Source organism: Pinus tabuliformis, chromosome J (assembly GCF_031772625.1).
Source record: "Pinus tabuliformis cultivar Carrire ecotype Pingquan chromosome J, CPIR1, whole genome shotgun sequence".
Lineage (NCBI taxonomy): Eukaryota > Viridiplantae > Streptophyta > Pinopsida > Pinales > Pinaceae > Pinus > Pinus tabuliformis.
In genome coordinates, this window is record NC_142295.1 from 260963360 (window position 1) to 261035448 (window position 72089).

Genomic DNA, 72089 nt, shown 5'->3' on the forward strand with positions numbered 1-72089 from the left:
TTCTTCATTAGGGGTATCAAGTTCTGTGATATGGAATCTAAGGTCTCGAGAAATGGACGTCCCTATCAACCCACATGCTTGATCTTGCCTATTTTCCCATTTGGCTGCCTTATCTTCATCTTTAGGTTTAGTTTCTTGGCCTGAGGCTATTTTGTAAAGACCTTTACTTCTAAGTAAATCCACAATGTAGGACCACCATTGGAAGTAGTTGGTTCTGTCAAGAATAACTTGGCATGGACTTTCCATTTTAACAGAACCTAAAGATGTATATGCTGAAACTAAGTGTTCCAATGGAAAGATCTCGAAAAATTAGGCCGATTAAAAAAACGACTCTGAAAATGGCTTTTGGATGAAGAAGTTATGGCTTTTTGAAGAAACGTTGTTGAAGATGCTGAAAAAGTGCATGAATGTGCAGAAGTGAGTGATAATGTTATATTTAAAAACAATTCCCCCCCTTTCCAAACTTAGCTCACTTTAAAAAGTATTTTATGTGACCCACTTTTATAAATAAGTGAAAGTCACTTTTACAATGGTACTTTATGAGCTACTCACTAAATTATAACTTAAATAAAATATAAAGGGACTTTAAAATTATAAGTGAATCACTTTTTATAATGGGTGAGAACACTTTTACATAAAGTAACTTTAAAACATATGTTACATGTTGTTTTTGAAAAAGTAACTCAATGAAATGAAGGACTTGAACCCAAGGCCTCTATTCTCACAAAGTAACTTTGGACCAAGTGAGCTAGTTTAAAACATTAGTAATTTTTGAAGAGGAAGTGGGGGTGTTTTTTATTTTTTTTAGTCACTGAAGCTTTGGGGTGCGTGCTTACTTGAAAAAGCTCTTTTTGCCTACAAAACAAAAAACCACACAACCCAACATGGACATGCAAGAAAAACAAACCTTATGGCTTGAAGTTAGCTTTCACCGGAAACTAAATATTTTCCTCAATGTTTCTGATTTTCCGAGATCCCACTAAGGCGCTGCGAAAAAAATCATATGCGTGAGAAAAATCCTTCCTTTCTATTTTTGATTTTCCCAAATCGCACAGAGTCATAGGGCAAAGAGAATATGCATAAATTAAAGGTATAGATTTGGTAATAAAAAACAAATAGCTAAATAAACCAAAATAAACAGAGAGATGAATAACTAAAAGTTGAAAAAAAACAGTATACCTGGAGATCTTAAAAATGGCGTAGCTATGGCTACCAGAAACCTTTTTGCATGAAACGAAAGGGGTTCGTCACTGGAACAGATGCTCCTAACACAATAGGGTAGTCCTCTCAGCTTGAAAGTAGTAGAAACAATATATATAGGAAACAAAATTCAGATGCAGTTGTATCGGCTTTGGATTTGAATCACCAACGGATGCAACCCTCAAATAGCTCTAATACCATCTAGGAATTTATAGGGTAATTTTCTCAAAATGAACACCAAACGACACTGCTCACAAATAGATCACAGATCAATACACTAGTATTCTTGACATGGTTAAAACCATCAAATAGGGAAATAGTCTGTTATGAAACCAGCTCACAAAAAGATAGAAAAGATAGATCAACACCTTAGAATTCAGCCTCTTCAAGGGGGAAACCTCCTTTACATTACACAAATGAATGATTCTTTGATGATTCAATTAACAAAACCTCCTTTATATATATAGGAGTCTAAGGAGTCACAATATAACCCAACCGACCTAACAATAATAATATAAAGGCACAAAAATAACAGTAGAGGGATTCTATGGGGCACAGTAATAACAATATGGGGACAATAGGAGCACAACAATATTAATAAGGGATACAAATATAATAGTAATGGGGTAATCACTAGTATTATAGGGACCTAACATGACCCTCTCCTTCAAAAAAGTGTTTTCCTCAACGCTTGAGTACTTCTAGATGCTTCTATATAAAATTCTCATCCTCCCATGTGGAATCTTCAGCAAATAAGTTCTTCCACTTGATGAGATACTCTAAAATTGATCGATTTCGTAGTTGTCAAGTTCTTGTTTCTGTGAGTGCTTTCGGTTCCAATATAATTTTTCCTTCCTCGTCAAGTTTTTGCAATATTGTTTGAACTTGGAGCTTGTCACCTATAACCTTCTTTAAACATGAAACATGGAAAACTGGGTGCACTCGAGAAGCTGCAAGAAGCTCCAGTTTGTATGCCATAGTACCAATCTTTTGCAACACCTTGTACAGACCATAATACTTTGGTGATAATTTATTATCCTTCTTATCTTGCTTCAGGGACATTTGTTTATATGGTTGTAGCTGTAGGAATACCCAATCACCTACATCAAAACTTCTTTCGCTACGAAGTTGATCTACCTGTTGTTTCATTCTATTCTGCACCAACACGAGGTTATCCTTTAAGAGTTGGAGGACTTGTTGTTGATGGTCGATGTGATGTTCCACTGCTTGAACCTTATAATTTTCTCTTAAATATGATGTGATTGATGGTGGCTGATATCCATAAAGTGCCATAAATGGGGTCATTTTTGTTGCTATATGGAAGGAAGTGTTATACCACCATTCAGCCAGAGGCAACCATTTGACCCATTGTGTCTGTTTATCAGATACACAACAACGAAGATATCATTCCAAACATTTGTTTACTATCTCAGTTTGCCCATCAGATTGAGGATGATAAGATGAGCTATGAGCTAACTGAGTACCAAGACAAGAAAATAATTCTATCCAAAAAATTTCCAGTGAAAATGGGATCTCTGTCACTTACAATAATCTTTGGTTTTCCATGTAGCTTTTGAATTGTTTCCATAAATGCAGTAGAAACTATACTGGCTTTAAAAGGATGTGATAATGCACAAAAGTGTGCATAGTTGGTAAGTCTGTCAACTACCACCATGATGACACTCTTTCCCTCAGACTTGGTAAACCTGTGATAAAATCCATTGAAACCTCCTCCCAACATTGGCTTGGAATGGATAAAGGTTGTAATAGACCCACGGTCTTAATTGTTTCAACTTTATTTTGTTGGCAAACCAAACATTCTGCCACAAACTTTTGAATATCCACTTTAAGGCCATCCCAAAGAAATTCTTCCTTAACCCTGTGGTAAGTTTTTTAAAAATCCTGAGTGCCCTCCTAAGGGAGAAGTGTGCAATTCCATAAGAATCTTTTGTTTGAGTTGGGAATTCTTACAGAGGTATAAGCGATCTTTGTACCATAACGAATCATTTTACCAGCTAAATGTATCAGATGTATTGGAATCTTGTTTTAACTTTCGAATAAGTGCCCACACTTCTTTATCATTCTTCCATTCCTCCCTTGCTTCGTTTATCCAATCTGGTTGGATAATAGAAATGGTGCACAACAATGCTTCCAAATCCTCATCCTTTCTTGACAGTGCATCTGCCACCACATTTTGCTTGCCTTTTTTATAGATGATTTCAAAGTCATTACCCAACATCTTTCTAACCCACTTTTGTTGCTCTTCAAAGGATAATATTTGTTCTAAAAAGTATTTAAGGCTATCATGATCCGTTTTTACCTTGAAGGGTCTTCCCATTAGGTAGGGTCGCCATTTCTTAAGTGCTTGTAGTATTGCCAACATTTCCTTCTCATAAATAGATTTGTGTAAAAACTCTCCCTTGATTGGACGACTTTCAAAAGCAATGGGTCTTTCATCTTGCATTAAAACAACACCAATTCCATTTCCTAAAGCATCACATTCCAAAATAAAGGTTTTTGTGAAGTCTAGTGTAACTAATACCGGTGCTTGGCACATTGCCTCTTTAAGATGTTCAAACGCCTTTGTTGCTTCTGGAGTCCATGAAAATGCATCTTTCTTCAATAATGTTGTTAGAGGTGCTGCTATTCTCCCATAATTCTTAACAAACTGGTGATAATACCCTGTCAACCTGAGAAATCCTCGCAGATGCTTTATGGATGTGGGGATTTTGCATTCCTTAATGGCTTTAATTTTGCTAGGGTCTACTTCTGAAATGTTGCAAAAAAATGTTATATAGAAAATGCCACGATGACCTATTTGGAGCAGCGAAACCCTAGAATCCAAAGCTCTGATACCAAATGTAATGAAACCAGCTCACAAAAAGATAGAAAAGATAGATCAACGCCTTAGAATTTAGCCTCTTCGAAGGGGAAACTTCCTTTACATTACAGAAATGAATGATTCTTTGATGATTCAATTGACAAAACCTCCTTTCTATATATTTGAGTCTAAGGAGTCACAATATAACCCAGCCGACCTAACAATAATAATATAAAGGCACAAAAATAACAATAGAGGGATTCTATGGGGCACAGTAATAATAGTATGTGGACAATAGGGGCATAACAATATTAATAAGGGATACAACTATAATAGTAATGGGGTAATCACTAGTATTATAGGGACCTAACATAATCCATGGCCTAAGCCAACGCAACCACTTGAGACAATTTATTAATAAAAGAAAGAAAATTTACATAAGCTTCTCTCATGAAGGGTCACCCTACAGATGACCCTCCATGCTCTTTAAATAGATATCATGGACCAATCAGGTGTTAAGCCATAGATCAAGTGTTGGTAATAGCAAGGAGATAATGAACCGTCAGATCACTTCATGTCTAGAACATATCGTGACCGTCAGATTTTAAGTTACAACTGTACATAGTAAAGAAACACACTTTACCTAACTCTACACTAGACCAAGTTATACTTAACTATTCCCTATCTGTCAGAATATCCTAACATATAACCTTCATTAAAGAGCTCAACTCAAGATCTATACTTAGCTACCCAATACTCATAATCATTCTTTGGAAAATTCACGCCCTTTCTGTGGAAGTAGTGGTGGAATTACTCACAAAGTCTTGATTATAATGTTGTTAGATACTTCTTCACACCTACCTGTGCTTTTCTCTTTGAAACTATCTTTTGGAAAGTCAACACAAAGCGATATGTAGTTGAAAATCTCTTGTATGATAGATTACCACCCAAAATATTTTGTTGGGATAGACATATCATCAAAATGTTTGATGTTCTCATTTTGTATGATATAGACTCTTATTAGATACTAATGACTAAATTACTACATATCAGGGGCATGAGAAATGATCTCTTTATCATTGTTGGGCCTTTGTATGGAGTATTTATATTCTTAGAAGTCAACAATTTTCAAATGTGCAGCGTTTGCTTGTAGTAGAAAGAACTGTGTTCTACAGAGAAATGGGTGCAAGAATGTACTTTACATTTCCCTATGCCTTGGCTCAGGTTAGTCCTATATCATTATTTCATTTTATTCTAGACATTTGAATTCTCCATGTGCCAAAGATTGGTAAAGCATAATATGGACCTATAACATTGGCCACCCAAAAGTAAACTTTGGGTTTCAAATTCTTGAGTTAATATGCCCACACTTTCTTATTAGCTCATATTAGTATTGACTGATCATGTTGTCTTTAGTGAGACTTTTTGGAATCTTTTTCGGTGGTTTTTTCCAGTCTAATTTATCTAAAATCTGGCAAAGAATTTATTGAAATCACAAGATGGATGGGTAACCCCTACACAATTGAAGTGCTATAGGGGTTTTTCAGGGTGCTGAATCCATATATTCATTCAAAAAACTAGTTTAAATAACACAAATCAATATATCACCTCAAACTTTTCTGATAGACTGTAGCACCAGAAAGTCCAAAATGTCACAATAAAGACAACACCTTAATTGATTCTAAAGGCACCCTTGATATTTGTGGATGTGCCTTCCCTAGTTTGGAAATGTCTTGAAAGGTGCATGACTACATGAAAGGGTAGTGTAAGACATTTTTTTAATTCTTAAACATTAAAATTGTCTTAAAAAAATATCTTAAACCAAGTGAAATACCATTGTCATAAAAAAAATGTAGTAAATTAGGTCAAATAAAATTGTCTTAAAAAAACTTGGTGGAAGGAATTTTGTTAAGGGAGTTTCTCCGAGAGTTTATTTGGTGCCAAAAAAATATTAAACACATGTTATATCACTAGAGAGGTATTTGTTTGAGTTTCCCTAATCATTCCCTTCATTAAATCCTTTCCTTCATTCTCTGTGATGGACCAATGGAGGGTTTGTATGGGAGAAGAAGGTAGGATCTTATGCCATTTTCGACCCATCGTATAAGATATCTCAAGTAAAGAAGGGACCCAAGCTTTGGTGTCAGTGTTTAACTAGGAAACTAGATAGATATTGACAAAGAGCGACATCAGGCGCTAAGAATTCAACAATGGTGGAAATGGGTTCCATTCAATCCTTTGGTCGGAAGAAGACATAAATAGCAGCGACATATCGCAAACATGGTTGAAGTTTGATCAAGATCAAGGGAATTGAACAATTGTGGGATGCTGGAGGGCTAGTAACAACCACGTGTTTACAGTGTTGTGAAGGTATCAAGAGCGGGTTTGTACAAACTCTCAATAGCTGAATGGAGTGGAAGGATGATTTTCTAGAATAATTGTTGGGGGAGTGAGTCACAATGGTCTGGTGAGAATTCAGAAGATTATTAATCAGCATTCGCCTTCCAGTTAATGAAATGACCTTTGTTTCAGGTACATACCTCTTTCTCTTTTCTTCAATGTGGTGATTTGTTCATTTTTACTTGAAATTGTAATGCAATTCTCTCAAGTAATTTGAAAAATGATTTTCTCGTTTATATTGTGCATATATACGGGTTTGTACAAACTCTCAATAGCTGAATGGAGTGGAAGGATGATCTTCTAGAATAATTGTTCGGGGAGTGAGTCACAGTGGTCTGGTGAGAATTCATAAGATTATTAATCAGCACTCGCCTTCCAGTTAATGAAATGACCTTTGTTTCAGGTACATACCTCTCTCTCTTTTCGTCAATGTGGTGATTGGTTCATTTTTACCTGAAGTTGTAATGCAGTTCTCTCAAGTAATTTTAAAAATGATTTTCTTGTTTATTTTGTGCATATATATATCTACTTGTGTGTTGGGGTTTACCTAATTTTGTAAAGTGGTTCTCTTAAGTAATTTGGAAAAGAGTTTGTCACGCCTTATATTGTGTGTATGAAAAATATTAATGCTCGCATTGATTGTATACAAAAGAGATGCAATGGTCAATAGAAGGATTCTTTTCTCAAAGGTATATAAATAGAGTTTCTTGCAAATCTCAATTTTCCTTTGATTGATAATAATTCAAACCATCATTTTTCATTAGGTTGACAATTTCTAATCGTCTGTGTTTGAGCTTTTTCATTCTGGCACAAGGAAACTTGGCATATTGATCTATGAACTCTATCAGTGTGTTCATGTCAGCTACAAATTATTAGATTGACATATATATGAGTAATGATACCATATCAAGGACTAAATGTGTTGATTTTTATCCAATTTTTATTTTGATAGATTGCAGTAACTGCTCTTTTCATATTGCCCACATTGTTAGTTTGGATGTAGAATGAACTTTATGTACAAGATTGGTATCTAAACTCTCTATTTTATATTCTTTGAAAGTTATCCTAACATTGTTGATAGAGGGAATTACTTGGACCAGCCTACATGATAAATGTGAGAGAAGTGTGAGTTGTCTTACTAGAGCCTTCAAATGAGTATGTGCATAGATAACAATTTCATGCCAATAGTTGGGATAATGAGGAGAGATAATATTGAGGTTGTTGGATAACTATCTCAATTAGATACGTAGCATTCCACTGGAAACATAACATTTTTTTTGGTGTGGGAATATACAATCTCCACTCTATTACCTGCATGATAGGTGCCAAAGAGCTTATGTACATTTTAGAATCTCTTTGACAAAGAATTGTAGCACAAAGGGTAAACAAGGGACCTTACACCATAGTAATAAGCTGCAACTACAAATATCACATAAGTAATGGCCACATGCCAGAGAGCATCTAGATGGCATCAAGAATCTTTGGCTTTGAAGCTCTAGTTGGAAAAACCCTCTATGGATATAAATCCTATTATAGGAGAAAACATAAATTATGCCTGCATAGGAAAGCACAAATTCAACTATGCATTCACTTCATACATCCACCTCTATGGTTTTGGTTGGAATTTTTTTATTTGAGTTAGATAATTTTGCAACAGCTCTTTGTTGATAGGTATTATCAATTGGAAATGTAAAATAAGAGAGTTTTCTACCATCACAAGGGAGCTCAAAATCAAGTATGCAAGAATTCGATGCATGTAGGAATAAAATTCTATGGCTAAAGATATTTTCTTTTGAGGATGGGGGAAAGGCTGAAAAGAGAGACCAATTTAAAGGACCCCAATTTCATAAATGTGTTCAACCCCAATTTCATAAATGTGTTCAAGTGATATATAGGGGCGTAGAGTTCCCATGGAGACTTCTAGGGATGTGATTTTCAAAATGCTACTTCAAGAGTCTGTGAAGCTTGTAAAGCCCCACTATAATAGTTGAAAATTACCCTAACTCCTCTCGATACCATCTATTTTGAATGCAAATATCATAACTCCAAAGGGTTAGGCTACCAAGTCACAGTTCACTTGTCCCTAGTACAGTTACCATACAGGTTAACAAAATGACCATATTTTCCATGGGATTACTTCTAATAAAATATTTTTGTGACTTAAATAATGATTGATGTGTCATTTGAGATTATGTAAAGCATTGCTTTTTATCAATATATTAGCTGGTTATGCTGTGGAACATGTGACCAGTTGGAGGACTCAAAAGAAGCCATATTTTGTCTCTTGATTGTTGAAAAAGGCTATATATGTTGATATTGAAGGAATAAAATAAACTAGGTATTTTTATTAATTTAAGGATTAAAAAGATGTTTGATTGTGTTTCATATTATGTTGCAAGGGCTATATTTCTTATTTACTGTGCATTTCAGAAAATTTGGTAGTTAGATCTGTTTCAACTAGGGCAACCAGGGTCTCTGGGTGTGGGTACAAGATTGCCATTTTTTGAATCCATATGAGTGGAGGTGCGAGATGCTGCATCACACAACTAAAATCTTCTGTTTTTTCCCCTGGCAAGGGATTGACCTCCACAATTTCTTTGGTCTAAACCCCTGGATAGTAGTAGATAACCTGGTGGTTGCCACTGAGGGGGGCATACAACTGTACCTTTCAACTGAAATGACCATATTTTCCATTGCTGTACTTAAATTATATTGACTTAAATATCAATTGGTTTGAAAATTTTGGTTATATATAACACTCCTTTTATGAATATGTGAGTTGCTTATGCTATCCAAAATGTGACTAAGTAGATGATTCAAAAGCATCCAGATTTTGTCTCGATTGTCGAAAAATGATATATATATTTATCTAAAGAATGAAAGAAATTAGGTATTCCTATTGATGGAAGGATGAAAAATATGCTTGATTGTATTTCATATTAAACTATGTTGCAAGTGTTATAATTATTCTTCACTATGCATTTCACAAAATTTGGTAGTTAGATATGTTTCAATTGGAGCAACCCGGGTCCTCCTTGAAGAAGGATTTCATGATATTCCTCTCTGCGAACTATAAAGATGACATTGCCGTGATGATCTGTTCAAAACTAAAAAATATTATGAAAAATCAAGGTTGCAGATTTCCAATTCCCTTCCAAGTACACAAAAAACCTCTATTATAAGAACCTAATATTCTATGTTACAAGGTATTCGAGCCCATTCTATTATTGGGACATGACAACTTCGTTGGCATGGATATGATAATTAGAGTAAAAGGAGGGAACACTTGCAGATGTACATTATTAGGCAGAGAAATGCATTGGCATGGATATGAGAAACAAAGTGAAAGAAGGGCACACTTGTAGATCTACACCATTAGGTAGAGCATTGTGAAGGCCCTAGTTTCCTTATACCATAAATACATGGACGAGCAGTTGAAGAAGGATATAAAGGATATCCTCTTCAGGTATGAAAAGACTCTTTTGGTGGTTGATCCAAGGCGCTGCGAGCCCAAGAAGTTCAGAGTTCGCGGTGCTCTTGCTCATTTCCAGAACTCCTATGGTTGAAGTCCTACATGTCATCATTTTTTTTATTACGGTTTTTGAGTTAGTTTTTTATATTATGGAATTCAACTTTATTATTTCCATTTAAGGTCATCATAAAGTTTAGGGCTTTTGGATATTTGCATATTTGTTGCAATTTTTGCAAGCATACCAGGTTTTGAACTTATGAGAGCCAAAATAAATGCTTAGTTTTGTTTGAAAAAAATCCTGATGCCATTTTCATGAACTAGAAAGGGATTTGTGGATATATAAGAAAAGGGGGAGATGGATGGGTTCTAAGTAGGCTTATGTTGATTATCAATGGAGAAAAATTCAAGGAATTTTTTTGGCCTAATGTTGTAGCCATGTACCGAGAGTGTTATACTCACAAAAATTCCCATGGAAGTCAAAAATATCTCTATAGGTACCCCCTAGAAGAGGGGTAACCAGTCCATAAACATTCATGATCATGTTGTAGACTTCAGTAGGAACCACAAACGTTAAAACTATGAAATGTTTTTGACATCATTTGCACTCTTCACTTCTTTGATCCTGCCACTAAAATTGTATTTATTTACTATATGTTGATCATCCTAAAACTATTTCACAAAGAATGCACATGAATCAGTTGATTTGATTTTCAGGAGCATTCTCATGAGCTTAAAATTTAAATAAATGTGTATAATTTAAATTTTGAAGCAGAAAATAGGTTTTCCATAGAATTTTGTTGGTTATAAACATTTATTTTATGTTTATTTATGGAATTGACCTCAAATATTGTTTCTTATGATTGTTTGAATAGTGATTTTGTAGAAAAAAATTGCATACGCATTTTTAAAGGTTTATGCTTAAATTTGCATCCCTTATGTCCCGTCATAATGTTGGACGTTATGATTACATAGGAAATTGGGTTGTTTCCTTCATTTGGTATCTTGGCTCTATACCAGAAGTTGCATCCAAATTGTACATTCTAATTAGTTTTGGTAATCTTAGTCATATAACATTACTTGTAAAAATGTACATGTACGCATGGTGTTCCATTGGAAGTAAATTGCAAACGTGGAAGTTGGTTTAACAGATCTTGTTTTGCTCACTACATTATAGACATCATAACCTACATAATGTATCTTAACAAGCACCGATTAACACATCAGGAGACTTAGCACATATGTAATAGACCATGAAAAATCACCTTGAAACCTAAAGTACTTAAAAAAGTTATTTTTAAGGCGTCAATTTAAATACAACACAAGTACACAAGCTAGGGCTTCTAGACTAGAAAATAATGACACAAGTTCTCATCCATTGTTGGCATGAGAAGTCTTCTAATTGTTATAACTTATGTTGTCTCTAGGAACAATATCTCAAAGACAGTCTAGCTCACTATTATTTTCATTAGACAGTTTAATGGTTAATTTATGAAGAACATGCTAAACTACAACAGTAAACCAATCATCTTTTCTAGTCATTCAGTAAATTTCATATAACATTGAAATTGCAGTCCATGGATGAAACTAATACCCCACAAAATATATATATATCAGTTATCAAACTACATTATGGTAATATTTCTTTACTTTTATCAAAAGGAAGTTTCATAAAGATATAAACGATAACCACCCTTACAGTTGACATTACTTATAACAACAAACAAGGGTTTATCCATTCCCGGACGAGTTTTGGAAGGAATTCATCAAGAACCAAGAACCAAGTACCCAATAGCTGTTGAATCGAAACCTCTAAATCATTATTCATGAATTACATTAAATAGAAATGATACAAAAAGGAAAACATGAGCACCAGAAACCAGTATTCAAGGCCATAGTATATTATCACATTCAAACTCGAAGTACGCAAAAGCTTTAAAACATTTCATTTTAAACTCATAAGAAAGAAGACTGTAATTTCATAAATCAAGTTATCTAAAGTCGTGTTACGGCAATAAACTCCATACATCGTTCTAAGAATAGACAAAAGTATTGATTTCATACCAAGAAATGCACAGTTAACCTCCACAAAAGTAACATAAACAAATATTGAACAAGTTCCAAAAAATGTATTGGCATTTCTAAGGCTAACAGTACCGAAAAGATAATTTAATATATTCTTGTTTGAAAAACCCATATTTTGGTCGTACCGTTAAACCCTAACTATCAAACAGTCCTTGAAATTACTGTCATGGAAATAATGGCTCAAAAAGCTCAAGCACAAGACAAGTCAAAATCCAAGACCCGCATGGAAAAATGAAGAGCGAAGCACAGTTTGATGAGAATTCCGCATCCCACAGACTGCATGCCAAATGAGGGTTTAAAGCAAGAAACACTGGGATTACCTACAAAGGAAAAGCCAATGGTTAGGACTAAAACCATGCAAGTCGAAAACTAACATATGAAAATCGTTAAGGCGAGGTGGGTTACTTGAGTAGGAGTTGGACATCCCTCGCGGTGGCAATCAAACCTGCAAATACATCAAGTAGCTTCAGTGAAAATAAAAATGGAGAAAGACTTTAATGACTACTTGAAACTAAATCATTTCTTACCTTTTTCTACTGCGGAATCAACCCGCTCCACAGTGGTCTTCGAATCCATGATGATTACATTGCACCTATCCCAGAGTGGCCCAGGAACCCACCAGGCGCCTTCTCAAACCACCACAGTGCATCTAGCTCCCACAAAGGATTCATCGTGAAGAATTACTATGGTAACAACAATAAGAATCGCAAATCACCTAGAGCTTTCACACATAATCTTGCCGGAGCAATGCACCAGGTCACCGTAGTAGAGCCAAGAGCCGAGCCGAATGAGGAACAAATGAACCTCCCTCATTGCCAGTAAAGACATTACACCTCCCCACCAAAGCTGAAGGATCAAGGCCATATAACTCAAGATATCCAACAATAGATGGAAAACCATGTGAAAAACCTCGAGACCCTTCCGGGAGACTATAGTTAAGTTCATTAACGCTGCATCAAATGGCCATCATGGTGGTGTACAGATATGGCTAGAGAGATCCTCGGGGTGCTCCCGCCTTAATGAGGAGGGGCCTACCCAAGGTCGAAAGGTTTGACAGAATTTATTACAAGTACAACATGGCAACCCATGTGGAGTTCCAACGAGGAGGCCAAGAGGAACCATAGCTGCTTCAAACTTAAACCTTTATCAGCCATCAATCAAACATTTCCATATCATTAATATTTCGTATAAGTTTAATATATGACGGAGTCTGGATTGTCTAAGTTTAATACTTCGTATAAGCTTTATCATATGCATGATTCTAGATTGTATGAATTTAATATTGTATAAGGTTAATATTTTATATAATTTTAACCTATAAAGAGTCTGGTTTGTATAAGAATAAGGTAGGATAGAGTCCGGTCCACACTTCAGTAATTCATGGTTAATGATTTAAGTAATTTTTTTTTTTTTTCTAAGTAAAGTTTGTTACAAATGGTATTAGAGCCAAGGCTCACATACTAAGACTCCTCGGTTATTTTAACACTAAATTAAGTTAGGATACTTCAGTATTGATGAAAGAAAAAGTAAACTGAGTAATGGTTCAATATGAACACAAAGTGAGAGAGTGAAAATCTGAGGTGAGCACCAAGTGTAAAATGCGGAGGAGCCCCAGATCACAAAACCAGCCAGAAGTGCCTTATGTGGAGGCCAAACCAGAATTATGGTTACAACAGGGAGAAGAATCGCAACAACCTAATGCGCCCTACTCAAAATAGTACAAAAATTATGGGCAAAGATGATGAAACTAAGGACAGAAAATGAATGGTTAAGACAGGAACAAAAGAAAATCCTTAAACCTCTATCTGACAGACAAAATCAGCAAGGACCATAACCCAGCACAGAGAATTGGGAAAAGACCCCAATTACACATAATGGGGAAGATAATATAGAATCTACGAAAGGCCATAAAGAGGAAGAATAAGGGTGTTCAGATAATGTTTCTGATCAAAGGAAGACTAAAAGGCAGAAGACAGAGCAATAAGGCAAGTTTAAGAAAATCAAACCCTCGTTGTTTGAAGGAGAGTTGGAAGAAGCATCAGAAGCTTGGCTGATATACATGGGAAAATATTTCCAGATTTATGAATATACTGATAAGCTTAAAGGATAACTAGCAGTTTACCAATTCCATGGAAAGGCCAACCTCTGGTGGGAGGAAATTAAAACCGTAAGAAAGATTGATGAGGAACAAGTAACGTGGCAAGAATTCCAGAAACATTTTAAAGATAAATATCTAACGGAACATTACTATGATGAAAAGGAAAAAGAGTTCCATGAGTTAAGGCTTGGAACCTTGACCATGGATGAGTATGCCAAATGGTTTACTTCCCTGTTGCGATACATCCCATATATGCATGAGGAAAAAGCTAAGATTCAATGTTTTATTAGTAGTTTTCCCAACATCATGAAGGAAAAACTAGAATTTGATTATCCTAGAAAAATGGATGATGTAATACGAAAGGCCCACATCTGTTATCAATGGATGAAGCAAAAAAATGAAGGATATAAAGGAGTTATGGGAATGAAAATGAGAAGCTTACCAGCAAATAGGTAGCAGAAACTCATAAATGGTAGAAATAATCAGCAAAAGACTTTCGGAAAATTTACAAGAAATCCACCCAGAGCTCTGACATACACCGAGAATAGACTAACCTGAAGGAGTTATCAAAACTACTACTGAAAAACCACCAAAGCCGCCACTACAATGTTGGGGATGGGGGGAAGTGAATTATTACAAAAACTTCCTGCAAAAAGCTCAAACTAAACAAATTTTGAACATGCAAGAAACTTCTATGGTAGGAGATATCGCAAGGAGCATGCCCAAAATTAATGCTACCATGGACAATCATCAGGTAGAATAACAGCCCACCATGATCGAATGTGAAGGTATGATTTCTGATCAACCTATTTTTGTTTTGTTTGATCCTGGTGCTAGCCTAAGATACATTAGTCCTAAAGTGGTAGAAAAATGTCAGTTGCAATGCAGTAGATTTAAGAAGTCTTCGCTAGTTCAACAAGCCACCGAAACAAAAAGGAAGGTGTCTACAAAAACAGAAAACTACCCTATAACATTTTTAGGATAGCCCATCCAGGTTAATTTGAATATCCTTCCCCTAGGTTCATATGATGTATTAACATGAATGGACAGGCTCGAGGGTCACTGGTCCCTAGTGGATTACAAAGAAAAATCTGTAAGTCGTCTTACTAAGTTAGGAAAACAAAAAGAACTTCAAGGAATCAAGAAAAATATCAGATTACACCCTATTACGACTAACCAACTTGGAAGATGCATAAGGAAAGGCTACCAGATCTATGTTGTCCAGGTAGGGTACAGCAATGACAAAAATAAGATGACCTCCTTAGAGAATATTCTTGTAATTCAGGATTTCATAGACGTATTCCCTGAATCCATTCCTGGGTTGCCGCCAAGACGTGATATCGACTTTACCATTGAGCTAGTGCCTAGAGCAGCCCCTGTTTCGAAAGCCCCCTACCGTATGAGCATTCCTGAGTTAACAGAACTTAAAATGCAACTTTAGGAGCTTTTAGATAAAGGGTACATTTGCCCTAGTGTGTCCCCTTGGGGAGCCCCTGTGTTATTTGTTTGGAAAAAGGATGGAACCTTAAGATTATGCATTGATTATCGTCAACTAAATAAGTTGACCATCAAGAATAAGTACCCTTTACCTTGTATCGATGATTTATTTGATCAAGTGCAGGGAGCTAGCGTGTTCTCAAAAATTGATTTAAGGTCTGGTTACCATCAGATCAAAATAAAAGATGAAGATATCTGCAAAACCACATTCCGAACTTGTTATGGACATTATGAGTTCGTGGTACTACCTTTCGGCCTTACCAATGCTCCAACCACTTTCATGAGTCTAATGCACGACATTTTCTAGCCATTTCTAGATAAATTTGTACTAATTTTTATCGATGATATACTCATCTATTCAAAAGATCAGGGGCAACATGAATAAGACTTGAGAACAATATTGCAAATCTTACGAGATAACCAATTGTACGCAAAGTTTAGTAAGTGCAATTTTTATAAAAATCAAATCCAGTACCTAGGCCATGTTATATCGGCAGAAGGACTAATAGTGGATCTAGAGAAGATCAAAACTATTATGAAAAGGACCACATCGAAAAACATTTCCGACATAAGATCCTTCTTGGGCTTGCCAGGGTATTACCGCCGATTTATTAAAGCCTTTTCAAAAATAGCCTTTCCAATGTCTGCACTAAAGAAAAAGGGGCGTGCATTTCACTCGACAACAGAATGCCAGCAAAGTTTTGATGAGATAAAACAACTACTTACAACCGCTCCAGTGCTGAAAGTAGTAGATCCAGAAAAATATTTTGTAGTATGCACGGATGGAAGAAAAGAGGGTGCAGGTGTAGCATTAACTGAGGAAGGAAAGGTCATTGCCTATGAGTCACGCAAACTAAAAGATTATGAACAATGCTACTCTGCTTACGATCTAGAGTTGACCACAGTAGTGCATGCATTAAAAATGTGGTGACACTACCTTCTATGGAAGAAATTTCCGTTATTAACTAATCACAATAGTCTGACAAATTTCTTTAATCAGTCTAGTTTAAATGCGTGGCAGGCTAGATGGACCGCATTCTTGAGTGAATTTGACTTTGACATGAAGCACCTCAAAGGAAAATAAAACCGGGTAGCAAATGCTTTGAGAAGAAAAGTACATTACATCTATGAGGTACATTTCAGTCAAACACAATCTAACCTACTAGAGGTTATCCGAGAGGCAACCGTTAAAGATCCAGAATATGCATTCCTATGGTAGCAAGCTTCGGAAGCTCAATGAAAGGGGGAGCAATGTGAGTATGCAATTAACCCCGAAAAATTATTAACATTCAGAAATAGAATTTATATTCCTAACCAAAACTCGATGAGGTAAACGTTATTATATGAGTTTCACAAGAAGCCTTACACCACCCACCCAGGATACCAAAAACTATTTTCGGCTATCAAGAAAATTTATTTATGGCCAGAATTAAGAAAAGATGTGGCTAAATATTTATCAAAATGCTTAGAGTGCCAATTGGTGAAGGTGGAGCATCAACATCCTACGGGTCTGTTGCAACCATTATCCATTCTAGAATGGAAATGGGAGACAATCACTTTAGATTTATCACTGGATTACCTCATACAAAAAGGAAACATGACCCAATCATGGTTGTGGTGGACAAGCTAAGAAATACCACTCATTTCATTCTGGTAAAACCCACCTATAAAATGGTGGATATTGCAGACATATTTATGAGAGAAATATTCTAACTACACGGGATACCCCGAGTGGTGATCTTTGATAGAGATGTAAAGTTTACATATGCTTTCTGGAAAGCTCTCTTTGTAGGGTTGGGTACATAAATCCATTTCAGCACTGTGTACCATCCTTAAATAGATAGTGAGACAAAGTGAGTGAATCAAGTCTTGGAAGATGTGTTGAGAATGTTTGTAATGCAACAACCATAGAAATGGGAGGATTACCTCCACTTGGTATAATTTTCTTACAATAATGGTCATCATGAATCCTTGGGTATGAGCCCTTTTGAAGTATTGTATGGAAGAAAGTGTCAGGTACCTACGAACTGGAACAGTCCAGATAATAAATTAACATTGGCCCCTGATATGTTAGCAGAGATGGAGGCTACCGTCAAGAAGGTTCACCAGAACTTAAAGGCGGCGCAGGATAGGCAGAAGGTGTATGCAGATAAGAAGAGGGCTCATTAACAATTCTATGTGGGGGATCACATGTATTTGAAGTTTAAACCCTGGAAGAGCACTTTACAATGGAAAGGCTGTGCCAAGTTGGCACCTCGGTACTATGGACCCTTTTAGATTTTGGAATGAATTGGGCCCGTGGTATATAAGCTAGCACTTCCAAGCCAAATCCGAGTCCACAATGTCTTTCATGTATCCTCTTTAAAAAATTACGTTTATGACCCTTGACATATTATTAACTGGGAAAGAATTCAGGTAATGATAAAATAGAAGCAATATGTTAAGAATTGTTGTTATAGGAATTTTTCTAACAGTAGATTATGAATGTGCAGGTAGAACCTGAGGGAGAATTTCTGGCAGAGCCTCTTCGTATCCTCCATCAGAGAGAAACCACCTTGCGGAGGTGAGCCATCATCCAAGTTAAAGTGCAGTGGAAGCACTTTGGCCCGAATGAGGCTACTTGGGAAGAAGAGGAAGCCATGCCAAAATCTTATCCTGCACTGCTTACATAGAGGAAGAACACCAAGGACGGTGTTCCTCTCGAGTGGAGGGAGCTGTAGCATACAACGATACATCATAAATTGCTTTACCAAGTATATTTATCACTGTTAATTTTATTTATGTTTTTATTCGAATTATTAAAACTACTGCGCTAAAAAGCCATAACAAATTTTGTTAATTATTAATTAAAATATTATGGATCAGTTTGTTAAAAGACTAGAGAAACAATTGAATTAACTTCTGAGAACAGTTACAACTATTCCTTCACCCTTTTCCTTTAAGAGGAAAAAGGTAGAACCCTGGGGGTTGGAGGAACTCGACTGTGTTGAATTCTTCCTTGAGTTGGGCAAGACTTAACCAGTGGGAAAGAAAACTATGATAACAGTTGTGGGGTACAAGACTTGAGGCTGGATAGAGTCTTGACGCCCAAGGTGCCCAATTGTTCATCACTGTCAGAGGTGGAAGAGCTCGGAGGGGGAATCTGGACGTAATTTCCAGTTCCGAGGTTGGGTGGAGAGACCTTCCAAAAACAAAAGGTTACATGCAATAATAAGGAAACAGATAAGTGTTATCACCATATCAATTATTATTAGTAGAAGGGATAGACTGTTACTGTTATAGTAGAAAAGTACATTGATAGACCAGAAAGGGTAATTAACATTTATTGGTTTATGAATAGAGTAGGGAACTCTATCTTGATTTTATTTTAGCAGATATTTCCTCATAGTTTAAATATGCTAAGGAAGTAAATATACTAGCTCACTATTATTTTCAGTAGACAGTTTAATCGTCAATTTTTGAATAACATGCTAAGCTACAATAATAAACCATTCTTCTTTTCTAGTCCTTCACTAAATGTCCTATCACACTAAAATTGTAGACCATGGATGAAACTAATACCCCCAAAAATATATACATATCAGTTCTTAAAAAAAAATTTGGTAATCTTTCTTTACATTTATCATAAGGAAATTTCATAAAGATATAAAAGATAACCACCCTTACAGTTGGCATTGTTTATAACAACAGACAAGGGTTTATCGATTCCGGGATGAGTTAAGGAAGGAATTCATCAAGAACCAATTACCCAGGAGCTGTTGAATTGAAACCTCTGAATCATTATTGATGAATTACATTAAACAGAAACGATACAAAAAGGAAAACATGAGTACCATAAACTAGTATTCAAGGCCGTAGTATATTATCACAGTCGAACTAGAAGTATGAAAAAACTTTAAAACGTTTCATTTTAAACTGATAAGAAATAAGATTGTTATTTCATAAATCAAGTTATCCAAAGTTGAGTTACGGCAACGAACTCCATACATCGATCGGTCTAAGCATAGATAAAAATATTGATTTCATACCGATAAATGCCTGGTTAACCTCCATAGAAGTAACATAGATGAATATTGAACAAGTTCCAAAAAAGGTATTGGCATTTCTAAGGCTGACAATCCCAAAAAAATAATTTAAATTGAAAAACCTAGATTTCAGCCATAAGCTTAAACCCTAACTACCAAATAGTCCTTCAAATTCCTGTCATGGAAATACTTGCTCGAGGAGCTCAAGCACAATACAAGTCAAAACACAAGACCCACCTAGAAAAATGAAGAATGAAGAATGGTTTGATGAGAATGCCACATCCCACAGACTGGATGTCGAACGATGGTTTATAATGAGCAACAATGGGCTTACCTACACAACAAAAGCCAATGGTTAGGACTGAAACCATGCAAATCTAAGACTAATATATGAAAACCGTTAAGGTGAGGTGGTTTACTTTAGTAGGAGCTGGACATCCCTCACGATGGAAATTGAACCTGCAAATACATCAGGAAGCTTCAGTGAAAACAAAAATGGAGAAATACTTTAATGACTCCTTGAAAATGAATCGTTGCTTACCTTTTTCTATCGTGGAATTGACCCGCTCTACAATGGTCTTGGAATCCATGCTGAAGACATTGCACCTATTCTAGATTGGCCCTGGGACCCATCAAGCACCTTCTCAAACCACCACAGTGCATCTAGCTCCGAGGTAGGAGTCATAATGAAGAATTATTATGGTAGCAACAATAAGAATTACTAAGCACCTGGAGTTTTTGGACATAAGCCTGCCAGAGCAATGCACCAGGTCATCGTAGTAAAGCCGAGAGTCGAGCCCAACGAGGAACAAATGAACCTCCATCATCATTGGTAAAGACATTATACCTCCCTGCCAAACCTAAAGGATCGAGGCCATAGAACACAACAGATCCAACAATGGATTGAAAGTCAGGTGCAAAACCTCGAGACCCTTCCGCGAGACTATAGTTAAGTGTATTAACGTCGCACCAAATGGATAGTACAATGGTGTACAAGTATGGCTGGAGAAATCCTCGAGGCGCTCCCTCCTTAATGAGGAGGGGATTGCTCGAGGTCAAAAGGATCGAGAAAATTTATTGCAGGTACAACATGGCGGCCCATGTGGAGTTCCAGTGAGGAGTCCAAGTGAAACCACAACCGCTTAAAACTTAACCCTTTATTAGTCGTCAATCAAACATTTCCATATTGTTAATATTCTATATAAGTTTAATATAGGCCAGTGTTCGGATTGTCTAGGTTTAATACCTCACATAAGGTTTAGCATATGCATGATTTCAGAATGTATGAGTCTAATATTGTATAAGGTTAATATTGTATATAGGTTTAAGATATAAAGAGTCTAGTTTGTATATGGATAAGGTAGGATAGAGTCTAGTCCACACTTTAGTAATTCATGGTTAATGATCTAAGTAATATTTCTTTTTATTTGTGAGTAAAGTTTGTTACACCTACAATTAGTTAAACATAATGTAATATCAATATTATTATATTTTACCATTTCCATCTTAAGAAGTGAAGAAATTACATTGAAGAATATATATATATATATATATATATATATATATATAACTTTGTGCTACTTTATATCTCTATACAAAGTTTTATAAAATTAAGGTGCAAATTGATGTATTTTCATAATGGGAGACAATAATTCCTTTTTTTATTTTTTCTTTTTCTTTTTCTATTTTTTTTTCCTTTTTCTTTAGTTTTTCCTCCTTTTTCTATCATATTTTTTTTTTTCTTCTTTTTCTTTTGAACTTTTGGAAATAATTTTGAGAAGAGAATAATTATTTACAACATCTCATAGGATAAAATAAACATATAATCATGAATTGGTCGTATAAATTATAGGACCATAACAGAATCAATAAAGACAAAAGAGCAGCGGCGAAAAGAGAAGAGCACCAATGGAGAACAAAGAAACCATCGAGACAACTAAGGTACCTTCATGCACAAAATCATAAGTCTTCCAAAAATAGGCATGCTTATTTATTTTATGGTCATTACTATAAGTGTCATAGCTTTGGACATAATGCTATTGATTATAGAAGGATGAAATTTGAAAGAGATGAAAATCCTAGATGTAGTAAGTATCAAAATTTTAGATCTAAAAACTCTCCTCTGAGAGATCGAAATGTATTCTCTGACCTATTAAGTGAAGTAGAATGCTTCAAATGTAATTTTGGCAACAAATAAAGTGAGTGCAGAAGTAAGTTTGAATACCTATCTAAGTCTAAAAATATTAGAAAATAAATTAACCGAAAGGATAAGGGGAGCTAGAAATGACAGACCAAAAAGGGCATGCAACATGAACTCGCTCTATTAGACCATAATCAAGAGAACAAATGGTATGTGTATAGTGGTTTCTGCAGGCATTTGACTAGGGATAAAATAAAATTTATGTCGCTAAAAGAAAAGGATAGAGGAAAGAATGCCACCTTTGTAAATAATGCTCCAGCAAGAATCAAGGGTAAAGGCATATTCAGCCTTGATCAAAAGACAAAAGCACAAAATGTGTTGTATGTGGATGGTCCCAAGCATAATATTCTTAATGTTAGCGAAATGTGTGATAATGTCTATAATGTGACCTTTCAATCCAAGGACTGTGAGATCCACAGCATGAAGAATGGAAAGCTGGTGGGAAAATAAATCAAAACCCATAATAATGTATATGTGTTTGATGATTCCAGTGTTAACTATTATCTAAACAAAATAAACAAACCATGGTTGTGGCATAAGAGGCGTGGCCATATGAATTTTGACATTTTGATAAAAGTTAGCAATATGTGAGCTGTGAGAGGATTACCAAGACTGTCAAGTATTGATAACTTGATTTGTAAGTCATGCCAATTTGATAGGCAGACTAGGAGTCATTTCAAGTCAAAAAGAGTTCTCCTCATCTAGACCACTAGATATCATTCACATAGATATTTGTGCCCCAACTAGAGGAAAAACCCCAAAAGGAGAATGGTATTTGATGCTACTCATTGATTATTTTACAAGGGCCACTTGGATTGTTCTCTTAAAAGAAAAAGTAGATGCGTTTAAGCATTTTAAAAAATTTAAGCTTAAGTAGAAAATGAGAAAGACTTAAACATAAAATGCTAAACATCATAAATAGGAGGAGAGTACACTTGAATAGAGTTCAAATAATTCTATGAAGAACATGGAATTAGAAGGTAGTATTCAGTGAATAGAACTCCGCAACAAAATGGAATAGTGGAGAGAAATAACAGACCAATTCAAGAAATGGCCAAAGCAACGTTGAATGAAGTAGATGTGCCTCACATATTCTAGGGAGAAGTGGCATAGGGAGTAGTATATCTGTCAAACAAAACTCAACTCGGGCCTAATATTAATAAAAATCTCTATGAGCTATGGAAGGGAAGACTTGCATTATTTAAAAACCCAAGGGTGTTTAAGAGAAACTGCTTCATCAAAATGAATGTTAAGAATCTTGGAAAGTTTGAATCTCGCCATGAAGAGGGAATATTACTTGGGTATTGTCTTGGAGGTAAACAATATAAGTGTTACAACAAGCAAACAAAGAAGATGGAGGATTGCACTGATATGAAACTAGATGAAATAGTGCCACAACCTGAGTCCTCTAAAATAAATATGACCTCATATGGGGAAGAAAATATAGATATGAGGTTCGTAGACCTAGAAGAAACAGATTTAGATAGTGAAGGCGAGGAATCAGGGACAACTCCATAGCCAAAGATACCTTCCAGGTATGTACAAAAAGAACATCCTAAGAGTGAGATACTTGGATATCAAAGACATGTTATTCATACGAGGAGAAAACTTGTTGGCAGTTGAAGTTGTGAAAATATGGCTCTGTTGTCATAGATTGAACCCAAGAACCTTAGCCAAGAAAGTGAGGATAAGTCTTAGGTGAAATATATTAATGAAGAAGTTGATCAAATTGAAAATAATGACACTTGGGAGCTGGTTCCAAGGCCTAAAGAGAAAAATGTCATTGGAACCCAATGGGCTTTCAAAAATAGGTTGAATGAGCAGGGTAATGTAATCAAAAATAAGGATCAATTGGTTTTCAAAGGGTGTGCCCATATAGATGGGGTATATTTTGAGGAAACCTTTGCACAAATATAAAAACTCAAAGCTATCAAAAAATTTCTTTCCGTTGCTAGTCATAAAAACATAAAGGTATATTAGATGGATATGAAGTCTTCATTTCTCAATGAAGATCTAGAAGAAGTTTATATTGAGTAGCCAAAAGGATTCATGCTCCCCACTGATCAAGGGTTTGTATGAAAAAATAAAGGCCCTATATGGGCTCAAACAGACTCCAAGAGCTTGGTATGAAGGGCTAGACAAAAACCTTCAACAACAAGGTTTTAAGAAAGGTACTTTTGATAGAAATTTATACATAAAGTCTGAAGGAAACTATGTACTAATTGTTATAGTATATCTCTATGACATAATCTTTGGTAGTGACATGGAAAAATTAGGGAATCAATTCAAAAAATGTATGCAATCATAGTTAGAAATATCCATCATGAGTGAGTTGTTCTTCTTCCTAGGTTTATAAATCTCATAGTCTCCAAGTGGAGTGTTCATCTCTCAATCCAAATACCTTCAAGAAACTTTGAAGAAGTTTGGAATGGAGTATTGCAAACTAGTGATCACACCGATGGTTAAAGTCTACAATTTGTGCAAAGAACATGAAACAACACTTGTAAATTAGATTGTATACAGATCCACGATATGAAGCTTGTTGTATCTTACAACTTCAAGGCCAGACATCATGTAATATGTGGGCCCTGTGGTCATATTTCAGGCCTTCCCTTGTGAAATTCATGTTGTTGATGTCAAAGGGATTTTCAAATATCTTAAAGGAACAACATAATATGGACTGTCATAAGCTAAGAGCAAAGAATTTAATTTGAAGGTCTACATTGATGTTGATTAGTCTAGAAGTCTTGATGACAGGAACATAACCTCCTATGGAGCCTTCTTCTTGGGGAAATGCTTGGTGTCATGGGTCAACAAGAAACAAGCCTCCATTTCTTTATTGACTATTAAAGAAGAGTATAATGTTGCTACGACCTGATTCACAAAAATTATAGGGATGGAGAATACCTTAGAATATACTCAAGTAGCTTCTACCAATCCTATTCGAATTATATGTGATAATAGAAGTTCCATCAATATCTATAAAAATCATGTCATGCATTCGAAGACTAAGCATATTCCTATAAAGTTCCATTTCTTAAGGGAAAAACATTGTAGCCAATGTTTTCAGACTTGAATATGTGGCCACTAAATATCACCTTTCAGATATCTTTACTAATCCACTCACAATAGAACCATTTGAATATCTTAGGCAACAGTTAGGAGTATTTACTCCTTCCAAATGACTCCATTATGGTATATGTTGGCAGCCACTCATCATGTGGCATCCATGGAAGAGTAGGCTGCAATGGTTTAGGGGGCGTATTCAATAATTATTCCTTTCCATTGATGCCAAAGGGGGAGAATATTACTAGGGCATCGAATAATACCATGCCTAGATTCAAGGGGAGATTAATGGGAGAAGACCATGCCTAGCTTTAGGGGGAGCATATTATCTTTCCATCAATGTTAAATGGGGATATTGTTGGACAATTGGCATTTATCTGGATTTCTAGTGGTTGAGTCTGTTGGTATTAATGTCAACTAGATTAGCATGGTGATTGGGAGTAGAGGAGGAATCCCATGGTCGCTGGAGTGCTCTATAGAGAATCATCATAGTGGTCAACTTACTGGAGAAGCCATAACATTATAACTATGGTGGTTGGGTGTTCAGGATTATAGGTACAAGAAGAAGAGTCAAGCAGAAAAGAGTTGAAACTATTTTTCCATAATTTAGTAGGTATCATAAGGGATCAAAGCCCACATCGAACATTCTTCATTAGGAAGTGCTCTAAAATATCTTTCCAATGTGTGCGGAAGTCAGAAAATGGCCTCCTATATCAAATGTTATGGTCTGCCGAAGTCAGGCTCTTAAAGTCCTAAGTAAGCCAAAATATTGGTGGTTAGTAGAAATTTAAGATTACTATTGGAGTTTAGAGGTCAGAGCATATCGGGATATCAGAGTCTGGAGGTTATTGAAATATCATAAAGTTGAAGCCATCGGAACCTTAAAACTTCTTAACACTTGAAATTACAATATATCAACCTGCCGATGTTGTTAAAAGCACTGATGGATGCGTAGCATAACTAACAAAGGACTTTTTTGCAAAACCAATGCTTGTCGGGACCTCTTCTCTCTCCTCTAGTAGGACACATGGTGGTATGTAATTAGCTCTGAGAAGCTATAGCAAAAAATGACATCAGCATCACATGATAGTACGGTGGACACGTGATAACTTTTTTTGGAATTTTAGGTGGCTCAATAGGGAAAATTAGGGTGACATGTGTCACCACTCAAGAGGCACCATGTGGAGAGATGACAAACGCATGATGTAATCTCATACGTTAGATTATCAGAGCTTGAGGACCTCGTAACTCCTGTGAAAATGGTATTTGAAAAGGTTATGATAAAAGGGGGCTATCATATAATCTGGCACGTGGTCATGTATAGATCAAAGGAACGAAGGGCTAAGCAGAGGGAGATAAATTGAAATTGAGACTTTGCAAAAGTTACAATATTTGGGGCTTTAATATAATGCTATGTTTATAAGCTAAGATGATGGTCACAGGCCCGTCAATGAGAAAGAAAATGTTGAGGGAGGTTAGAAGCAAGGGGCTAAAGGTATCAGAACTGTGTGATATCGTAATGTTTCTTTTGTGTGAGTTACGATCTGTTGGGGTTCCGATATAATATTATAGAGAATTAAAATATTGTATGGATCGACAACTAGAGATTAAATGAAGATTAGTGAAGTTGGTTTATGGAGTTATCAGAATATCCACATAATTCTTAGACAAGGTGTTGGGAACAAGTTCCCCCAAGGACAGTTTTGGGGCTAAAAGCCCATGTTTTGGGATAAATTTTGCAATAAAGTTGTAAAGTCTCCACATTTTATGGTCATGGAGCGTGAAGGTGTTAAGAGTCATAAAGGGTTGTCTGCCCTTATTTTGTAAAGTGTAGAGTCGACTGTAAAGATCCACCCATGGTCTGCGGACCATGGGATTGCATAAAAAGGAGCGAAGAAGTAAGCACTAAGTAGAAAAGTTAGCAGACAAATTTTGGAGTCTTGGTAGAGAAGTCTAAGTATTTCAGGTCTTAGTGTAGGTAGAGGCTCTACAGCTGAGTGTGTAGAGGCCTAGGGTGGAAGTTCACAGCTGAGTGTGCAGACCCCTGTAGCTGTGTGTGCTGGGCAGATAGAGTCTATGTTAATCTAAAGATTTCAATAAAGAAAAGTATTCTGCAAATCTTTTGTATTTATTTCTTGTTAATGCATCTGGTTATATTTCATTTTGGGTTTAATTTACAGTGTTTATGCGATGTGCGTATATATGTGATTATATTGGTTAATTGAACGCAAGTGAGAATATCAGTTTACGCGACACTAACTATGATTGTTTAGTAAGATAAGTAAAACACTTAAGATAACTTGGGAACCTATACAATATGTTGTCATAGCAGCGTGAAAGTACTTAGATCATATGTTAAGTTTGCACGAAGGTCAATTGTACACCTTGGCAGAGGTACTGAAGGGTGGAATAAAGGGTAGACTGTCAGATCCCTAAAGCTTACTGACCTGCGTGAAAGTAGGAACAAAGGGTAATAAACCAACATCACGATGATCTCAGGGTGTGGAAATTTGGTTCCAGCATCCCCCCATACTACTTCGGGTGAGACTTCGGTCCACACTACGCGGGCTGATGCTGAAAGGACCAGTAGTGTAGGGATTTGTTTGGCTAACTAATGTTGAACCTTGTCAGGCCCCACAAAGCCAACAAATGGTTCCGTTGCCGGGACCAAAATCTTCATGAGAGATGTGTGATGTCGTATCACTGGAATCCAACTAAGAAAGAGGTCGAAGACTAGCTGGATAGGAAGATCCACAAATTCACGGCACAGGAGAACAAAAATCCACGGCTGACAAAGGAACATTGTCCAGATAGGTACCTGTATATAGAAATCCATGAGATATTTTTTTGTTCCTTTCCAGTTGAGTTATACGAGTGGATCAAGAAGCTATGGGATAGCCAAGGGAGGTGGAGACTTGACAGTCCTATTGTCTGGACCCCAAAGTTAGTACAAATACTAGAAACCTCTGAGGATAAGATCACCCATACTGTTGATCATTGGCTCGATTAAATCATAGGAGGATTTGTGACTGAATTCATGGTCGATACCTCAGTTAATTACAAGGAAAATTTTAAGGATGGAAAATTTTCTTGAAGTTTAAAACATTGGCGAATCTCACTAATCCCTAATATGCAAATTATAAATGTTTATTGATATATTTGTAAAATTATTCAAATTTATAATTATTTTATATATAGTCTCTATATAATGTTGGCGATTTTTAAGGTAAAATAATTTTATATTCTAAAATTTGGGCGAATCGTCTTTTATAAAATTGGAAATTGGCGAATCTTTTTTGTGGAAAAATCATGGAAAATTAGCCCACTGGGCGAACATTAGCCCCTAAAATTTTCCATGGTTAATTACAACGAGGTGGAGTGGCACTTTTTCAAAGGTCTACGAGGTAAGTACTTGAAGTCTTTAAATACCTGGATTAAGATGTTATTGTGTGAAAAATGGGTTATGGAGCTACCTTGATGTTCAAAGCTATGTGAAGTGGGAAGAATTACAGGAACAAAGTAAGAAAGTGTCTTGAATATAGCCTGTTGATTTCACCTCCATTGGGTGATGAAGAGAGAGTAGCACAACCTTCTTTAAGGGCTTGGGAAATGAGGACCTGGACCAATTTTGGTTCGTCGTGAAAGCTGTATGGGAATCTCAGGGTGTCACAAATGATCACATGAAGAAGGAAACATTGGTTAGCACTTTGCAGGATCGCGTGCTAACTTGGAACATCAAGTACTCTAATGATAACCCAAATGCTGGGTTGGCAAAGATCTAGACCACGTTGAATAAAGAGTTTAGTAGGCCTAAATCTGAGGCATAGTCGATTGTGGGGTTCAAGGAAATCACGATGAATCTAGGTGAGATCCCTTGGGAATTGGATCAGAGATTGAATTGTAAAATCTGTGAAGCCAATATGAACTTAACAAATAGACAACGCCGTGAATGGTTCACGGCTTTGCTCCTGCCCCACCTAAGGGTTGCACTATCACAACAAAAGATTATGACTCAAGAAGAGGCCTTAGAGATTTAAATAAGACTATATGAAATGCTGATGCAAGACCTGAATCTCAGGGTTCAGAAGATCCATGCGCAGTTGCAAAATCTTTGCCTTGAAACGCAAAGTTTGAAGTAGGACAGAACAGTTTGATCGGAGGTGCACGAAGAGATATGGTGCCTGAAATGTAAGGGTCAGGGGCATGACAGAGACCATTGCCTAGTCTTTGCAAACTATATTGTAGGAGGAGGACCGATGCCTTTGAGGCTGAAGACCCAAGTAGGACCGAGCGCAGGGCCTGCGTTGTGGTCCGCTATACGTCAGGGGTCAGGTAGCAGGGAAACATATGACAGATATCTATCATTTGCTGTATATGTTTGTACAAACACCACAACAATTGTTTTGCATCTTCTGTAGGTCAGTAGGGCATGATGAGTACAACTTCTGTAGTTATGAATTGATGATGGACAGAACACCCACCTATAGGGTTTAGGAAGAAACAGGGCCCCCTGACGAGAGCATTGGGATGGCACAAACAAGATTTCAGGGGTGTAGACATGGCCGACGTGGAGGACGACCTGGAAGAGGTCAGGGATAGCTAATCTGCTACAATTGTGGAGGACAAGGACACTATTCCCATGAATGCACTAAACCAACGCATCCATCATGAAAATATTGTACTTAGTTTGATAATGAGACAGCGAACTGTCCAACACTGATAGAAAGGATACGTGAGAAAGGGATGCTGCGACCTCACCCGACTCAGAACCTGCAAATGATGAGGTCTGAGCCTCGCGAAGATGATCTAAATGTGAATATAATCCTCCGAAGTGGAATTGCAATGGGCGATGATAAGGGAAATAGCCTGAAGATAGCGCATGGGTTCGCAAATCTTTGGTGAAGGAGGCTGAATTTGATTTGGAGCACGCACACAAAACATTCATGGACGAAAAGAAGAGCTTCACTGAGGCCTATACCTTAGGGGGCAGGGATAAGCCTAATCAGGAAATGGACCTTATATGCTTACGACCTTTCTACAAACCTGCATGAAGCTATTGTGCGATAGCAAGTCTATGAAGGGGTTACAAGAACTTATAAATAGATGCATCGGAAACACTTTGGGTGAATTGTGTGTGGTACGAAAGATTGGTAAGCATAAAGCAAGGACAGGACCAGAGATGAGACTGACCACATAGATAAGAGAATACAAAATGGATCAGGTTATTTTTGATCTGGGGTTAGATGTGAACGTTTTCCCAAATAAGACTTGGGAGCAGATGGGGTGACCTGTGCTGCAATGGTCTCTGATTCAGTTAAGGATGGAAAATCAACAAAACATCATCCCCATGGAATGGTTGCAAGGAGTAACTTTATATATTGAAGGCACATGCACATTGGCTGATTTTGAAGTGATAGAAATTGTGGATGACAACAATCCGTACCTTGTGCTCCTTAGCAATTATTGGGCTACTAACATGAATAGGGTAATCAACCTAAAGACGCGAAAGATGATATTTGAAAAGAAATTGGTTCATGTAATAGTACCCCTAGATCCTGCTAAAGGATATCGCTATATTGAACGGTACACGATTATGAAATCGATGAAGATTTGGACTGCATATATAAAATAACAGTGCGAGACCAATATTGGGTGAATTTGACAGTGGATGACAAATTACATGGGATCGCGAGAGTTCCTGCACCTCAGACTCTGACGAAGAATTAGAGCGCTGGCAAAATCAGCTACACGAAGTAACTACACTGAGCTGTAATATGATGACCTAGTTATTGCGTTGTTTATCATCAGAGGTAAGAAATATACCCACTTACAATGGCTTGAATAATGTAGATGTGTTTTTGGATGCATTTGAGAGGGAAGTACCAGAGAAGCAGTGCTTCCAAGCTTTAGACTGGGCACTGTGCGCTACACCTGCGAGATGGTGGGGTACGCCCATGGGTAGCCTTGATGATTGGCGTGAGTGTAGGAGGATGATGAGATTTCTCTTTGGGAAGTCAAAGGCATGAATGATAGAAAAATATGATGAGAAGGATGATCTGTGTTCTAACTTGGACAAATGGGCTAAGGCTTATGGAGTGAAGCCCCAACCTAAATGGGTGCACTTGTTCTGTCATCCCTTGGATGTCATCCCAATGAACTGGTACTTGGAGACAGAGCTTCACCATGATACAGGTGAATGGGATATTTTTCATGAAGGATTCATAATGATGTTCAACTTCGAAGACGAGTTTGATTGTATTGACGAAGCGCTACAAGAAGTTAAAGTAGCAATCTTTATGATATCGCATGATCCTTTGGATCTGATCCAACCCAATTGGACTACTCAGCTAAGCCACGCACTCGAATCCTATAACTTGATTACTAAAGAAGAAGATGAGGATCCACAAAAGATTAATATCTGTAAAACTGATGGTCATCGCGAGGTTGAGGGACCGCAAATTGAGAATCTTGACATAACCGCGCCATGAAAAACGAAAGATGTAAATATTCGTATGGAGGCAAAGTCCAAATTCATGAAGATTGGAGATCACTGGGATGATGCGACGGTAGATAAGCTCAGAAAATTACTTTGCAAATACCAGGATTTGTTCCCTAGCAAGTTTACAGAGCTAAAGGGGATAATAGGAGACCCGGGCGTTATGAAGATCACGTTAAAACGCGACACGAAGCCAGTTAAGCAAAGACCTTACCGTCTCAATTCGAAGTATAAGGAGAAGGTCCACATAGAGCTAGAGAAGATGCTCGCGGTAGGCATCACTGAGCTCGTAGAAGAATCTGATTGGGTAAGCCCAATGGTGGTACAGGAAAAGAAGCAGAAGGATGAGATAAAGATATGCGTAGATCTCAGGAAGTTGAATGATGCTTGCATACATGATCCTTTTCGACTCCATTCACTCGAGGTATTGGATAATGTAGGTGGCCAGGAATCATACTCCTTCATTGATGGGTTCTCTGGGTACCATCAAATCAAAATCACACCCGAGGATAGAAGCAAGACAACCTTCACGACTTAATGGGGATGTTTTCAGTACACTGTAATGCCTTTTGGATTGAAGAATGTGGCTATGATTTTTTTGTGCGTAGTCATTGCTGCATTCAAAGAATTCATTCATAAGTTTCTGGAGATGTAATTTGATGGTTGGACTGTGTTTGGGTTGGTAAAGTGCCATGTGGCAAGTTTGTGCCTAATGCTAGATACTAGTCGAAGGTACCAAATTACGCTCAACTTGAAGAAATGTCTATTTTGTGTTCCTTTTGGGACTCTGCTGGGTCATGTGGTTTGTAGACTGGGACTGATGGTAGATCCCAGAAGATCGTAGTGATACATAACTTGGAGGTGCCGAGGAGTGTAAAACAGTTGTGCACAACCTTAGGACATATTGGGTATTACAGGAAGTTTATCAAGGGCTATGCCCAAATCACCATGCCTATGGAGAAGTTGTTGAAAAAGGATGTCACTTTCTATTGGAATGATCACTATCAAAAGAGCTTGGATGTATTGAAATGAAAAATGGTCACCGCACCGATTCTAGTCTTCCCAGATTGGAAGAAGGAGTTTCATGTACATGTTGATGCATCATGTATAGAACTGGGTGCAGTACTGACACAGGCTGGCGGAGGAGAATTGGACCATGCTATAGAATTCGCAAGCAGGAGGTTATGTAAGGCTGATTCTGCCACCAAGCACGAAGGGTTGGCCATGCTATACGCGCTCCAGAAGTTTAGACACTATTTGGTAGGTGGACATTTTAAGATGTATATGAATCATTCTGCGTTGAAATACCTGGTCAATAAGCCTCTATTGGGGGGGAGAATCTGTAGGTGGTTGTTATTGTTCCAGGAATATGATTTTGAAGTTAATGTGAAGCTTGGATGACTGAACGCAGGACCATACCATCTATCGCCCATCGAAATAGGGTAAGATCCCACTAATTTGGAAGAGGGATTGCCTGACGCACTACTATTTGTAGTGAGCATTGTGAATGGTCACTTCAAAGACATCATACACTTCCTAACGATAGGAACTACCGCGGAAAGATACACCATCCAACAGAAAAAGGAGTTAGCGGTGCGTGCGACAGACTTTTTTGTCATTGCCAGGCATTTGTACAAAATGGGGTCTGACAAAGTATTACAACAACATGTACCGGAGTTGGAAAGGAGAAGTATCCTCACGGACGCTCATGGGGGTGCCACGGGAGGCCTTTATTCAAGGAGAGCGAACACAAAGAAGATTCTACACGCAGGGTTGTGGTGACCAACCCTCCATCAGGATTCAAAAGCTTATTGCAAGGCGTGTGATGTGTGTCAAAGGACTGGCAGGCCATCACAAATAGAGGAGCTACCTCTGAACACACAGGTAATGTTACAACCTTTTGAGAAATGGGTGATATATTTTGTCGACCCATTAAGCCCGAAGGGAAGAAGACAAGAGCGTGGTACATTATCACCACGATCGAGTATTTGACTCGATTAGCGGAGGCACAGCCTATGAAGGACTGCACATGTACGACCGCTGCGAAGTTTCTCTTTGAGTATGTACTAACATGACTTGGGTGTCCAAAGATTCTGATGAGCGATCGTGATACACACTTTATGAACAAGATGATCAGCATGCTGATGGAGGAATTTTAGGTATATCACCAAAAAAGCATGCCTTATCACCCACAGGCTAATCGGACAGTGGAAGAATTCAATAAGGTGCTAGAAAATGCACTGACCAAGGTTTGCAATGCTCAGCACAGTGATTGGGACCTACACATACCCGTAGTACTATGGGCCTATCCGACGACATGCAAAAAGTTGACAGGACAGCCACCCTTTAGGCTTGTATATGGTGTTGAAGCAGTGATGCCCATTGAATACATTTTGCCTAGTATGTGCATAGTGGAACTCACGGGTATGATGTATAACGGATCCCTAGAAGAGAGGATCGTGCAACTGGCTGAGCTTGAGGAAGAGAGATTTCTAGCTAGATTTCACCAATAGGTCCAAAAGTAGCACGAAAAATCTTGGCATGATCGGCAAATTATGTTGTGCACCATTAAGGTAAATGATATGGTTTTGTTACATGACATAAAGTTTGATCAATTTCCAAGGAAATTCGGAATGCACTGGTTAGGGCCCTATGCTATTAAGGAGATTACAGATAATGGAGCAATTCAGTTGGTTAAATTGAATGGAGATCCCTTCTGAGGAAAGGTGAATGGCAGCTGATTGAATCCATACACTAGTGATCTGGGCAGGTGAATATATGAGGGTAGAATAGTCTTAGCACTCGAGGCAACTGAAAGGAGGTGCGAGACTATAAACTACATTGCCTGAGTTGGGGAACTGCGCTATTGGAGGATTTTGCAGAGCGAGGAAATGTCACATGGTTCACGAAAATGTGAAGGGAGCTGCGTTACCCGGGAAGAAATCGTGTAGGTCGGGAGGAAAGTGACCATTAAGGTCATTGTTCATGATTTGACAATATGAATGCGGCCAAATGGAGTGGGCGGTCGGCATTTAAGACAAACTTTATGGGTAATATCCTTGGAAATATGTCGCCAATCTGGCATTAATGAACCGAATGTGGGGAGAATGGTTGGATTTGAATTCAAAATGCCCTGTAAATTATAGGTGGAGGCCCAAATAAAAACACTTCACATTTTGAGAATCAAGTTGTTGAGCTCTCAGGCACACATGAACCGTGAAAAATTTGAAGCTTTGCTAGACAGTTCAGTATTCGAAATGTTTCCAAAGGAGACACAGGAGCTTTTGCATAGCATGATGTCGACACCTGCAGAAGCTATAAGCATTGAAGAAATGAAAATAGAGGGGGTTGTGCCAGATGTTGTTAGGGAGGCATAGGTGTTATAGACATTTTTGTGCCTTGCATCACTGAGCATGAAATGTCAATAATCAAGGGATCCAAAGTCCCTAAATATGTTGTTCCTACCCCTAGAGGAACAAGGCCAGCAAACCACAGCAATTCACAAAAGTTCTCCACCTGAAAACACTCAAAAACAGGCCAATTCTGGATCATGTCAACTGCTCCACTGAGCATCTGCGCTGAATGTCAACTGCTCCACTGTCTACCTGCGTTGAATGTCAACTGCAACAAAGGCTACCTGCGCTGAGCGTAACTGGACAAGTGGCAGGCTCATTTCTCAATGTGTCAATGCCCAGGAAGCTTCCAAAATGACACTTGGATCAGGGAATTCGACTGGTGATGAGTAAGAGGTTCCAAATCTCCAAGTGGAAGCAAGAACCTCCAAGTGGACTCAAGAACTGAAGTGGGAGAGGACACTAGTCAGTTTCATACCAGCCTCAAGCTGACTCATCCTCTCTCCAAAACTCCTATATATAGATCTCTCTCCATGAGGTCAAGGGGGCCGGAATGTTGTGATTGCAAAGAATTGTTGTTGGTTTGTGGTTGGATCATTGGGTGTTTATACTTTGAAAGGGGCTGAAGAAGGAATTCCATTCTGCTGGGAAGGAGATGCTGGGTTGGAGCCCTATGGGTTGTATCTCTTCCTGAACCTTGTTTATCAATCAATAAAGCTTCTTGGTTCTTTGCTATATGCTGGTGTATTTTGTATGATTTACATTAGTATATTTGATTTACTTCTAATCCTGAATCATTTATGAATATGTATATTTGCCTTTGTGTTGTGTCCTTCTCTTGTCGCAAGTAGCTGTTCTCTTGTCATAGGTAGTTGTTCTCTTGTGATCTCGTGGGAATCAAGTAGTTCTTCTCTTGAGCAAGCGAGGAGGCAAGTAGCTGTGGACACCCAAAGAGAAGAGGATCTAGATCGAGGGACAACCGGAAGACAACGGTAAGTCTACCAATCTCCCCTCTTTCATATTTCATAAAGGAAGAAACCGAAGTAGCTGTATTCGTTTGTTGCTAAGGTACTGTCACACCTTAGGTGGATAGGATCGTCCTGCATAGGCATTTTTCCCCACAACAAATTGGCGACTCCACTGGGGACAATTGTTTTAGTCATTTTGTTTGTGTTTGCATCATTATTTACTTCATAGACTCAACGGCAACAATCGAACTGCTTTGCAAAGTAGAATGTTGCTGCTTTGATCCTTCACTGGGTTTTTGTCTATGATCTCAACAATGGACTCACAAATGACTTGATGATCCTTTGTGATAGTCTTTAGTACCCTCTCAAAGCATCCCTCTGTTTATACCTTGCTTGTGTTTCTGATTTGGCCTGAAATAGTGGATTTTTGAGCATTTTATGACCCGGAATCCAAGAGAAACGAGAGTTTCTCCTTTCAGCGCAGACATTGTGAAGGCAGTCTGCATTTCAACGGAGGTCCCGTGAAGGCTACCTGCACTGAATGTCAAACTGACAGTGTTAGACTTGCGCTGAACCAGTGTGGCCTTGTGCAGCTGGGGTTCCTTGCTGTCTTTTGCCCTGTTTTGATCTCTGTTTTTGCAGCCTTTAACCAGCATAGGTACCAGTCTGATAACCCCTTTTCTTTGCTTGAATTACACCTCATTTTTGTACAAAAAGACTGTAAGTGTTTTTATGTGTTTGTGGTGTCATTTACAATTTTCCTTTGCATAAGCGAAATACTCATCCTATAGCCCTTGATTCAGATCTGATTGATTGATTGATTGTGATCTTAGGAGAGAGTTCATTGGTTGTTTGCAGTTTTATTGTACATTTGCTTTTGCTTATTGGTTTGAATTTGTCACTTTTAAGTGTCGAAACAAGTATTTCTTTCGAAAAATCGCAAAGTGATTGTAATCTCTTCTACCCTTGCTGATTTTGGAAAAAGTAAACTTGTTTATTTTTCAGTCATTTAAAAGCAAATTCAAAGTTGTACAAAAAGCTTTCTTTGTAGGCATTTATACTAAGAAAGTGGAAAAAAAACACCTGCATTGTGCATTTGCATTTTGATAAGTTTGCATGTGTGATTTAGGAAGAGTGCATTAGAGTGTGCTGATTGCTCTTTGAGAAAAGATAGTCGCTCTCTTTTCCCTTAGTAGCTAGGATTTTCAAAGTTGAAAGATTATAAAGCTTACTTATCATCTTAGACTGCATTTAGGAATTTGTACCATACATCTCGTGGTGATCCTGAAAGACAAACTTTAAAAAGATCAACTTAAAATAAACTGAATGAACCTAACAACGCTTTGCAACATAACGCACAACATAGAGGTCTAGGTAGAGACGTGTTATGGCGTCGTTAAACCTAGTGACTATCGATCTCGGGGAAGGTGGATGATTCCTCCTGAGGGACGATAGCGCTAATACGGACTTGTGCTCCCACGTACCGTTGCGTATATATTGGGAGACCCCTATAGGCATATATCCTTTATCCTTAGGAAGCCGTGTCGGCCGCCCTACTGATCGCAATGCAGTGAACACAGCATTCACGAAGATCGACCACCTGTACCGTAAAAAGTATTCTGTGGTTTTGCGAAAAGTTTGGCACACCCTCTGCCTAGATCTCCAGAGCAGTTTCTTTTGGCCTTTTTCAGACTCTATAACAGAAAAAGTCCATCCGAGAATTTGTCACTTCGGGCTCGTTAAAACATCGAAGGAGACTAGAGTCATCTTTAGCTTTTTCTCGACTCTTTAAAACTGAAAAAGCAAGTTGTGTCTAAAGCGTCGTTAACAATTTATTTTAAACGGAACAATCACCCTTATTCCCGCGTTGATATTTAGGTTGAAAAGATGGAGCACACCAACCAAGGAGTTCCCCTTGGTGGAAATCCTAGTCCCTTTTCCTCTTGGAGAGATGTTGGTGCGCCCCACATGGCCACATTGTCGCTTCCAGGACTGACAATTGGCCTACCAGTTTGGCTCTTTTCAACCAATGTTGTTCAGAATGCCACCATTCCTGAACAGTCGAGTCAACAGTTAGATCAGACAAGAGTTGCCCACCAGCCTTCCACTTCATCTTCCTCTCCTCCTTCCTCTTTGCTTGACGGAACTAGTCGGTCAAAGAACCGAGTTCCTAAGGAGAAGAAGGAAAAGAAGAAGAAAGAAAAGAAGCAGAAGGAGCCTAAGGCGACTGGGGGCAAACAAGCGTCATCTAACAAAAATCCACACAAAGCACTCGTAAGGCCTAAATCACCATGCGTCATATGCAGGGGAGACCACTTCCATAGAGATTGTCCATGTATCCCTTGGATACTAAGAGACTGGTCCCCCCGTTTGCACAATGCGGTAGCATCGACCTCTGATAGCCATGTCGACTGTTCACCGTCAACTAGTGGGAGTGAAGCTCCAGGACAGAGCGGGAAAGCTAAATTTCCTTGCAGACTGTGTGAAGGCGATCACGCCATCCACCATTGTCCCTTCTTAGACGAGGCAAAAAGAGTTCTGGAAGATCGCCTGATATTACGAGCGAATCTTCCTACTGGATATCAAAAACTCTTGCCAAGTCTCTCGCTAGTTGAGAATCCGGTTGACCCGCCCAGATGGTCAGCCGAAGCACCTGTCATTAAAGATGAACCTTCTGAATCCATACCAGACGAAATTCTAAAGGTTGAAACGGCAGTTGACCCGGTTTTGCCTTCAGAGGCTCTATCTTCGAATGACACCATCATAGAGGAGAATAAAGACGACACCGTCCAAATTCTCTTCATCAGCACTGACTCTGATGATCAAGGGGGCAATGCCACCATTCCTTTATCGCAGGAAGGAAGTTCATCAGAGCACTACCCAGCCGTTTACTCGGTCCCACCACCAAGCAACCTGGTTGTGTCCTTTGACTGGAACCAACTAGGCAGACCACGCTTACCAGCTAGCATACCATTCAGAATTATTGTCCAAATATACAGAATGGTAATGGCTGGTACAGTTATTGATGAAGGGGCATCTGTGAGTATCCTTTCCTCTATTGCTTGGAAAGCGCTTGGTTCACCTGCGCTTTTGCCTGAAATGAGAAATCTATCAGGCTTTGATAAGGGAACCAATCACCCTTTAGGGATTCTCCCCAATGTGCCAATAACATTGAAAGGGAAGACCGTTCAAATGAACGTGATGGTCGTTCAAGGACCCTTGGATTATAACCTACTCCTTGGACGAGACTATATATATTGCATGGGAGCCGTAGTCTCCTCACTCTTTAGAGTAATGTGTTTTCCGCATGAAGGAAGAGTGGTCAAGCTCGTGGACCAACTTTCATTTCCCGGATCACGCATCGCAAATAGTCACATACCATCCCTAAATGGTCTATTCACGCAAGAAGTGTCTCAACCCACGGTCCGTCCTCCTGATGAGCGTGAGTAATCCGGGAGGATATGACTGGAACCCAGGGGGCATGCATCCTGGTCTGCTTCGACAGAGAACTTTGGGTATAAGGTAGGTTTCCGCGGGAGAATATGACTAGTCCGTACCCCGTCCGTAGAGGAAAGAGGGTTGTTCTAGAATAGGATTCTTTTGTCAAAGTTACGTGAGGTGGCAGGATGCTGAAGAAGTGTTTTGTTTGAAAGATTAACGAGACAATCTTTGGGTAACCTGAAAGAGCTAAGCCTCTCTTGGTAAAACGAAAGTTTTGGCGGAAAAGAAGTAGAGGTAACCTTAAAACTCTGTTTTATACCTGGGGGCATGCAAACCTTTTGGAGTGCAAGCAAAGAGCGGTTATTTATCTGTTTTTTGGGTCAGCCGTTTCCGAACTTGCATAAAGAAAGGATGCGGAGTAAAGCGTGGTGAGATGAAGCTCCATAAAAAATAGCAATCTCCAATGAGACACTCTTATCATATGACTGGTATAATCGAGCAGTTTTACCATGGAATTTATGCTCGTTAAAAAATAGAAAAGCGAGATCCGAGCAGTTTTAGCAGCATAGTTCATGCTCGTTAAAAAATAAACATAAGCTTTGAGCAGTTTTAGCAGCATAGTTCATGCTCGTTAAAAAATAAACATAAGCTTTGAGCAAGTTTAAGCTCGTTAAAAAATGAACTATCCGGTAAATAACCATTAAGAATGTAACCTGATCAACCATAAAAGCCTTGGTCGTGTTTGTGTACCGTCACCTCCACTTTTCATTTGACCGATCGTTTACCTCCATTTGATTGTTTACCCATTTTGAGGAACAGCTGCGAAGAGTGATTTCACCTAGCCGTCCTTGTGACACTGCCGTGATTGGAAAATTCCAACCTGTACCTGGAATCAGCTGCTAACCCTGTTCATCACTCGTTCCTCAGAAGATGAGTCTTCTTTAAGCTCTTTTCTATTGACTCGTAAAATATGAAAAGATTGCCGAGTTTTGGCCTTCCAGCTCGTTAAATGACCAGAAGAGCTATCCCTCCTCTAGATTTTAATCTTTTTGGACCTCGGGGATTATTGCACAAAAAGATCGAGCGCTTGTTTTGTTCGGCTTGTTAAAACTATCGAAAACTCATCCCTTCTGTATTGTTTTATACTTTTTCGGACTTAAGGGATTAGATGACGAAAAAGGAATTTTGGAGTTAACTTTATGTACCTTTTCAGACTCTCTAAAAATGAAAAGGGCTGAGTTTTCCTTGTCGTTAGACTCATTAAAATCACTAAATAGCGACAAACTTGTCTTTAGATGAGAACGAGTTTCACTATCGCTAGGCTCGTTAAAACATAGCGATGGGCTTGCCCGAAGGGCAGGTTATAGAACAAGCATATGTTATCCTCCTCAAGCTTGACAAAAATAAAGAGGTACTGGTCAGAAATGACTAGGGAAAAATTGGGAAAAAATCAAGAAAGCTCTGATGGTAGCAGGTCACTCTTGAACATGACACTTTTCCTCCGTACCACAATCGGGTTGGGTTGTTTCATTCACCGGTCACATCACCATGGTCTCACCATACCATCCATATTTGGGGTAATGCTACCGATCCATCGCATCAGTGTCGCCATATGTTCAAGAGAAGTCGTTCAGAAAGAGTCAACCGGGTCCCATCCACTGTCATACATTATCCTTCATCCATTCATGACCGCCACCCTGAATCATATGTCACAGATTGTTTTCACCTCCATTAAAATCATTTGCTTCGTTCTGTGTCACTGATGTGGGATTCATTAAGGCCCTCCTTTGATGGATCGCTTCTTGTCGACATCAGCTCATTATCCAAGAAGTTGATCTAGGAACAACCCCTTCAGTACTTTGAAGCTTGCATGCCTCAATGGCAAGTTTCTCACTTCCGGCGACAGGTATACATCAATGACCTTCGACCAGAAGATTTTCCGTGGTCTTCGACGCCAAGTCCTTTATTCACACCACGTGAATTGTACTGCAGTACCTTGAGGGTCATTATCATTATCGGTGATTCCTCTCGCGCTTGTTAACGGTTTACATCATTGACCGGTAATCAAGCGATGTCTTTCCATGTTCGACTTCAGCGCAATTCTCACATGGATCGACTTGTACTTAGAGTGAAGAACGAACGAGTTTGAAGACCCCGGATCTAGTTTCATCCATCCGGGCTGCGATATATATTCAGGAAAAATAAAGACATTTGACATGTACATCATTGCAGTAGATGATCATCCTACTCAAAGGATGATAGTTTCGCCAGAATTATCAGTCTACCATCAGACGATCGTCTGTTCTATGTACCAAAATGTATTTATAAAGTTGAGCATGGGAATGCCCACCTCAGCTAGATCATGAAAGCAGTATGAATCATCATGTATTTTATTGTATCTTATTACAAGTCTCCTCCCATCAAATGGATGAACTTCGGACTCCCATGGATAAAGCATTTCGCTCGATAAACGGCCTCATACTTTAGGGGGCAACTGTTATAGACATTTTTGTGCCTTGCATCACTGAGCATGAAATGTCAATAATCAAGGGATCCAAAGTCCCTAAATATGTTGTTCCTACCCCTAGAGGAACAAGGCCAGCAAACCACAGCAATTCACAAAAGTTCTCCACCTGAAAACACTCAAAAACAGGCCAATTCTGGATCATGTCAACTGCTCCACTAAGCATCTGCGCTAAATGTCAACTGCTCCACTGTCTACCTGCGTTGAATGTCAACTGCAACAAAGGCTACCTGCGCTGAGCGTAACTGGACAAGTGGCAGGCTCATTTCTCAATGTGTCAATGCCCAGGAAGCTTCCAAAATGACACTTGGATCAGGGAATTCGACTGGTGATGAGTAAGAGGTTCCAAATCTCCAAGTGGAAGCAAGAACCTCCAAGTGGACTCAAGAACTGAAGTGGGAGAGGACACTAGTCAGTTTCATACCAGCCTCAAGCTGACTCATCCTCTCTCCAAAACTCCTATATATAGATCTCTCTCCATGAGGTCAAGGGGGCTGGAATGTTGTGATTGCAAAGAATTGTTGTTGGTTTGTGGTTGGATCATTGGGTGTTTATGCTTTGAAAGGGGCTGAAGAAGGAATTCCATTCTGCTGGGAAGGAGATGCTGGGTTGGAGCCCTATGGGTTGTATCTCTTCCTGAACCTTGTTTATCAATCAATAAAGCTTCTTGGTTCTTTCCTATATGCTGGTGTATTTTGTATGATTTGCATTAGTATATTTGATTTACTTCTAATCCTGAATCATTTATGAATATGTATATTTGCCTTTGTGTTGTGTCCTTCTCTTGTCGCAAGTAGCTGTTCTCTTGTCACAGGTAGTTGTTCTCTTGTGATCTCGTGGGAATCAAGTAGCTGTTCTCTTGAGCAAGCGAGGAGGCAAGTAGCTGTGGACACCCAAAGAGAAGAGGATCTAGATTGAGGGACAACTAGAAGACAATGGTAAGTCTACCAATCTCCCCTCTTTCACATTTCATAAAGGAAGAAACCGAAGTAGTTGTATTCATTTTTTGCTAAGGTACTATCACACCTTAGGTGGATAGGATCGTCCTGCATAGGCATTTTTCCCCACAACAATAGGGAGCTACTCCAGAGGTTTCTGAGGTATTGGCTGAAGTTCCCAAATCACCACAGACACCTAGACTGAAGCTGACCCCAACCAAGGAGAGTGCAAAGGATAAGAAGGGCAAGTAGGCTATGATACCAATGCGCACGTCGCCAAGACGAAACCCACCAAAGGACAATCCCACCGCACAGGAAAAGGGAAAAGCCATTAACTTGGAGCTGGAGGAGAAAGAAATTGCAGACATCTCGATGGATGATGAGGACTTGGGGATAGAAGTGGAGAAAGTTGAAGTCGAGGGTGCTAACCCTCTCACTAAGTTGCCTAAGTACGTCCCTCCATGCAAGGGTAAGACCAAGGTGCCAAAGGACATTGACGAGTGCAAGGTCCCCTTGCAAACCCCTCTACTGCCAGATGAGATTGCCTTTGAAGGACTGCGCTTGGGGTGGGTTCCTCTGTTAAAACTAGAAGATTGGGAGTTAGTTAACCATGAGAAGTTCCCACACTTAGCGATAGAGGAGGTAATGCGCCACATTATTGACACAACCACCGGAATGACTACATTGGGACCACGCAAGTGGCTCAGGGTTTAGAAAAGGTAGGTCTATTCAACCTACTATGGGTGTTGTACTACAATCACACTCCCTTTTTAGGTTTGGTCATCAAGAAGCTGATATTCTTGGTGCATGATGGGTGTCTGTGGCTGGACGAGCCAATACCCATCACCGACAGATTGATCAATAGGATCATGCAGCTGCCCTACATAGGGGAAAATCCAGCCATGATGTTTGGTGGAAAAGGTGGCGAGCTCGCCCTCACAGAGGCCATGAAGGATAAATTCAAGCTCATGAAGAAGTTGTGAGGCTATTTCATCTCGAGTATCTGCGACCCTGCAATCAAGGTAGCAACGCAGATTTTGGCAGGAAAGGTTATGAGGAAATGTCACACAGATGAACTATCGGCACCATTCATCACTCTTCCAACCCAATGCACGGAAGCAGTCCAGTTTAATTGGGCACGTTATCTTTGTGGTGAGTTCCTTGAGAACTGTTGCGAGGCACAAGAGCTTAGTAAGACCTTCCACTATGTGTGGCTCTTGCTGTCTATTGTGCTGGTAGTGTGGGAGCTACTGGAAGACAGTCAATTCCCATCGGTTGAACTAGACCTGCCAAAATCAGGGAAGTATGCTTCATTGTGGGTGACCAAGGATTCTCAGCGCATCAAAGATAGCAAGATATTCTAGATCTTGATGGAAATGAACATCTGCATGGCTATCAATCGCATACCATGGTTTTCACCTATGTTGTTTGCCAACCTGTAGGGGTACATGGCTTTCAAGGCATACTTTCACCGTGTGTCGATAAGGGCATGGAAGGACCCTCCACACACACGGTATGACTTTCCTTACTTGGCAATGGATGATGCAATTGATGCAGTACTTGATGGGTGGCCGACAGAGTGGTGCACTACATTAGACTTGGCGATTGGGGTGAGCAAGTCCACCGCAGAGTGCAAAAAGGAGGAGACCAAGCTCAAGATGGCATAGTTGGCCAAGAAGAGGAAGAAGGAGGCTACTAAAAAGGCCTAGGTGGAGTGCAATGTTGCCCAACAGATGAAGAAGCAGATAGGCGAAACAGAGCGTCGCTCTGAAAAAGGCACGAGGTTTCCTTCATCCGAAACAGAGGAGGAAATGGACGAGAAAATAGAGTTGCATGGCACGGACCCACAGACAACATTGGACCACATCAAGCATCCAATGGAACAAGAGAAAGTGGGGTCGAGGAAGAAATCCAAGGCCACTAAGGCATCACTAGACATCACTAGACCCAATCACCCTCACAGGGTGTCACCACAGAGGCACTACAATAGTTAGAGAAGAAACAACAAATACTATTAGCAACCATCCAGATAGGTATGTAGGAGTTGCAGACCTGTGCATCACAGGCTGGCATGGTGTCCACCATCCTCTCTATCGGTACTTCAGAAGATGCCGAGATGCTGCGTGAAAAGTTCTCCCACGCGATATTGTTGCCAGATAGAGCACTGACCACAAAAAAAGAAGATGACAGGCCCACTATAAGTTCCCTCAAGGGAGTGGGGTTGAACTTGGTAGTGCTCCTTGGCGAGGTGCTCCACCTATTGCAAGACGGAGTGATCACAAAGCTAAGGGCCTGCGAACACTGCGCTTTATAGGTGATCAGCGAGCAGAAGATTAATAATGAATAGATGTCCCTACAACGATACTCTGCCATCACCGTCATGCTTGAGGTAACCGACCAAAACAACCGTATAGTTCAAGTTGTGGAGGAGGCATGTCGAATGGTCCCGAAGTTGCCCATTCTAGAGGAAGAACCAGTCAAGATGTGCGTTCACAAGCTTGCTACACGAGTGCGCGATGCTTGCACAGAGTTGGCTCAGGTTTAGCTGGAGCTAAACCTAAATATTACAGATTTACAATTGAAGGCCCAACCTTCAAATCCTCTAGAATTAGAGGAGCAGCGTGCAACCGCTGTCACAGAGGTGATAGCAGTGGTAGATGGTGGGCTCCAGTATTGTAGCAATAATGCTACAACTCCTGGAGCTTCCTTCTTTAGTTTTATCAACTCGGTAGTTCGTAACAAGCTTGGAAGCGACGGTGTTGTATGCACAAGTACTAGCTCTTGTCGCAGCTGTCACTTGGTCAGCTGGCACAAGTCCGCTAGGGGCTCAAGCCAACTTCTATGAGCTCTTAGAAGAAGCTTTTGAACTGATGGGCGAAAGCTAATATCACAAGAAGCTAATCTAATTGCAAAAAGGAACTGAAAGCCAACAAGAAATGCGAACCCTAGCAAACCCTAATTCTACCAGCTAGTCTTACTGATGCAGAGATGGGGATGCAAACTACTGAAAGCGATGCCATTACTTCTATGAAGGTGAAATGCATGTGTTTAGACTACGTCTATCTGAAGAAAACACTTTTTGTATTTTTGTTTCAATTATTAGAATTATCATGCATGTACTCTTAACTAGTTTTTCTGTGCAGAGGTGGATCAAGGAGGAGAAAGGCTTGAAAAAGTTAGGGAAAGTTCAGAGAGGGTCTAAGGGGTACCTAACATCATTCCAGAGAGTTTCACAAAGTTTGGCTACCAAGAGGCCGCGTTTATGAGCTTCTACAGGAAGTCTGCAGAGGTTCTACAGGATGTTTCAGAACTTCTACAGGATGTTCAGTAATTCCTACAAGATGTTCTACAATCGGATTTTTGGGTGATGGGTGAGTGGAAGAGGCTGCATGGGTGGATAGGGAGGTAGGAGAGGGGTTTGTAATGACTTAGTGATAGAGAGATGAGATGGTGAGTGGGTGTGCTAAGATAAGTTGTCTAAAGGAGCGTAGAGGGAATGGAAGGCCGAAAAGGTGGGATAACGTGGGTTGTAGAGCAGCTGAGAGACAAGGGGCCTAATTGGGAGGTGAGTGGTTGCCCTGGGCAAGGCTTAGAAGGATGAGAAGGTGAGGGAGTAGCACTGCACAGTGTAAACTGAATCAAATTCTTCCACGTCCTGTATATAATCAAAACATTCCTAACCGTTTAATGGAACCAATGAAGAGCAACGTTATTCTTAAGGAAAACCATGTATAGTACTGAAGCATGGAAATATTCCAAGAGGTCTAAACGCATGGACAACTTCTACAAACAAAAATATTGCACCACAAATTGCATGTACTCGTAAACCAATGTTTTTGGTGGGTAGCACTGTCTGCAATTCCAGCCCCTAGAAAAAGGTGAAAATGAGTGTGCAAGCAACCCTTTTCTGGAATTTTTATCAACTCCAATCTCTTCAATTTATTCTAAACAACTAGAGCAACTCTATCTTCTACCAATGACTTACTTAACCACACCAAGAAATCTGATTCACCAAACTGTGTTTCAAATGCATGTAAATAAAAACCATAATGCTAAAAGAAAAGATAACAATACAAAGGAAGGAGGCCTTAGGCTCTCAGGTTGGGCCCAACCCCGAGAGCTATGGCTCCTTTAAAAGCTCAGAACTAAAATCAAATCCGACTGCCTTCCATTAAAAAATAATAATCATAAGTCACATAGCATGCCAACAATAGCTACAAAAGAGCAAAACTAGGCTAGCAGCTCGTAATGCAGGATGTGCAACAATGTTTCAAAAGTCCTTTTCGAAGGCTCAAGCCTTAGCATTTATACATCACGAGGCCCCAAGCTGGCCTCCTAAATTAGTGGGACTCGGCTGACCAAACTAGGAGTGAACTGCTGCTTCCTCAAAATCCATTTGGTTGCCTTCTAATCCGATTGTGGTGGCTGTTAGAGCTCGGAGTTGGGGGTGAAGATCCCGAGGAAGGCCTTTTAATGTTGGACAACCCTCCTACGAATCCTCAACCCCATCTTGGCTGTCTCCTTGTCCTTATTTGCTCGGTTTTGTTCCAATCATGTACCAAAAAACCTGAAATGAGCACGTGTTAGCCACCTAGGAATAGTGACTGCCCTCATTCGTACAAATGACATAAATATACTAAAAAATGATGCATAAGTTATGAAAAATGAAGGATTGAGCAAAGGTAGTTATGCCAAATGAGCCCAAAATGTTACCAAATTTGGGGCTCATCATCACCCCCCAAGCTAAAATGATTGCTCATCCCTAAGCAACTAATCCAGCTCCTCGTCCTTCATTGCTTTCACCACCACCCTCACATCCCAGGCTTCTGAAGTGGTCTCTTACTCACTGGCATGGAATCTAGCCTTCCTTTCCACCTCCTCCCACTGCTTATGCTCTTCTTTTTCTGTGCTGCCTTCCATCAATCCTAACAGTAGAGGTGGGCTCAACTTGAGGCCAATCCAGTTGGCTTGAAGGTTCTGTATGGACTTTTTGTAGAGGGGCACCCGTGCTAGAGCTTCCCTCATTCGAGTTGGAGTATGGTATTCTCTGATTTTAAGGCTGTGGGACAATGTGTTCCATCGGCGGGTGCAAGCATGAACACAGTTGTCCCCTAACAGTCGCTCCATATCCTCGAAATGCGCTATGGCCTGTGCCTGCTGATCCATGTATTTCAATAAAGTTTGAGGGTTGGTGGCTAAGTGTTGGTGGGCCGATATCAACGCAATGGGATCCCCTGGCTCTGCTCTGATCCGCAGTGGCTCATGTAATTCTCGGTCCATGACCTCCTTGACTTCTGCTGCCCTCTTTTCTTCATGGTTCAACCATGAGGCAAATGCCATCAATTGCATATCCCCTACAACTGTGTTGGGATCCCATGTAGTCACGTTAGGAAGGGCCAAATTATGGAGATAGAACTCCGAGAGTTTGGCCTTATCCTCTCATGAACTGCTATTACATAATGCTATGAACTGCTGGGGGTCTTAGAGTTGGGAGATACCCCTCTGTGCCAATGCATTTATCTGAAACTGCAGCCACTGGTCTCGTAGGTACAGGCCATAGGATTTGGCCGGCTGTCTGCATTGGAGAGCATCCATGGCCCAACTGGCCATGCAAGCCAGTTGTGTCTCTTTTTGCTGCAACTACTATTTGAGAGCTTGTATCTCCATTTGTGCTTGCAGTTCCCCTTCCTGTAGATGCGAGGTTGGCTCCCCAAGACCAACTTGCAGTCCTTCCCTGCCTTGATGTTCTGCTGTAGTGTCCCCTGAGGATGTGCCCTTTTCCTTCTTCAGCTCCTGTAGCTGCAGTCTAAGTTTCTCGTTCTCTTCCTGTAGGAACACCCGCTGGCAGTTTGCCACGTGTTTAGCCATAGCTAATTCCTTTCTGGCCTCCTTGAGTTGTTCTTCCAAGGGGCCTATGTCTGCCACACCTTTTGATTTAGCTATTTTCATCCACGTGTGGGTTCTTACCCTTTCTTCCTCCAACGCAAAGAAAAGTGGCACGGTGAATTTTTGTGGAATAATTTTCCCAGCCTCCAAAAAGTTATAATACGAGCTCAAGCTTGGTTGGGGACTTGGTTCTGGAATATGCTCTTTCTCTTCTTCCCTTGGTGGCTCTACTTCGTCTTCCCTAAGTGGTGATGAGGGTGCCTCTCCCTCCATCCTCTCTGTCTCCTTAAGCCGGGCCAAGGTTTCCTGTAGAGCGGCCTCAGCATCCTGTAGCCGGGCTTTTGAAGCCAACCAGTCCATCCTCTCCTTCCAAGTAGTCATCTTCGGGCTCCCCCTCTCATAAGTGACTGATATCTTTGAGGGGGACCTCTCCCTTGGTGAGGTAGGAGTATCTTCTATAGTAATTGGGCTGTTGGATGGAGGTTGGGGCTTGCCCGTTTTGATTCTCACACTTCTCCTAGCTTTGAAATATAGAGGGGCCTCCCTCTTTCACTTTTCCTTTGGCTTAGGAGGTGTACTGAGGGTGGCCAGCACGACTGCTGCCTCCCTTGCAAGAGTTTCCACTATCTTTTCTTTTGGTTTTCCTTTCTCAAGGCTTCCTGTAGAAGGCCCTTTATCAGCTGATTTTTGGCTTCCTGTAGAAGCCGTTTTTGGTTTTCCTGTAGAAACAGGTGGCACCGTTTTAGCTTGTTTGACTGAGGGTGCTTTGCCTTTTGACTTGGTTGAGGCTGCTTTCGAGGTGCCTTTACTGACGTGGATGGGTTCAGCCCTTTCCATCCTACTCTGTAGCCTTTTCTCTCTGGGTGTTAATGTGGATTCGTCACCCTCCTTTTCGGCAACCTGGGGTTTCTCTTTCCTCCCCTTTTGTTCTTTCTTCGGTGCTTTGGCCGCGGGTTCTTGGCTTTTCCCTTTCTTCTTTGTGTGTATTGGCTCCTTCTCCTCGCTGCTAGAGGTGGTGAGCTCCTCGGTCAACATCTTGATATCGCCATCCTTAGTCAGATTTCGGAAGGCTTCCCACAAGAGCGGGACTGTGTAGGTGTGGAGTGCATCCTCCACAAGGAGCTTAATGAGCCCATGATGGGCTACCTGGTTTGGCATGCCTTCTTTTAACTTGGTGGCACATTCAGTCATAGACTGCAGGAGGAAATAAGGAATACTTAGCTTGCTTTTTGAAGGCAGGTCCATTTGGTGTCTCAATTTAGTGAGTAGCCGGAAATGGTACCCATACACAATGCTGAACCGTCCTTCGCATGTGATGTATTTCATAATTTGGAGGCTGACCTCACTCCAAAGTGGATGTAAGCTAGCTCTGCGAACCTCGTTCTTATCCTCTGAGAATTGCTCCTCCAGAGGGAAGAACTCCTTTTTAGCCTTCTGGCCTAATTTCCTTTCCTCCTTGTCCCATGGTACCCCCATTGGGAGGTCAGTGACTTTGCTGATGAATTGTGGGGTGATCCTCAGATTCAAATCCCTGAAATTAACAATGGCCAACATTTTTTATTTTGGTTTCAACACTCGCAGGAACTCCTCTGCCACCTCATCATCATAGCCTTGAAGTTTGTCGTAGAACGACATCCATCGCGCCTGAGTGAACAATTCTACCACCTCCGGGTTCTCCTGTAGTTTCTTGGAGTCTGTCGGTTCTTTTCTGATGAATCCGCCCGGCATGGTGAAAGCCTCCTATGTTAACTGGAGGTGGCAGGTGCGTATCAAAAGATGGTCTTTCGGATTTCTTTGGGATAGAGCATAGAACTACGCCTCTGTCATGCACACAGTTCATGAATTCTGGGCTAGCTATAGATGAGCCTTGACAGGGGCTCGATTACACACCACATCTTGTAGAAAACCCCGCATATGCTTCGACGACAACTTTCATGCAAAAGGAAGACTGTAGTTTTACATTTTTGAGGACGTTGGTTTCGCCACCCTTTAAACCAATTGCATGGGAGGAATAGGTTCAGGCTTACCTTTTCCAATTCACCACCTTTTACGTGAATAGACCAACTTTCCTTCGTAGCGGCTAGCTTCCTGTAGTGCAGCTTCCTGTAGAAGTCGCGCACAGGTTCCGGAGAGCACGGCAGTGGTTCTGCTCCTTCTGTGCCACCACTAGACGTTTGAACGAGCCGAGGACTTGGAGTAACGAGCTTCAGAGAAATTCGGATGCTACTCGACTGCAAAACGGCTGGTGATAAATGAGTGGAGTGACGATCTAGGTGGTGGATTTGAATCCCGGCCAAACTCGTGGCGTGGGGGTGAGCTGTCCCTGCCGGACCGTTGGATGACGTCACCTACTCATTTCACTGTAAATCTCCCTAACTGCCGCATCATTCCCCGCAGATCTGCCACTGCCATTTCCGTTAAATCGCCGCTTCACCCTAACTAGACGCTTCTCACGTGTCCATTACCCGTTTTGCTTGCCACGACCACCACTTTCCAAATCTGACTAGACCATCTGACTGGTCGTGGTGGCCAGTTGAATGGCTACCCGACTGCTCAACCCATTCATTCCCACACTTGCAAACATTCTGGAGTATTATTCATGTAATTTGAAGAAAGAAAGGGCGAGGCACTTACTTGTGCGGCCGCGACGTTGTTTCTAGGTTTCGGGACGAGGGTGATCGGATTTGCTCATTGCTGCTATTTACATAGACCCGGAGGTCATTCCTTGCAGACTGCTGCTGATGACGAAGCTTGTGACTCGGCTGCGGGTGGTGCATGTGCCCGCTCTATGTGTTGCAGGCGCTTTGATGATGTACACTCTAGCTGGATGAACTGCTACGGGATTCCTGTAGGATGTCCTGTAGCAGTTTTTCCTCCTCGGGTGCATGCTGAGACAGTGGAGACGGTGGCATCATAGTCACGATCGCAGGACCCTCAGATGGCTTTGATAAGTAGTGCATGGAGTCTCTGCAACTTTTTTCCATTTTGAGAATTGCTTCTTCTGATAATTCAATGTTCTGTTTTGACTGTGCAGGTATTTTCATTGCATGGCAACTGGGGTGGTAGAAGGAGGTGACAGCAGTGCATGACGGAGAAAATATTAGCTTGCATGCCTCCGTGTCAGACCTCGGGCATTATATCTCCCCACACAATTGGTTCTGGGCTGTCCAAAACTTCTACAGGAAGTTTCCTGTAGAAATACAGAACTTCCTGTAGAAAGTCCTGTAGCTTCCTGTAGAAGGCTAAACTGTGACCAAATCGTGCCGAGACCTTGGAGAAGATGAGTGTTTCCGGAGGGGGTGCTGGTGAGGTCACCTGGTAGCATAGTAGGGACCCTTATCTTTGAGTTGAGGGCCTCTTTTCCTTCAAAGAATACCTGTAACCTGCATGCATTGCAACATTATGAACTTGCTTTCCCTATTTTTTTTTGTTTTTCTTTTTTTTTTTTTTTTTTTGAAAGACAGCAGGGGCACCTCCATGAGGTTTTCACCCTTACCATCTGCCTTGAGCGCCTCAAAGAGGTTTTCACTCAAGGGTCTTTTTTCAAACATTTTCAGAAAGATAGTAGGGACGCCTCAATGAGTTTTTCACCCCTACCATCTGCCTTGGGAGCCTCAAAAAGGTTTTCACCCAAGGATCTTTATTTTTTTTTTTTTTTTTTTTTTTTTTTTTTTTTTGAAGATCTTCAGGGTATGCCCAAAACAGAGGCAGAACCCTTCTCTATGACCAGCACTGATTTTTCCACAGTTTTGATGAATTCTTGCCTTGACAGAGGTTTTTTGTAGATCTTTAGGCGATGCCCATTGACAAGCATAGGGATGGCCTCCTCATCAATGGTCCGAATAAGAACAGATCCATTGTCATTACATTTTTCCACTGCATATGGTCCCAGCCATCTGGTTCTCAGCTTCCCCTTGAAATCCCTATGCCTGGAATCATACAACAGCATCCAATCTCCCGGCTGAAATTGTTTGCCATTGAGGTGTTGGTCATGCCACACCTTCCTCTGAAGTTGAACCACTTCTAAGTGGAGAAGGGCCTGCATTCGGTGCTCGTCCAATCCATTCAACTGCAATAACCTTTCTTGTTGGGCATGGTTGAGATCCAAGTCCAGCTGAGCTGCCATCCTCAAGGTGTTGTATTCAAACTCAATTGACAGCAAAGCTTTCTTCCCATAGACCAGCTCATAAGGTGTGAAGCCGGTTGTGGTCTTCCAAGTGGTGTTGTAAGCCCATGTGGCCTCAACCAGACGATCTGCCCAGTCTTTCCTACTACTGCTGACCACCTTTGTCAAGATCCCTTCTAATGCTCTATTGGTGACTTCCACTTGCCCATTTGCTTGAGGATGATAGGGGGTGGAAGTCCTATGCTTGATTTTGAGATGAGCGAGTAGGTCTTCAATTAAGTTGGAGGTGAACTGGCTTCCTTGATCGGTGACTAACTCTCTTGGGTAGCCAAATTTGTAGAAGATGTTTTCTCTTAAGAACTCGGCCACCTTTTCTTCTATCGCTACTTTGATTGCCTTGGTTTCTGCCCACTTTGTCAGGTAGTCTGTGCACACAATGATGTAAGACCTTTTCCTCGAAGGAGGATTGATCGGACCCACAAAATCCATACCCCACTTCTCAAATGGCTCAAGAGTCACTTGAGGTTGGAGAGGCATTTCATCCCTTAGAGTCAGTTTCCCCATTCTTTGGCATCGGTCACATTGGCTTATATACCTTCTGACATCTTGATGAAGCGTGGGCCAATAGTAGCCTGCCTGCAGGATTTTGAAGGCAGTCCTTTTGGCTGCAAAATGTCCCCCACAAGGCCCGTTATGACAGGTTAGGAGGATATCAAAGACTTCCTCCTCCCTTACACAACGCCTTAAGATCTGATCAGGGCCAAGCTTGAACAAGTTGCCCCCGATCCAAGTGAATGAGGCACTCTTCCATATGATCCTGCTCTTCTCTCTTGAGGATAGGTGCGGAGGAAACTGTGCTGAGACAAGGTAGTTTGCTATATCAGCAAACCATGGAGAGAGTATTGAGATAGCAAATAGATGTTCATCGGGCATCTGGTCATCCACTGTTCCATCCTCTCCTGCAAGTAAATCCAATCTAGACAAAAAATCAGCAACAACATTTTCTTTACCTGGCTTGTCAACAATAGTCAAATCAAACTGCTGCAACAAAAGTAACCATCTGATAATACGAGCATTCACATCCGGTTTATTCATTAAATATCTAATTGCAGCATGATCAGTATGTACAAATGTTTGATATCCAGTGATATAATGTCGGAATTTGTTCAGTGCATGGATCACGGCCAAGAATTCTTTCTCAGTTACAGTGTAATTCAGTTCTGCCTTGGATAAGTTTTTGCTGACAAAGTAGATGGCATACGGAAGTTTTTGTTCAACTTGTCCTAAGGCTGCCCCTATGGCTTTGTTCGATGCATCAGTGTAGATGTGGAAAGGTAGGGCCTAGTTTGGACCTCTCAATATTGGGGCAGACACCAACTTGTCCTTTAATTCATTCAGAGCCTTCTAACAATCGTCAGTCCATTTAAACTTAACATCTTTTGCCAAGAGGCCAAACAATGGCGAGGCTAGCTTGCTGAAGTCTTTAATGAATCTCCTATAATACCCTGCTAATCCTAAGAAACTTCGGACATCTCTTACCTTCTAAGGAGGTGGAACCTTCTTGATGAGAGCAACTTTGTTGGGATCCACCTGTAATCCTTGACAAGAAATGGTATGGCCTAGCACGGTCCTTTTAGTCATCAAGAATTCACACTTTTCAGGACTAAGGGACAGGTTCATCTCAATGCACTTGGTTAGGACTTTTCCCAGATTGGACAATGCTTCCTGGAAGTTAGACCCATAAGGAGTGAAGTCATCCATATAGATTTCCACCAAATCATGGACCAGCTCAGAAAAGATGCTCAAGACAGCTCTCTGGAAGGTGGCAGGAGCATTGCATAGTCCAAAGGGAAGAACTCGGTAAGAAAAGGTACCCCAAGGACAAGTGAAGGTGGTCTTATCTTGGTCTTCCGGGCTGATTTGGATCTGGTTATACCCGCTAAACCCATCCAGGAAAGAGAAAAACTTCTTTCCTGCTAGTCCATCCAACACTTGGTCTATGAAGGGTAGAGGAAAATGGTCTTTCTTGGTGGCCTTGTTCAGTTCTCGGTAGTCCACACAGATTCTCCACATCCCGTTTTTCTTGGGAACCAACACCAAAGGGGACACCCATTCGCTATCCGAGATGGGGTAAATGAATCCGGCATCCAACAATTTTTGTAATTCCTCCTTGACGATGTGCTTAAGGGCTGGATTCATTCTCCTTTGGGGTTGCCTAATCGGTTTACAGTCTTCTTTGATGTAGATGTGATGGGTACAGACCGAAGGATGAACTCCTTTCATCTCCTTATAGTTCCAAGAAAAATCATCTAGATGACTGGCCAACAGACTACACAGCTCCTTTTCCTAGGAAGGAGATAGGGAGGAGCTGATCTTTAACGTTCTCTCAGGACCGAACTCCACATTTTTGACTCTGGGAGTGACAGGGTTGGTCACACAAAGGTCCACTAAGGTGCTGGCTTGGGCATCCTCCACCAATTCCTCTAAGGAAAATGCACTGGGAGGTGGAGTCTGGATCAAGGTCTCAATCAAATCATCCTCTATTGGGAGGCCTCCCCTAGTGGTGTCTAGGGTGCACAAAGGTGCTGAGTACACCTCATCCTCTTCTCCTTCCTCCAACCAAAGTGGTAAGTCATGCTCTAATAAGGGTTGGGTAGGAGGGTACAGGACTAGCTGCTTGGACATAGGACCATTTTTGATGGTCATGTTTCCTGCACGGCAGCTTATGTAAGCATCTGCAGTGGCTAACCAAGGCCTTCCCAAAATGAGAGGGTATCCAGTAAGCTTTGCCTTTGGTTACAGAACCAAGAAGTCTGCAGGGTACTCCCAAGAGTCAACAGAGACCAAGACATCCTCTACAATCCCCTCGGGAGTCACGGTGGAGCGATCTGCTAGTTGTAGGACTGTTGAGGTCTTTCTCAAGGAACCCTGGAGGTTAAGTTTGAGCATGGTATCTCTGGTCATCACATTAATGGCAGCCCCCAGATCAATCAATGTGTGAGGTATGATGGTGCCATTGATGTGTACATCTACTACAGGACTCCCAGGATCCAGATAATTTGGGCAGATAGCCTGCCCCAACATAAGATCAGACAGATGTCCTACGACATTGATGGTTGAAGCATCTCTTTTTCGCCTGCCTGGGTGTCTGAAACACTTTTCCTTCACCAGTTTGTTGTATATCGGTACATCTTTGATGGCTTGGAGAAGTGGTATTCTCACACACAACTGTTTGAGTTCCCCCAGAAGCTCGTTTTCCTCTGGTTTGGGTTGTGTGGTGGTTGTTAGTCTCTCAGGAAAGGGTGGAATAGCCTTTGGTTCACTTTCTTGTTTATCTTCCTCGTCCTCTGGGGGAGGAGGTTGGCGATCCGGAAGAGTCTTTCCAGATCGCAGATTGATCTCCTGGATCTCCACAGCATAGGTAGGGCATGATGTTTCCCCAGTATATACCTACTGGGCCTGTCTGTTGTTGGGGTTTGGGTTCGGTTGAGCAGGCATTTGGGGTTGCCTTGGAGGAGCAGGAGGTAGTGCTTGTGGTTGAGCCAGCGGTGGAGGCAAAATGGCAGGAGGAGTATTGTACTGGGGCCTCCACCCCCGTTGAGGTGCATTCCACTGAGGCTGTGGCTGGGCATGTGAGTGAAACGAAGGAGTAGTGGGCTGAGTATGGTACTGAGGTGGGTAAGACCATGGAGGAGGTATAGACCAGGAAGGATGAACAGGGGGTCCCTAGGAAGGCATAGGAGCAGATTGGCTGGGGCTGTAATAGGTTTGGGGTGTCCCTTGCATCCCTTGTTGGTAAGGTCTAGGTCCATGTGGCCCTCTTTGGTTGAGGAAATAGAGAGGTTCAGTGGGCGCCTCTGTCCCTTGATACATGGCTTTAAGCCCAGGTAAAGTTGAAAATTGGTTTGTGGGGTGGTCCTCCTCACAGACAAAACATACCTCTACTGAATGTAATGGGCACTCGTTCTTAGGGTGTTTCCTTGTACACCTAGGGCAGAAGATAGCAAAAGCCCTCTCAGCTTCCTCCTTCTTCTGCTGGATTCGGAATGTATCAAGTTGCATGGCGATGGTCTGTCTCACCTCACTCTTGAGGTCCTCTAATTGATTTGCAAACTCATGTTTGGAGAAAGGAATACCAGCTGAGAGGAGGGTTCCTCTACCTCTTTTTCGGGCTGCCCTAGAGTGGTTTCTAAACACAGTCTTTATGTCCTCATAAGGTAGTTGGTAAATATCCCCTCTAGCTAGCATGTGAAGGGTATCCAATAGGTCTTCAGGGACTCCTCGGAGCAGGACCAACTTGAGGGATTCAGGGTCAAGTGTGCACCTAGCCCATTTATAGCTAAGTTGGAACCTTTCCTCGTAATCTTCTAAAGACTCATCATTCCCCATGGTCATCCGAAAGATTTCTCCCTTGGTTTCCTTGGACCTACAGTAGTTCCGGTATTTGGTATTGAAAGCTTGCTGCATCTGGGCCCAAGTGGTGATACTGTTCCCAGGTAAGCCCATGAACCAGCGTAGTGCTGCATCCTTGAGGGTAGAGGGGAAGAGTTTCAGTTTTTGCTCATCCTTGGTATAGTCATAGGTTCGACAAAGGATGGCAAACTCAAACAGGAAGGTATCAGGGTCTTCAGTGGTCCGTCTGTGGAAGTGAGGTAAAGCGGAGGGACTGATGTTCTTGATTTTCATATCTCCATTGGTCTCTCGGATGGGGAAGGCACCTTCAATTCTCTCATCTTCTCCCCTATTGTCAGCCATGGCTTCAGATGGAGTGGTCTCTAACTCTTCTTCTACTATAGGATCTTCGTATATCTCAAGAGGTTCGCCTATAGGTTCTTCTGGATCACTGTCACCAAAGAAGAGAGAAGGGTGACTTAGTGATGTGGTGGGGGTGTTGGGTAAGAATTTGCCTGTTTTATCTCGGTTTCTATGAGGCATGAAATGAAAAGACTTCTGATTGCTTTTGTTTTTCTGGTACCTACAAAACTAAAATAGATTGAACTGCAACTAACTATCTTGCTGAAATGGAAATGCGGAATTGAAATGAAAGCATGAAAGAACTAATCTATTTTTCTCAAATGAAATTGCAGAAATGAAACGCTAAGCTATGCTTGCAGAATTGAAATGCTAATCTATGCTTGCAGAAATGAAATTGCGGAATTGAAATGTTAATCTATGAAAGCAGGAAATGTCTATACTACTTTTGCAGAAAGGAAATTGAAAAATGGAAATGAAATACTACTTAGCAGAAGGCGAGAGTAGGAAAGTATAAGAAAAGCAACAATCACTAATACTCTGACGCTTCCCCGGCAACGGCGCCAAAAAGATGGTGGGCTCCAGTATTGTAGCAATAATGCTACAACTCCTGGAGCTTCCTTCTTTAGTTTTATCAACCCAGTAGTTCGTAACAAACTTGGAAGCGACGGTGCTGTATGCACAAGTACTAGCTCTTGTCGCAGCTATCACTTGGTCAGCTGGCACAAGTCCGCTAGGGGCTCAAGCCAACTTCTATGAGCTCTTAGAAGAAGCTTTTGAACTGATGGGCGAAAGCTAATATCACAAGAAGCTAATCTAATTGCAAAAAGGAACTGAAAGCCAACAAGAAACGCAAACCCTAGAAAACCCTAATTCTACCAGCTAGTCTTACTGATGCAGAGATGGGGATGCAAACTACTGAAAGTGATGCCATTACTTCTATGAAGGTGAAATGCATGTGTTTAGACTACCTCTATCTGAAGAAAACACTTTTTGTATTTTTGTTTCAATTATTAGAATTATCATGCATGTACTCTTAACTAGTTTTTCTGTGCAGAGGTGGATCAAGGAGGAGAAAGGCTTGAAAAAGGTTGGGAAAGTTCAGAGAGGGTCTAAGGGGTCCCTAACACCCTTCCAGAGAGTTTCACAAAGTTTGGCTACCAAGAGGCCGCGTTTATGAGCTTCTACAGGAAGTCTGTAGGGTTTCTACAGGATGTTTCAGAACTTCTACAGGATGTTCAGTAATTCCTACAGGATGTTCTACAATCGGATTTTTGGGTGATGGGTGAGTGGAAGAGGCTGCATGGGTGGATAGGGAGGTAGGAGAGGGGTTTGTAATGACTTAGTGATAGAGAGATGAGATGGTGAGGGGGTGTGTTAAGCTAAGTTGTCTAAAGGATGGTAGAGGGAATGGAAGGCCGAAAAGGTGGGATAACGTGGGTGGTAGAGCAGCTGAGAGACAAGGGGCCTAATTGGGAGGTGAGTGGTTGGCCTGGGAAAGGCTTAGAAGGATGAGAAGGTGAGGGAGTAGCACTGCACAGTGTAAACTGAATCAAATTCTTCCACGTCCTGTATATAATCAAAACATTCCTAACTGTTTAATGGAACCAATGAAGAGCAACGTTATTCTTAAGGAAAACCATGTATAGTACTGAAGCAAGGAAATATTCCAAGAGGTCTGAATGCATGGAAAACTTCTACAAACAAAAATATTGCACCACAAATTGCATGTACTCGTAAACCAATGTTTTTGGTGGGTAGCACTGTCTGCAATTCCAGCCCCTAGAAAGAGGTGAAAATGAGTGTGCAAGCAACCCTTTTCTGGAACTTTTATCAACTCCAATATCTTCAATTTATTCTAAACAACTAGAGCAACTCTATCTTCTACCAATGACCTACTTAACCACACCAAGAAATCTGATTCACCAAACTGTGTTTCAAATGCATGTAAATAAAAACCATAATGATGAAGGAAAAGATAACAATACAAAGGAAGGAGGCCTTAGGCTCTCAGGTTGGGCCCAACCCCGAGAGCTATGGCTCCTTTAAAAGCTTAGAACTGAAATCAAATCTGACTGCCTTCCATTAAAAAATAATAATCATAAGTCACATAGCATGCCAACAATGGCTACAAAAGAGCAAAACTAGGCTAGCAGCTCGTAATGCAGGATGTGAAACAATGTTTCAAAATTCCTTTTCGAAGGCTCAAGCCTTAGCATTTATACATCACGAGGCCCCAAGCTGGCCTCCTAAATTAGTGGGACTCGGCTGACCAAAGTAGGAGTGAACTGCTGCTTCCTCAAAATCCGTTTGGCTGCCTTCTAATCCGATTGTGGTGGCTGTTAGAGCTCGGAGTTGGGGGTGAAGATCCCGAGGAAGGCCTTTTAATGCTGGACAACCCTCCTACAAATCCTCAACCCCATCTTGGTTGTCTCCTTGTCCTTATTTGCTCGGTTTTGTTCCAATCATGTGCCAAAAAACCTGAAATGAGCACGTGTTAGCCACCTAGGAATAGTGACTGCCCTCATTCGTACAAATGACATAAATATACTAAAAAATGATGCATAAGTTATGAAAAATGAAGGATTGAGCAAAGGTAGTTAGGCTAAATGAGCCCAAAATGTTACCAAATTTGGGGCTCATCTGTAGACAGTGCAATAATAGACTTCACACAACTTTTTGAACAGTCGTTCGAGGTCCTAACGACCCTGCAAGATGACCCTAATGTACAACAGCTAGAGATAGAAGTGTAAGAACTACAATAGCACTATGACGAAGTAAAATCTACAACGTGCACCATTGCTCTCACATAGAGATTGGTGAAGCTGCAAGAGGCCAAACAATTGAAAAAACATGTAGATGGAAAGCAACACAAGGAGGCAGTGTTGAATGGGCACTTGAAGCCCTGGTTGGATGAGGCTTATTCAGTCATATCCTCTATTGAAGGCAAGCTTTCTAACATGTAAGAAACTAAGCATAAGCTTTAGGCCCATAGTTCACGACTAGCGACTGAGCAGTTGGTTGAAGAAGTGAAGCAAGTGGCCACATAGTGCACTGTCGAGGTTGCCATCATCTAGGTCGAGTTGGGAGGTCTTCACCTCAAGATCTCCATGCCTGCAGAGTGACTCAAGAGCGAGTCACCATGTTTGTGTTGGGGGCTTGTTGGGAATGGGTTCCCCCAAGGACAATTTTGGGGCTAAAACCCATGTTTTGGGACAAATTTTGTAATAAAGTTGTAAAGTCTCCACATTTTGTGGATGCGGAGTACGAAGGTGTCAAGAGTCATAAAGAGTTGTCTGCCCTTATTTTGTAAAGTGTAAAGTCAGCTGTAAATATCCACCCATGGTCTGTGGACCATGGGATTGTATAAAAAAGAACTAGGTAAGTATGCTCTAAGTAGAGAAGTTAGTAGACAAGTTTTGGAGTCTTGGTAGAGAAGTCTAAGTGTTTTGGGTGTTAGCGTAGGTAGAGGCTCTACAACTGAGTGTGCAGAGGCCTAAGGTGGAAGTCCGCAGATGAGTACGCGGACCCCTGTAACTATGTGCACATAGTGTATAATTCTATATTAATTTGAAGATATCAATAAAGAGAAGTATTCTACAAATTCTGTGTACTTATTTCTTGTTAATGCATCTGGTTATATTGCATTTTGGGTTTATTTTACAATGTTTATGTGATGCGTGAATATATGTGATTATATTGGTTAATCGAACGCAAGTGAGAATTTCAGGTTACACAGTGCTAATTGTGATTGTTTAGTAAGATAAGTAAAACACTTAAGATAACTCGGGAACCTATACAATTCGCTATCATAGCAGTGTGAGAGTACTTGGATCACGGGTTAAGGTTGTGTGAAGGCCAATCATACACCTTCACGGAGGTACTGAAGGGCGGAATAAAGGGTAGACTCTGAGAGCCCTGAAGCTTAGTGACCTGCATGAAAGTAGGAACAGAGAGTAATAAACCAACATCATGATCATCTCAGGGTGTGGAAACTTGGGTCCAATATCCCCCCATACTGCTTTGGGTGAGACTTTAGTCCGCGCTCTGCGGGATGATGCCAAAAGGGCCAGTATTGTAGGGATTTGTCTAGCTAACTAGCACTGAACTTGGGTCAGGCGCCACAAATCCAACACAAGGCAACAAGGACAACGTTCCAATAAGTATATTTGATGAGATGAAGAAATCCATCTCCTACATTCCATGCATGTCTTGTAGATTTAAATGAGGAACATAGTGGCCACTCCTGAGTACTTTTCAAGTTATCTGGAGTAAGGAATAAGAATGGGATGTCATGATAGTCTGTGTAGGTGAACTGAGATTAAATTCTCAGCATGGTGGATTACACAGAGAGTCAGTGAAGAACTCAAAAGCCCATTTTTAGGTTTAATGCCATGACAATGTTCAACCAGCATAGGTAACAACAATAGGAGGATCCATACTAAGGTACAATCAGGAAGTGTGGACACAGGCAACAAAGAAAACATTATGCAGTGTGCATGAGAGTATCAAAACAATCAATTTCCATTGAGGAATGTGGCATGTAGAGTGTATGGTTGGTGTTCTGAGCAGTGAGAGCAAAGAGTGTGGTGTGAGATGAACAACAAGATAAGAGATGAAGGGTGCATAAGCAAAGAGCATGTGAGAGAAGGCATAGGGTTGAGGATATACTATTATGAGTAGAGAATAGAGTGCTCTTGTATGATACCAAGGGACTCTGTGGAACAGTAGTGGACCCAGAGCATAATTTGTTTCTACAACCAACCTTATTGGTATTTTTCATAATTGTATATTCCTTTGTTTTCAGTTTGAAAATTGTATGAAATAGTAGAGCAATTGAAAGAGGAGGTCATAGCCTGCATTCAAAAGAGGTTGGTGCCTCTTGGAAAGTTAGTGCTTGCCAACTTAAGGGGGCCATTTCCTCCTATGAGTGAGTCCTCACAAAAAATGGATGTAATTAAGTAATTCCTTAGTTTACATCATAAACAAACAATAATTTGGTGGCTTTTTTCCTCTAGGTTTCCATGTGAAAACATCAATGTCAAAATGTGTATGTTTCTCATGTGACTAGTTTTATGAATGTATGAATGCTTAAAATTTCTTCTCACTTTTTATCAATGAATTCTCTCATAATCAATGGAAAATAAAAAGGACTAAGATCATATTCATGGAAAATATTTAGGAATCTCACTATTAATGATTCACATTCCAATTCAAAGGTTACTAGGTGAAGGCTTTGCCACAATCCATAGTCTAATTTAGGGATCACTAGGACATGTTTTATTTCCTTCATAGACCATGTCAATCATTTTTGAATCCATCAAACAATCCATCCCAGCCAAAACATGAGAACCCCATCACACGATGCCTATCTGGAAATGGCAAGGCAAGGATGAAGAACACTGTCACATTTGGCAAAACCCATGTCAATGACAACAAGAGAACCAAGAACACACACGTATAAAAATGAATGCCCAAACTAGCAAGGAAATAATACACGTAATTTGATACCTGCAAATAATCTCTTTGTAGCCACTTGATTATGCTCTTCCTTGCTTAATATTTTCTTCATCTTGCCTTCTTTCCTTTTCTTGCATTAGAAGAAATTTTAGCCTAAAATTTCCCATGAACTTTTCACATAATTTCCATGTCATGATATGTAAGCCAATCCAATTCATTTAAATTTAACAAGAGCCACATGTAAATATTTTGAAGGGAAAAGAAAAAAAAAACTACTTTTTTTAATTTAATTTTTGGCTTATCTCCTTATAGGTATACTCAAATTTCAAGTGTAGAGAATCGTTGGATGCGAAATTAAATTCTGCATGAAATGAGTACTCGTTATGCATAATTTGAGAATACCTGCATTGATAAAAACTGAGTATACATTAAAAACATGTGTTCAACACACTTTGTTTTATGTATCTTGAAGTTTTATCAATGTGGGTCATCTCAAAAGTATGCATAGTGGGTGCTCATTGGATGCAGAATTTAATTCCACATCCAATGTGTCTAAAATTGAAATTTGAGTAAACCTACAAGGGGGTAAGTCAAAAATACAACTAAAAATATATATTTTTCTTCTTTTCCATCCAAAATTCATAACTCCTATTTTATTACTTTAAAAATTATTTTATTATTTTTCCTTAGGAAGCCACTTTTACACTGAAATTTCCTCTATTGATCCAATATTAAAGTGCTCCAAGAAAACTATAGGTATCAAAGAGTGTTTGAGAGAGAGAATAAAGGGAGTGCTCTAAAGTAGAACTAACGAAACGTACCAACTAATCCTCAAAAGACTTTTTATTAATGAGGCATCTATTTTTTTCAAATTTCTATTATTTTCCATCATTTTCCTCCTCACATGGAACATGTGGCCTTTCAGCTTCATTTTCTCCTAATTTCCTTTATTTTCATAAAAACAAATGTCAATTAATTCCTCGCGCCTTTCCAAATTCTTTTCCATTTCCTTTGCCAATTTCCTTAGCCATAATAAATCAAATGAACACCCACACTAGGATATTTTTGCCCAACATTCAGCTTGGAATAAGTGTCCCATTACCATGGTTATTATTTTTCCTTTATTAACTTTATTTATATGGAATTTTCACCAAGGCTCTTACATTGGTTCACTATCCTAATATCAAAATTAAATTTATTTACATTATGAAAAAAGGTAGGGGTATAACATCGTTAATCTTTTCGATTGGCTGGAACCATGTTCACTCCTTTGACTGTGTGTGGTTGCTTCACAATATTTTTCCCTATTCCTTTAAATTTAATATTTCCCTTTGATTTCTAATGCACCATATACTCAGAACATTTCTTAGATTTGACATAAAAATTCTTTAATTTCCTAATTGCTTCTTCAAGAGTTTGTGGTTCATCAAACTCAATTCAGTATTTAAATACGTAGGAGGTTGAGCCTTCATAAACTCCTCCATCATGTAATCCATTCTTCTTCTTCTCTAGCTATGGTGTCTTGCACTAGTAGCATCTAAGTGCTTCCCATAATCAATTGTCCCTTTTTTACGAGTCTTCAATGGGTAACCTCTCCACACTCTGTCCTCACTAGATGACCTGTTATTTTTCTTATATCTATTACCCTCAACATCATCAATCCTCCTTTCTTTTATTTTATGCCCTAAACAATTTTTTTGAATTTAAAACTAGCTCCACAGTCATTCTACCTTTGCCTCTACAAATAATATAGACATTACAGCATTAGTGCATTCATTCCTTCTTGAATTTCCCATTCCCTGACAATCCTCTCATTTCCACCTTTACAACTCCTTGTTTCAACCCTTAGGCTTCTCAAGGTTTCCATCCTTTTGGAAGAGGCTTCCTCTCCTTTTTCTTAAAAGAATTCATTTTCTTCATGTCGAAGTTGTGACCTATCAGTGATATATTGCACCATTGTATTGCTCATGTTTTTTGTGTCTTTCTAGGTTCCCTTATCTAATGTCACACATATAGAACTATTAGCCAACGTCAATTAAAAATTAATGCATGAGCATCATAATCCTTGGTTCCTTAACATGATCAAATGGTTTCATATATGCCTGAAATATGAACAACATGTTAGTGCATTTGTAATAATAAAAGTCCTATCAAAATCAGGTGCATCTATCAAAAGTAAATACATTAAATGGCACATATTACCAATCCTCATCAAAATCATCCTTCATAGCTAGTTCTACCACCTATCACACAGTTATAGATCACTATCTTATTACAAAGTTCCAATGTTGACCCTTCTGCTCTAATACTTTGTAAGAGAGCTCCAATTTTATTTCTGAATATCTAGTGTTGAACCTTTGCTCTTATATTATGTAAGAAAGCTCCAATTTTATTCCCAAAAGTCTAGTGTTGAACTTGTGCTATGATACTAGTCTATAATAGTCCCTCCTATCCCCCTTGGACTCTCCAAGGCCCGTGAGAGGTGTTACTTATATTTAACCCAAGCTCCATAGTCATGTCATGGAAATGGGGTTACACAATTCCTCCTTTTCCATCTAATTTAAAACTAAAAACCAATACTATCATCATGTCAAGTTCATCGAGACCTCTCCAATGATATAAATTTTATGACAATCTAACTTATAGATCAAATTTATGGCCAATTTAAATTTGGTCCATTAAGCCCTACCTCATCATCAATGTCCTCCACAAGGCACCCACGTGGTATCCCATGTGGTGCCCACATACCCACTCCACCACTCCTAGATGAGTCCACATGGAATGGATGAGGAAAGCACAAATTTTAGTTTAGTCAAGTTTGGTCCCCATTGGCACATTCAATAAAGAACCTTACTAACTCCCAACTGTTGACACCCAACCTAGCCCACTCCTAACTCACCTAGGGCTTGACCATGTCATCTCCAAAAATATCTCGAATTCCATGTCAAGGATGACTCCCCCAACCACCAACCAAAATGACTCCTAACTCAAGCTTGGAAAAATATCACCAGGTCATTGGTTAATGACAAATGACTCTTAACTCAAGCTTGGATAATGGGTGAAAGGCTCCATGTGTATAAGAGTTCCCAAATATGTGATATTTGATATGGGTGGCCTTGAAAGCATGTAAGCTAAATTGTTTGTGTTTTCCCTCTTATATTTTATCACTAAATGATACTACTATAAAAACCCCATCCACTTGTAATGTCTATTTTATTGTAGGTTACTTTGGTCCTATATGTATTGTACTGGCAAGTGATCTTTGTGAATTATTGTCCCGTTCTCCATCAAGTAGTCTTCCCACTTCTTGATAGTGTTAGGGTCCAACCTTAACCCCTTTATCTATGTAATAGGGTCGAGTCATAGTTATAGTTAGTTAAAGAGTCAATAAAGCTTGTATTAATAATTTTAATTGGTTGACCCGCATTTAAGAAAGGGGCCACAGTTAGTTGCAAACAGGCCATGGTATTACATAGATAGTATTGAGAGAACCATTGTACTGACCCATGGTATTGCATGTATGAATCCTATATAAAGGATAGAGACTCCTCATTGAAGAGCGTTGTGTCTTATTTTGTAATTGAGCTTTGCTTTGCTGGAGGTTGCCCCCTCGAAGAGGCAAGTGAACATTGCTTTCATCTCTAAATAATAAAATACTTATTGTTTTTCTTATATTGTTCTATGTTCTCAGTTGTATTTCTTCGTATATTTGGAATTCTATCATCTTCTTGCAGTTCAAGAGCATACAAGTGGTATCAGAGCGCTTTCCAGGGTTGGTGATATCTCCATTTTTGGGCAGAAATTTTTTCAAGCCAGAGACGTGTTCCAGCATCTTTAAACCACAGGATCTTTCACTGAGCACATAAACTTGCAGATTCGGGGAGGCATGCATGAAAAAAATAAAAGAGGTGGTCACGCTTGTTGGACTCACTTGTAGCCCATGTGGGTACCCCTTCGAGTAGTAGCACATTAGATAGAACCACGAACAGATTGTCTTCCATGTACCCTCGAGGTATATTGGAAGCCCCCTAGGCTCACCTGAAACCTCGCCTTAGATAAATTATTGACCATCTTACTACTACAGTACACTGAGAACAACACTCGGGAAGATTACTCATGCATATGATAGGGTAGTCGGGTAGTACGGCTAAGGGTATGGTTGATCCTCCTTTGTTAGTGCCCTAAAAGATTGGTCCAAGTACTACTATTGGACCCTTATGTATAATGCGATCTGTAGTGCCTGACACTCCTTGAGACCATAGTTCCCTCGTCTCTGTGAAGATCGCTCATTATCTTATTCACCATATTAGATCTAGCAGTTGGGGTTTTTTCACTGCCACAACAATCAGATCCACGAGTTGAGGTTTTATCGCCACAGTACCATTCAGATCTAGCAGTTGGGGTTCTGTCGCAGCCACAGTCCAAATCACATTCAGTAGTTGGGGTTTTGCAGGAAGATCTGACCATTTGTGCAGTGAGGCTTGTGGCCCCTATACCCTGAGGTGGTTCTCAAAGGGCATTGGGAAGGATTAAGTTTTCTGGAAATTGGCCACTACAGTATTTGATGAGCCCCAAAAATGTACAATTATTTGGGCTCATCCAACCTCCTAATTTGACTTAGTCCACCATTCTCATTTGTTTATTGCATGTTTTTGATTATTTTTATGTTAATAGAGTGAATTTGGTTAGTCATTATGCCAACAAGTCTAATGGGTGCTTTGTGTAGCCTTTTTGGTCAACTTGGAGACAAAATGGAAGGTCTTAATGAGCACTTGGCAGCCAAATTCGTGGGAGAACAAGCTAGAGGATTTGTAGGAAGGTGTCCCCCTCATTTATGGACCCTTACCTCGAATTCTCCACCATTAGCTCGGAGTTCAAGGGCCACCGAATCAATCAGTACAAGGGCAGCCAAGCAAGTCAAGTAGGACTGCTGTTAACTACAAGTCTTGGGCAGCCAAGCCCCTAACTTTTAGGAGGACTGTTGGGTCCTCAAATTGTATAAATAAGAAGGCTTAGGGCCTCATTTTAGTTAGCTAGTTGGTATTCATTTTTGTAGCTAGTTGGTAGTCAATTTGGTCAGCCAGTTAGTCATTTTGTTTTAGCCATTAGTTAGCTAGTTTGTAGTTCGATTTTTATGCAGTAGATTAGCTTTGCTTTCAGCTCATGCTCAAGTTCTTCTTATGGACAATTTTGATGCAACTTTTCATTTCTTGATTAATAAAGATGGATCCAGCTTTGCACCAGCTCTAAATCTCTCTTGGGAGGCTGTAGTTCTTGGGGTTGGGCCCATCTCAAGCGCCCAATACCTCCCTTGTTTATATTTATGTGTTTGCTGCGTTCTTGAAATAAAATCTGCTCTTTAGATCTTGCTTTGTTATTGTAGTTGGTTTTGATGGGTAACGTAGCTTTTTATGCTTAGAATCGATTGGTAGGAGTTTGTATGCATTTAGATCTTTTGGCATGTTCTTGCTCACGTGATGTATATGGTTCTCTTTTCAAACAAGGCTGTTGTTTATTCATTCATTTGGATTGAGTTAGCTAGGACTTGGTTTGTTTGCAAGAATTCATTGATTTGTTTGAATAAGCATTGTGCAGGGCATCTCTATCACCTTCATCACCTCCTCATTCATCTGAGCCTCGTTCAGGTCAGCTCCTCCATCATCAAGTCTGTTTCTTCATCTCCCATCTGCTCTTTTGCCACGTAACCCTACCTTCTTGCTTTTCCATTGCCTAAACCTTCGTTGATGCAAGTCAGCCTTCCACATCATCTCACCACTCCATCCATCAGTTCCTAGGTCACTTCAAACCCCCATCCTACCTCCATAACCATCCATGCATCTTCCATCAACCATCCATCCTCAAAAATCCAATTCGTAAATATCCTGTAGAAGAATTACAGAACATCCTGTAGAAGCCCCTGCAAACTTCCTGTAGAAGTTCATGAACACGGTTTCATGTCATCCAGACTTTGTGAAACTCTCAGAAAGAATACTAGGGATCCCTTAGACCCTCTCTGTACCATCCCAACCTTTCCCAAAGCATTTCATCCCTTGATCCATCCCTGCACAGTGGAAAACTAGTTAGAAGCACATGCATGATAATTTCAACAACTTAATCAAAAATACAAAAAGATGTTTTCTTCAGATAGTGATAACTTAGACACATGCATTTTACCTTCCTAGAAGTAATGGCATCTCTTTTCGTTGTTTGCATTCTTTCCTTTGCATCAGTAGGACTAGCTGGTAGAATTAGGGTTTGCTAGGGTTTGCTAGGGTTTGTGTTTCCTTTTGGCTTTCAGTTTCCTTTCGCAAGTAGATTAACTTCCTTTGAGTTAGCTTTCGTCCATCAGTTAAAAAGCTTCTTTTGAGAGCATATAGAAGTTGGCTTGAGCCCTATCGGACTTGTGCCAGCTGACCAAGTGACAGCTGCGACAAGAGCTAGTACTTGTGCATACAGCACCGTCGCTTCCAAGTTTGTACGAACTACCGGGTTGATAAAATTAGAGATAGGGAGCTCCAGGAGTTGTAGCATTATTGCTACAATACTGGAGCCCACCATCTTTTTGGCGCCGTTGCCGGGGAAGCGGCAGAGTATTGGTGATTGTTGCTATTCTTCTATTTTCTACTACAACCTTCTGCTCAGTAGTTTATTTCATTTTCCATTCTGCAAAAGTAGCATAGACATTTCCTGCTTTCATAGATTAGTATTTCCTGCTTTCATAGATTAGCATTTCCTGCTTTCCTAGATTAGCCTTTCAATTCCGCAATTTCAATTTTGCAAGCGTAGATTAGTATTTCAATTCTGCAAGCGTAGATTAGTATTTCAATTTTGCAAGCGTAGACTAGCCTTTCCATTCCTGCAATTTCATTTGAGCAAAATAGATTAGTCCTTTCCTGCTTTCATTTCAATTCCGCATTTTCATTTTAGCAAGACAGTTAGTTGCAGTTCAATCTATTTCAGTTTTGCAAGTAGAAGTAGAAAAAAGAAAAAAACAACCAAAAAGATTTCATTTCATGCTTTGTAGGAGTAGAGATAAGTTAGAAAAATGATTGCACAACACCCCCACTGCTTCACACAGCCAACGTTCTTCTTCGATGGCTGTGATGAAAGAACCCCCGGGTGGACATCAAGACATATTTAAAGAACCTCTAGGGGAGAAGAAGAAGAAAACATTCCTCTGGAGCAAATGGCTACAAGTAGAGATGTTGGGAGCAACATCTTGTCCAAAGATGAATTTGAAAATCAGATCAAAGATTTCAAGAGTGATATGAAGCAGTTTCTTGCCATGCAACTGGATACCTGTCGGATCCAAAAGAAGCAAGACGAAGCCAAGAGGGCTTTGGTCATCTTTTGTCCTAGGTGCACTAGAAAGCATCCTAGGAACGAATGTCCAATGCACTCCCTAGAAGTGTGTTTCATCTGTGAAGAATACCATCCTACAGATCAGTGCCCTTCCTTGCCCAGAATCAAAGCTGCATATCAAAGAGCCAAGGGAGCCACTGAATCACTCTATTATATGAACCAAAGTTGGCTGCATGAACCTAGATCTTATTAGCAGGATCTGCAAGGGACACCTGAGACCTCTTATGACCCCTACCAAGCCACTTTCATGCCTTCTTGGGGTCCCCCTGCTCATCCTTCCTGGTTCACACCTCCTCCTTATTCCTTCACAGATCCATATTATGCCCAACCAGCTGCTCATTCGTTTCACTCTTATGCTCAGCCACAGCCTCAGTGGAATGAACCTCATCAGGGGTGGAGGCCCCAGTACAACACTCCTCCCACTTTGTTTCCTCCACCACCTGCTCATCCACAACCATCGCCTCCTCCTCCACCAAGGCAACCCCAAATGCCTACCCAACCATAATGCCATCCATCTCCATCTCAATTTCAAACCTCCACTCAGCTACCCGTACCTCCATTTCCAAAACCACACAATGGAGCAGCTCAACCCAATTGCAAAGCTGAGGCACAACATGTGCAAATGACTCCTTTTGAGCTCAATGATGTTCACCAAAGCTCAGGAAGAGTGTTGCAAAAGAGAGAATCTATTGACAACATTGAAGGACCAAAAGCAAAAGAAGATTCCAAAGAGGAGATCAAAGAACCATGGGCTGCACTTAATGAAGAGAAGAGATCAGAATCAGAGATCGAGAGAGTTCCTTCATGGTTACCATCAAATCTTCCATGTATTCAAGAGAAAGATCAACAAAAAGAGGAATATCAGAAGGTCATGATAGAAGGTGACATGAAGAATGATCCAGATCAGAAAAAGAACCAAGGATATCAAAGCTATATTGAGATATGGTTTCAGAAGGTCACTAAGTTGCAGCAGTACTTTCTTCCTCAACTTCGTTTGATCCCTTCAAAGCCAGATCATTTGGTCTCTGAGATCTGGATACTTGTCCAAGCATGCATTTCGAGCCTTCACATCATTTTTTCTCTAATCTCGATGTGCACATGGCTCCATTGGAAGTATTCTTATACTTGAAAATGATTTTGTTTTTTCAGGTAGGGTAGGGTAGAAAAAAAAAAAGAAAAAAAAAAGAGAAAAAAGAAAAAGAAAAAATGAAAAAAGAGGAAAATAGAAATCTAAGGTGAAAACCTCCTCCGAGGCGCCTTAGATTGGCTCATTGATTGAAAACCTCCATGAGGCGGTCAATGGGTTGAAAAAAAAAAAGAGAAAAGAGAATAAGATCTCTGGGTGAAAACCTCCCTTGGAGGCGCTCAGGGCAGGCAATTAGGGTGAAAACCTCCTTGAGGCGCCCTAGTTGTTTTTCAAAAAAAAAAAGAGAAAAAAAAAAAGAAAAATAAAGCTAATCTCCATTGAATAATTTCATGTTGCAGCAATGACATTGCAGGTTGCAAGAAGGACGTTTCATGATAGGAGGAGCACTCAAATCAAGGTCAAAGGGATTTCTTGTGCCTTCTACAGGAAGTTCTGTATTTCTACAGGAAACATCCTGTAGAACCTTTGGACGAGCCAAATCCAATTTCAAAAGTGAATCTAATGGTGGGAATCTGTTGATTAGGCCTACAAGCACTTGTGTGTCCATCCCGTGCCTTTATCCATCATTTTTTTCACCTCCTTGTGCTTCTCATTGTGCTTCTACAGGAACTTCCTGTAGAAATTGTGGGAAACTAGGCATGCATTTCAAAAAGTGGTTTGGCAAGCATGGTAGCTTCCTCAAGGGTTCAGAAGCCCTCATGCAATCTTCCAACTCCTCCTCCATCATCTCCATACCTGCATCACAGCCAAAATTCATTTTGTCATACCATGCAAC